This window comes from Amblyomma maculatum, chromosome 11 (genome assembly GCF_055883805.1).
Source record: "Amblyomma maculatum isolate TAMU_Amacu chromosome 11, ASM5588380v1, whole genome shotgun sequence".
NCBI lineage: Eukaryota > Metazoa > Arthropoda > Arachnida > Ixodida > Ixodidae > Amblyomma > Amblyomma maculatum.
In genome coordinates, this window is record NC_139354.1 from 50,640,371 (window position 1) to 50,712,459 (window position 72,089).

At 45.4% G+C, this 72,089-nt stretch overlaps 1 long non-coding RNA gene across 1 annotated transcript; it reads right to left on the bottom strand.

Moving 5' to 3' along the window:
* Nucleotides 1-24,213: 24,213 nt before the first annotated feature.
* Nucleotides 24,214-31,414, bottom strand: LOC146173785 (uncharacterized). The gene is made up of 2 exons (XR_014701876.1): nucleotides 31,327-31,414; nucleotides 24,214-24,715 (listed from the first exon to the last, which is right to left on the bottom strand). It is a non-coding gene; the product is annotated as an uncharacterized LOC146173785 (long non-coding RNA).
* Between the last annotated feature and the right edge of the window lie 40,675 nt (nucleotides 31,415-72,089).

A 72,089-nucleotide genomic window follows, 5' to 3' on the forward strand; every position in this document is an offset into this window, starting at 1 on the left:
ACATCGACCCAAGCTTCTGGGAGCATTAGGACTGAGCGGTCAAGTAGGTAAACTGGAGACTTCGTATCGGTGATATCTTCTTTCCGTACTAAGTCCTTTCTTACCACCACCGTGTTGCAGCCTGTGTCTCTCAGGACTCGGACTGTCTGGCCTCCGATCATGCCGGCTACGACAGGTAAGCATTCCCTGACGGCGCATTCTTTACTGGTGAACCCAGCGTTGATGACGGGGATCTTCCCTCCATCCTTAAGTTCGAGGTATCCGTTCTCAACACATACTGCAGCGGACTCCCGATTTTCTTCTCTCTGTTTCGGGGCCCCATTTGCCCAGCATCTCCAGCTTGGATGACCTGGTTTTCCGCATTTGTGGCATTTCTTGGGCGGTCCCGATCCGTCGGATGGGGCGGCCCGGCAATGTTCGGGGCGGTGTCCCGTGCGTGAACAAATAAAACATTTCTTTTCATCGCTGCTCTTCGCATCCGATGATTGAAGCAAAGTTTCCTTTCTCTCGGTCGTCTTGGAGACGGCGTTTTCTGCCTTATTCTTCGGGGTGCTTCGCTTTCTGAAGTTTGACCAGCCATAGGCCTCCACATACTTTTCTGCCCTTGCTACTGTTTCAGAGAAGGATGTGTCCTTCTGTTCTTTCAAAAACATTTGTAGCGGAGTGGCGCAGTTAGAAAGGAACTGTTCCTTTAGAATCAGGTCAAAGAGATCTGCGTACTCTTTCTTTGTGTCCGACAGCTCTATCCATCTGTCTAGGAAGTTCTGAAGACGCGTCACGAACTGTGAAAACGTTTCCTCGTTCCGGGGACTAGCAGACCTGAATTTTTCTCTGAACCCTTCCTCTGTCATACGGAAGCGAATCATGAGTGCCTGCCGGAGCTTGTTGTAGTCCAAGCACTCGGACGCAGACATGCGACTAAAAACGCTGAGCGCTTCGCCGCTTAAACATAGACTAAGGGCTGTAGCCCACTGGTCGCGAGGCCAATTCTGACTCTCAGCGACGCGCTCGAAACGCATGAGGTAAGCGTCAAGGTCGTCCCTGCCCTCATTAAAAACCGGCATCAGCTTGTGCGGGCTTATGCGTTCGGGCCGAGCAGCTTGACTCTCCCCCGTTTATGACCTTGTCTCTCCGGTGCTGTTAGCGTCAGTTGCCGGATTATTAGGTAGGTCTCGTCGGAGCATCAGTAACTCCTTTTCTTTTTCCATCTCCGCTATCCGGAGTTGGGCTTTCTGCGACTCTATTTCCTTTTCTTTCTCCATCTCCGCCATCCGTAACTCCTTTTCTTTCTCCATCTCCGCCATCCGGAGTTTAGATTCTAGTTCTGCCTCCTCTTTCCGCCGCGTACGTTCCTCATTGCGTTCTTCTCTGCGACGAGCTCGCTCCTGATCTACCCATTTGAGCAGCTCTTGACCCTCAAAGCCAAAAGTTCGGCCATACTCAACAAGCCGTTCTAACTCTGCATCAGCCATGTTAGGTGGAAAGCGTTATGCAGTGCTAGGATACAACACTAAAAAAATTGCACCTACTCCTCTGTCCCTCACCGACACTTGGTTGACCAGTCCTGTCGCGGACGCCAATTATGTCACAAACCCCCGCCTTTACGGTCAAAAGAGGTGCGGGATCCCCTTTACGATTACCCGTCGTTCCTCTATGAGGGTTGTGAACACATTTAAAAGTAAGGCCGGTCAACCCGTGAAGCACGTGTGTCGGTGTGTGATTGAGGAATAAGTACAAATAGGTCACTTTCTTTTACAAACAATTGAAGGTTTATAAATAGCAGACCAAAATTACACTGATAATAATAGAGTACAATGAAAGAGAATACAACGCCACGACAAGATATTGATAAAGATGAAGAAATAAGTGATAAGAGAAAAAAAAATAACCCGACAGTGAACAAAACACTGTGATAAAAAATATGAAGACTATAAAGATAATAAAGCAGGTATTTCAGATATTATAAGTATGAGCAAAAGTTACATAAGAACACAGCGTAAAATACTACTAAGTCAGGTCAAAAGTTAACAAAGCGAAAATAATGTTCGATTGAACAACAGTCCGTGGCGAATGAAATTCTCACGTCTTGTTTGCTGAGGCGTCGAAGGCTGTGTTGCTCGGTAGCGGCGGCCGTACAGGTGCAGAGGACGATGCGTCGATCGCGGGCCCGAAGAACACAATACGCTTTCGGAGCACCGCGGAGTGGCCGGAAGTTTGAATCTTCCCAAACGCACTGGTGAGGGCGTGCTGCTGTCGGTTATTTTATACCCTCGGCCGACTACGTAGCAGCCGCGTCAAGGACAGGCGGTCGCTGCCCCATCGGCTTGTCGAATCTTGTCCAGAGGAGCGACGGAGTCCCGTGAATTTCGCTCTATATTCCAGCCATAAGCTCCCGCATCTTCCGCTCTATAATAGGTGAGGCAGCTTGTGACACACTGGTAACATCAAACAGAGAAAATCGGCCTTGAGTATGACAAATTTGAAGCCCAGGAGGTGAGTTGGTTGTGGGCAGGTAGTTGGAAAAGGGCAGTCCCCCTGAGAGGTAGGCGGCAAGATCACTGCCACCCATTATGGGGAAAGCCCTGGCAAGCATGCAGGCAAAGGTGCAGATATATAAGAGCAATAAATGCACAAGGAATGCACGCCTGAATGAGCAGCTGCACTAATAATTTCCTTTTGTCTTGCAGCCCACCCTTCCTGCACTGTAAGTAAGTCTGCTCTGTTTTCCGAACACAGAAGCATATGCAAAAACAAACAGAATGTTCTCTAATATTGACAAAATTTGAACGAGTATTGCATGATGATCTCCTCTATGCAAATGTCTTGCTCTGGTGTTACAGAATAAATTCATTGCAGCTGCGAATAAAGCTAGTTGGGAGCTAATGTCGAATCTCAATGGCTTGGGGAGAAAATTATTTATAATTGTCACTGTGAGCAAAGTAAATAGCCTGGTTTAGATCAAAGTAATATTACATCTACATGGCTGAAGCCAGTGTCGGCAACCAGAAATGTACGAGCAGTCAGTAACTGCATGTCTGCATGAACAAATACATACAGTGCAGGCAGCAGTAATGAAGGGAGGGTGGAAGGTAAATAACCTGAGCAATACTGAATGGCTTTCTTCTCTGCAACCTCAATACAGGCTTCCTGCGAATTCTTGTAATACAAGCATAATCAAGTATGCTAAATATTCCATCACTTAAAGCACCTGCACTCCCGTGTTACGCAAATGACAACTACTTCGCCAGTTCAACAAGCTATGTCTGTTATCGTGCTATCACACCACAGGTTCACTCAATCATGCCTCCACTTGAAATAGTCACATACTGTTGAAATAAAGCAACAAAATATAGCACCAGCTATTAAAGCAATGCCAGGGACATGAAGGATATTATTTTCTGCATACTGTGGGCAAGACTTATGAACAAGTAAGCCTTGAGCTAAAAAGCCAGAAAAAGTTATATAGCATGCAATCATATAGCAAAAAGCCAGCAGAGCATTTAAAGCCTTTATATATTGCAAAACAAAGGCAATGTGTCATAACTACCGAGGCAGTGTTTCCTTGCACACAGCATGTTTCATGGCAAGGCTCCCACAGTTGTTGACAGGTTTTGCAGCACCAAAATGTTGACGATGTTGCCTGCCTCACATTCAGGCAGCAGCCCTTTGATGGCAGATGATTGCTTGTGGAAAAGCAGTGCGATGATACAAGTGGAGCAGCTGGACTGCGGGCGTTATAGAGCAAAGAGCCCTAAATGCAAGGAAAGAAAGTCACCATTAAATCGATGCCTCAAAATCATGATAACCGCATACTACGGCTCTTCACTGTTTAGTTAATCTATAATTTCAATTGAAAGCTGTCTCAAAAAATGGACTAATTGCAACTCTATGTTACACACGGTATAACATAGCTGTGCAGGGCGGTGGGGCGATTAGTTAGCTAACGACTGGAAAATGCATACTGATGTTTCGTGCAGTCTTGATTTTGGAGCAAAGTGTCATGGTGCGAAGAACAAAATTAAAAGCATGCACGGGCGCCAAACGTGTGCTACGCAATCGACGCGAGTAGTGGTGTACACGGGCATAAATTTTGAGCCCGACCCGGGCCTCATGCTACAAACCCGAACCCGGCCTGGAACTGAAATTGCCTGAGCCCACCCAGCGCTCACACTTAAGGCTCCGGCCCTGCTGGACATGCTATAACAGACCAGTTGCAAAACCTACAAGTCGGCTTCCCTGTGAGGCAAGAATTCGTGCACAGTGGCGACAGAACCTGATTCAGGGATAATAGGTGCAGTACATGCATCTACCACAGTCCACGCTGCTTGGGATGCAGTTCCCCACGCACAGGCAATTGTCAGAGAAAGGGTTGCGGGCATTCTTAACACTGGTATAAAAGCGGGAGCGCTGTCACCCTAGGGGTGAAGAAAGAAAATTTAGAAAAGGGACACTAACCGGAGAGGGTAATAGTGGGGCGACAATGCGCAGGCGAATAATACTGTGACGAATGGGCAAGAGGTGCGGGAATTACCCTACCCGTCAGGCGATGTGCTAGCACTGTACCCAACTACTAAGGTCTATGCCGCCATTGTGCAGGAATGTCTGCCGCACCGGGAAGCTGACGTGTAGGTTATGCAACTGATCTATTGCAGCTGAAGCAACGATACAGAAAGAAAAAAATAGGCGACAATCCCTGGCGATGCATCGCGCGACGACGACGCCAACGCCTGTCGCTGCCGCTGGTGCACATCGCACAGAGCGAAGGACCTCAGCGACACAGACGCGTTTTCAGCCTTGCTTTGATAGCGCCGCCCCTTCGTTTGGTAAATGAGTACAGTTATGCTATATCCAGTTTCTTGCACTAAACAGCAACACTGATGAAATTTCTTGAAAAGCGTCAAGCCCCCCCCCCCCCCCCAAAAAAAAAAAAATGGTCCCAGCGCAGCGGCGTGCTACTATACTGCGATGCAGACATGATTGAAAGCAGTGGCGTTTTTCTGCAACTTTCGAAAAGTAGCAATATCTAGTTACACTAGCCTTTTTTGTTTTGCAATACTACCCTACCAAGCTTTTACTAAACCGTCTCGATGCGCTCATATATGCATGGATCAGACGAAATGAGCGTCTGCAGGAATTTCGCTCATACCGGACTCGGGAAACAAACTGCGTGCAAAAAAAAAACAAAAAAAAAACAACGAAGGTGAGTACCCCAAAGCCTTTTGCGATTGGCTGCCTCGCGAGCTGGTTCCAGCATCATGAGCGATTTTCTAAAAACCGAGAACCTGGGTGACAGGTTCTTTAGCGGTCATCAGCGCACTGCGCATCGGGCTGCCGCGCGATTCATGCGGTTAGCGTTTTATTGCGCCAGACACGAGAAAATATGCTTTTGCCCGGATTCCGCCGACCCCGCCCGCAGTCACCTGAGGGAACCCGAGCGGCCGAGCCACACGACCGCTATACGCCGTTCCAGCCACTGTAACGCCGTGAATATCCGAAGTTGGCTTTTAGGGCTACGATGCTACGCAGTTGTTTACTTTAGATAATCAGTACTCTGCAAAACAGTAACGGTTTAACTTGAAATAAGCTGCAAAATGATCGGCATCAAGTCGCGCACACTTGAGAACCACTTTTGAAAAGTTAACAACGTAAGAAATATGCTAAAAGAAGACAAATCTCCCTAGCACATGGCTTACGCAGCCTGCAGCAATAAAATGTAAGACAACGCTTGTAATTTAAAAAATGCTCAATCTAAGAGGCTAATATTTTGCCCCAATATACATAAACGCTTTATGAAATCTGATTGAAAAAATTTGAAAACTTACAGGGAATATTTCTCGAAGAAAGAAGCATTTTCCGTGCGCGGTGCCACCGAACGTCGAGCCGAACGAACGAGTGGCCGTTGGATGGACGAAAGAGGAGGAGGAGGAGGAGGAAAAACTTTATTTAGTCCTATATTATTTGGCGGTTTTTGGTCGTCTTCAGAGATGTCTGCTTGTTGTATCCACAAGAGTCTTCTCCGTCGACTTCGTCCAATTTTTACAATGGTCGGTTGCCCTCAGTCCAGGGCTCCGCTGGCTGCTGCCGCCCGTTGGGCTCGCTGTACCAGACCTTTCTGGTCTTCGCAGCGGTCGCTGGACAGCAGAGTCTCCCATTGCTCCGCACTCGGGTTTCGAATTTTGGGGACCACATCTATGTTTTGACATGCCCATGTGATGTGATATAGTGTTGGTTTTTCATAGCACCACGGACATCTGTCAGCGTATATGGTAGGGTGCATTTTGTTTAGTATGTGTAGGTTTCGGTATGAACCCGTCTGTAATTGTCTCCATATGACAGTTTCCTCTCTGGTGAGAGAACTGTGCGGTGGGGGATATCGCATTCTTCTTCCTCTATAGTTTTCTAGTATGGCCGAGTATGCCTTCGGTGCTGGCAAAAGTTCCGCGGACCCGTCGGATGCTCGGAAAGTAGTGTATGCTCGAGCTATCCTGTCAGCCTCTTGGTTCCCTGCCACCCCCATGTGCCCCGGTACCCATATAATTTTGTGTCTGGTCTTGTTTTCTTCGTGGTTTTTAAATCTGTCGCTCGCTTCGAGGAGTATACGAAGCGCGTGACGACCAATCCTACCATTCATGAAATTTCGACAGGCTGTTTGAGAGTCCGTGATTATCGTTAGCACTGAGCGCCCTCTTTAAAACAAAATACAACTGTCGCCGTCATGCCGGCTAAGCGATTGTCGTGTCATCCTTCGAGCTTTTTAGTAATTGCTTTTTCAGCAGTAGCAGCAGCATAGATGCGCTGCTGCTGCTGCTGCTCATCTATGTAGGGCTCTGTGCCAGCAGCGAAGCGCGTCATCGCCCTGGAAAGACGCCTGGCTGTTTTGTTTATAACACCCAAACCTGTTCAAGTTTTATTTTGTGAATGCTGTGTTCTACTACGAATAGTTTGCTCACTTTTAGCATACCAACGAATATGCTTTCATGCAGTGGTGCTCAATCGAGTGGAATATTTCAATCACCCTGAAATGAAGATTTGAAGCAAGTTTGTTGAACATTATTGAGCTAAGCATCTCAGTACCACGACTTGCACACCTCCTTATAAGCTAGTTGCATACGATGCTTACATTTTTTCTCATGTATCCGCACCGTCAGCATCATTCTATCTGCTAGATTAGTCATTTGTTGGCCCGATTCATTAGGCGCTTGTTTCTTTCTCACAGTTTAGTTTCTTGCGTATATTTTATTGGCCAAGAAAATGCGGTAAAAGCACATTTCTCTATGCAACCTGTTATGAGAGCCCGGAAAGGTTTGAAAGAAGTCTCCAGTCTGTTAGCGTTCGTGTTTTTATTACTGCGCAATTCCTTCCCCTGTGCGGCGGCCGTCCGCCCCTTGGACCCTGAGTGGTGCGTCGACCCGTCCACCGCTTTGGCGCACCTGCGTGGATTTCGACGCGCGCATGCAACCTCGGACCTTGCTCGCATCGCATGCGATGAGAGAGTGCGATCCGGGGAACGACAGGAGTGCGAAGTGCGCGAGGACGGGATTGAGCGGTGCGTCAGGACGGAGAGCAGGCGCTGGAAAACTGTGCGAACGAGCGTGTGCTGCAAAACAAAGATGTGTCATTGTAATCCAGTTGTTAATATACCCATTGTACCTTTTCGTATTTTATTTGTGTTTCCAGTCTTTTCTTTCATATTTTTTTTTTCGTTCTAATGCGAACAAGTCAGTTTACATGTGGGTATCTTCTCTCCATACACAATATTTGTAAAAAAAAATACCTTCTCCGCGCACGCCTGTAACTGTTCCACCACGGAGGTAGTTAGAGAATAAGCTTTGATACCGAATTAAGCTTAATTGTAAAACAACGACTGCTTTATTTAGTTTTTGAACTGTACAGTTATTCCTTCTTGCCATATGTAGCGCAAGCATTGTATTGCAGTGAACGACGATGGAATCGCGAATTCGGAGGTGTGAATAAAAGCGGAGAAACGTTACAGACTTCTTTTTTTCGCACTTGTGCAAAAACAAAATAATACAGAAATTCAAAAATTATGCTATCAGTGCACTTGCATGGCGTCGAATCAAATGTTCTGCTGAGCTGCCGTTCATGTATACTGGCTGCTACACGAAGCTATATTGATTTCCTATGAAATTCAGTGTGACAAAGCCTCACGCGGAAATATTTCGCGTTTCAAGTTCTTGTGAAATGTGGAAGCCGGCCCGTCGCCGTGCTGCGGGTGACTCTAGCTGGCTCTGCGATCATTTTTGCCACTGCAGTGATTTGAATATTCGCGGCTTGTTTAGCAAATAACTGGCGTACTCGTTTGCCGAATGAGTGTTTCAAGATAATCATAGAGCATTTACCAGTACCGTATGTGTGCGATATTCCATCAGTGATTAATGCGCCATGGTCATTGCAGTCGTACTTTTGATTATACACGTATGCGATGGTCTACTCTTGCAAAGCCTAAGACGTAAGTTACGCTAGCTCTGCGTATGTCAAATAGGTATGTGAAAGAAATAGAGCCTTAAAGTATAGCGGCTGACGCATTGCGTCGTAAATTCCCGCACGGGCGGCGGCCGTGTGCACCTTGAACCATACGTTGAGCGTCAGGACCTGCGTCTAGGATTGCATCGCGCAGCGTGTAACCCGACAACCCCGCCTCGGGCAAGTCGGCGCCGCTGTTGCTGGCGCCGTGCCTCCATGTTTTTCTTCCTTTGTTTGTGATGTTTTCAATGCACCTAGCAAGCAGCGAACAGAGCGTCCATATTTCGGCCGAGTGAGTGCCATCAGTGGACTGGAACAGAAGTGCGCGCGCGGTGTGTCCTCAACAAGGGCGGACGCTCGAGAAAAAACAAATGTGCGAACGAGTGCGATGAAGAAAAGTGAAACTGTAACCCAGTTATTTGTTTCAGCACAACCTTAATATTATTCATACTGCGATTGTACGTGCAGTGTTTTCTCTCCATTTTTTTCTAATACTTCTTAGAGCGACAACGAAGCAGGAAGCGTCGATGCGATTTGCCATATGTGGGAACGTCCATACATGTGCGGACCGACGTTTAATTTACCGCTCAATAACCCAGCTTTAATATAGATCACCATTGTTAAATCGTTTAAGCGAAAGTATGTGCTGCGATGCTTCGTATTCGTATAGCTTAAACGGTCTAGTGTATTTTTAAAGTGTATTTCGAGGGAAGCGCGCTCGCCATAGTCGATCTGAGTCACGTACGAGCCTTAATAAGCCGACGCTTATCGCTCATTTTTTGCATCGCACTGCATGCGTGTCCTGCGGTAATCGTCTGTTTGAAGCCACTGTTGTTAAAACTAATACACTCGGGGGCAAAAAAATTTGCTAAAACGTTTGGAATTCTCTTCACCCAGAGCAGCAGGAATCGCCACGGGAGCAGCCATGGAAGAACCTAGACCATTGCCGAATACAATACAATAAATAGAAACCATTGCCTATGCACGATATATGACATGTCGTTTTGATTATTTCTAATCTCCCGGTAAGCGTGGAGCTATTTATCGCCGCCGCCGCCCTGACGGACCAGCAAACGGTGAACTTATTGATATTTGACGCCGTTGACCGATCGTCGGTCTCATCCAAATTCGTCACAGTATACATGCGGATTGATTACAGTGCCAGCTTAAGTCAATGAAATCTAATGTAAAAGAACATGGTGTAATCCCAAGCAACATCAACAACAGCTAGGAGGGATTAAAGCAAACACGACGGAAACCAGCACCGTGGAACTATAACTTTTTAGACACAAGATTTCCGAGGTATTTAAAATTGCAAAGGTGACTTGAAAACATCAATTATAACAGCACAGTTAACGACTTCAAGTATTAAATGAGCCTGCCAACCGCAAAAGCACGCTAATGCGGTTTCCTACGGATATTTCCAGCCACATGCTAATTTGCATCTAATATTGACCAGTAGGTGAAATAGGCAAGACAATGTTGACTAAAGTGTATGCCAGTGCATCTGGCAGGACATGGTAACAGAACTGACAGTATTGTCCAGCATATGCCATATACTAGCCAACGTCAGTGGAGTAATGGCTAACGCTGTTCGATATAGCCATCTTTATGAAAGGGCAATGCCAATACCGTTGATATGTAAGGTATGCCAGTGTATATCTGACATTGGCGGGCCATTGTAACAGAGCTCGCATTATTGTCCAGCATATGTCGAATATTGGCCAAGATCAGTGGACTGACGGCTATTGCTGTCCGTTATAGCCATCCTTATCTCATGGCAGCGCCAACACCGGTGATACGCCGGATATCCAGGCCCATCATTGCCATCCTTATATAATGGTACCACCGATATTGTGAGGGCCTCGGATATGACGGGCCAATGTTGTCATCATTATAAATAGGTACGAGCAATATTGGTTACCAATGGAATCCTCAGGGCCAGTGTTGGACGTGTTATAGAATGGCACAACCAATACCAGCCATAAGATGCCAGCGCTGGGCCTACATAGGGCTGATCTCTGCCAGCTCACTGACAATATTGGCCCGGGCTCTTGTGCTGCCTGGGTTCGAGCGGATCTGTCAGCAAACCCAGTCATTGTTTCAACGAAATTTTTCTTTGAATCCGTTTACCAACTTCTACTCCCTCAATCTTCAAGCATATCAGCACTACCATTCAAACAGCAGAATTTTGCTTGCAATGAATGCCTAGGGTATAGCCCCACTGCACTCTGTCCCAAGTACATTTAAACTTCGGATTTTAGAATATCACTGGATAGCATTATGGATTCTAAGGCGCTCGAAGATTCAGTTCACCGAAGAATGTGAGTCGCAACTTCTATATGGCCATTGCAGATTGCGAGAAGCTCAGCACATTCTGTGCCCTAGAGGTGCAAGTACCGCATGTAAAATTGTTGGCCCTGAACAACCCTCGGTCTCCTCGCCGGCGATGTAATCAAGGCTATCACTGTAGATTGGAACGGGAACCTCACGTCTGCTCTATGAATGATAGCATGACCATGCGGCGCCGGCGTATCGAGGCTACTTATTACTTATAAATAGAGATGACGTTCTGATAAATAATTGGTTTCGTAAAAAGAACAATTCGCGCAGATCACAGACAAAGAACATTGCATGGTACCTTCATATTTGGATTGTTTGGTGTTCATCAGCTGCCACCTTCTGCGGGATAAATGCTTTCGAAGGTTTTCTACTTCAGCGAAGGCAGAAGTTGGAGACGGCAAAAACAGAATGTTGAAGTTTTTTATATTTTAAACCTTAATGAATAAATTTTATAATTTTAGTGTAATCAGAATATTTTGCAAGCGCTTAGGGAAAACCAGATATAGTCTGCTAAAAACGCTGAATGGTGTCACCATGTCCCTTTCCAGTTTGTATCTCTTGACTTCTGTAAGACCCTCCATCATGCATGCCGCAAGGATGCTATATCTTAGAAACATGCTGCAAACTTCTCTTCTTGCTTCTAAATTCCACGGTGGACTACGTGTGAGCTGATTAGAATTCTTTTAATGCACAGCAGAGCTTCATGGTAATTTGCATGCTGCCGTAGATAATTGGAGTGCAATTACAGCCGACCACATCAAAAAGTCAGTGATACAGCATCGTCCTATTTTTACTATTTATAGTTGAGACATTGTATAGCGCATGGTAAACATTTGGGCTTTACGTGCACATTAAAAAAGCAAAAAAGGGCCGTAATCTTCAGCAGTAATTTTCATATTATGTGAGAGCATAATTGTCAAGATGCCTTTATGTGACGCTCAATTGCAGACCTAGTTTGAAAACATTTACCAATCACTTTGGGTGCGCAAAACCGCACTGGAATTTTATCTCTAGTCCCTTGAAAATTTCAGAGATGTAAGCAATCGAAAAAGAAAACAAAGGCCTTTATCAACTTTACTGAGGCATAGAAAGATATGGAGGGGACGCTGAGAAAGTTCGAAGATCATGAATGCTGAAGTTAATTTCAGCGTTGAGCTTGTCTCCGTTGGAAGTTTTGGTTGTACATTCATCTGATAATGCAACATTAGGAATTTTCCTAAAGGCATAGGACTGCCTGCTGATTGACAAACTTATAACGAATCCATGTTCTTATTAGCAAAATCTTGACGTAATACGTACGGTCATCACTCACTTTTCGTTTCTTTTCAGTCCAGCTCAAAACTAATTATGACTACAACAACTACACGAAACAAGTTAACCGATAAGCATTTCTTTTAATTGGGGGTCGCTCTGTTGCGTCGCCTTTTTTTCTTCAAACCTGGCAAGAACGCCACAACTTGACTTCTCCACTGGAGTGCATGCTCTGCTGGCCATTTCTGTCTCTGAATGGTGCCCTGTCGTTAACTTTTTCAATTACTCTCATGTAGCGAATAATTTTGGCTTCAGAAAGTATACCCAAAGTCGCGCAAGCGCAATACGCAATACATACTACGTAAGATTATCGCAGGTTAATGGTGAATTGTGTTAGCAGGCATTGTAGTACTTCGCTCTTGAGATTATCGGAGGTAATGGTGAATAGTGGCAGAAGACATGTTAGTGCTTTACTCATGATATTATCGCTGGTAATGGTGAATGGTGTAAAAAGGCATTGTTAGTACTTTACTCTTGAGATTATCGCAAGTTAATGGTGAATATTATCAGAAGGCATTGGTAGTACTTTGCTCTTGAGGCTATCGCAGGTTAATGGTGAATAGTGTCAGAAGGCATTGTTAGTAATTTACACTTAAGATTATTGCAGGTCAATGGTGAATAGTCTTAGAAGGCATTGTTCGTACTCTGCTCTTGAGATTATCGCAGATTAACTTTGAATAGTGGCAGAAGACATTGTTGTTACTTTGTTATTGAGATTATCGGAGGTTACTGGTGATTTGTGTCAGAAGCACTGTTAGTGCTTTGCTCTTGAGACACTCAATGGCATCAAATGCAGGTCACATGCATCATCATCATCATCATCAGCGTGACAATACCCACTGCAGGGCGAAAGCCTCTCCTATACTCTTCTAATTACCCCAGTTTTGTGCTAGCTGCATCCACTTGACCCCTGCGAACTTCTTAACTTCATCCGCCCACCCAACTTTCTGCCGCCCTCTGCTACGCTTTCCTTCCCTTGGAATCCAGTTTGTTACCCTAAGCGACTATCTGTTTTCCTCTCTTCGCTCTACATGTCCTGTCCATGCCCATGTCTTCTTCTTGATTTCCGCTAGAATGTCAGTCACTTGAGTTATTTCTTTGACCCACTCTGCACGCTTCCTATCTCTTAATGTTACCTCTATAATTTTTCGTTCCATAGCCCTCTGCGTTGTCCTCAACTTATGTAGAACCCTATTGCTCAGCCCCTACGTTTCAGCTCCATAGGTGAGTACAGGTAAGGTCACATGTATATCTAGCACTTTTTTGTTTTGCCGAATTGTTCTTCCGCTAAAGAGTGTGCATGATTGTTTTTCTTCTGATTGAGCCCAGTTATCAGAATTCATAGCATCTGTTTTTCGGGTTAACGGAGGATGAGTTTCAACAGCTGAATGCAATCGATGAAAAAGTAGGTTGGTATTCATATAAAATACCTGATATTATAGCCGCTGATTTTACTCAGCAATTTATTAGTCATCTCTTTTACGACTTGTCAGCCAAACCAGCTTAATGTAGTCCTGTTCATTAGTCTGCAGTATATATTGTGTGGGAAGGAGCCGAAGTGAAACTCAGTGAAAAGTTTTTCAATGCTGCTCATATTTATTTCTACTTTCTAACACCCGGTGGCTATGTAAGACTTTACTTCCGTTCGTATATGCAGTCATCTTTGTGAAGTTCGATTCCTTCTTGACCTGTATGAAGGCACTTACTTTCGTAATAATAAGAACACTGTAACGGAATAAGTTGTCCGATTTTTGAGGCTCTGAATAGAAGTTCGCAACCTGTAAAAAAGTAAAAAAGAATAATGAGCTTGAACCACAGTTAACGATCCTGTTAAAATGCAATTTGATGGCGGAAAATGATATTTATCACTTCACCTATATAACAGTACAAAATGGTGAGATCTTCAAAAGCACGTTGTTATCTTCGAAGACGACTTTTAACAAGAGGATATTCGCAAGTGTCGTATGAATTAATTTTGTCATACGCTAACTAATGAGGACGGAAGAAAAGATAATTGAACATATATGGTTGGGAATAAGATATATAGGGGTAAATGAAAATGAATGGCTCTGCCAGGCACAAAAAAACCTGCGTAAAAACCTCGACCGCAGCAGCTCTCTGCCTTATCGGTTTCCCCCAATGCTATCATTGCTGAACCGCTTCGAAAGCCGGTGTTCCCAGTGACTACAGTACCGCGGGGAGGTTCATTGCTCTCGAGCTTCGCTACTCGGAAATTTATATGTTTTAATTTGTTGATTGCAGCGAATAGTAGCTTCCTCATGGAAGCAAAATGCTTGAGGATAGTGAACATTGCCAATATTGTGTTGCGAGCCGCAGTATGAGCAGATCAGCCAAGCTAAAAGCTGTGTTGTCATCGGGTCACACACCTGATACACGACAGCAACCAGTAGCCTCAGCATAGGTGTACACTATGAACACGAATAGAGGAACTATGTTTAAGCTCCTATAAAAAATATTGCGCCACACTATATGATTCACTCCACTTTTGGATTCCACATTGTGAGCCTCTATAAGGACCGCCACGCTTCGAGAGATTTCTAGACAATTTTATCCTTCTGTGAGGTCAATGTCGCGTCACGCCTGATCTTACAGGTGCGTTCATTCCTTTGATAATTTCAAACGGTTAATTTTATCACTCTTTTGTAACATTGCGATCAGTGCCAATGGCAGCGTAACTAATGATCTACTTACAACAAACAAGTCATATCTTCTTAAAGTCGTCAATGAAGTCCTAAAATTGTTTGTGACGAAATTTAGCGGTTGCCAAGATTTCAGATATAAGCATTCATGTTTTCTTTATTGCGACCGCGTTAAGGAGGACATTTCGCAAAAATATCGGCGTAAATGTGGTTGCTTTGGCAGAAACTATTCAAAGCATGGAAATAGAGTTATTTCTAAAGAATGAAAGTCTCGACGCCCTGTGCTGGGTATTGTACCCAGGCCATCTACTTTCCTCAAAGACCGGCGAGATAGTTGCGGTAGAGGCTAGCAGTTAAGCGCATATGGGCGACGGCGTAGTGAGTACAGTGAGCGCCTTTTGTGGCGTGCGCATAGGTATGGTAGGGGTGCCGTATGGTCTCGTGCTGCAATTTTTAGCATCAATGCCTTAACCAAAAGCGCTATCACGCCACACTCTTGAGGCAACTCTCACGCGACCTGCACTTTTTGGTTACTTGGTTGATAGAAGACTGTTACGAGCATATCTGCACTTTCGGCCTAGATTCTCTTATATCTCACTGGTGCATTGCCTTAACATGAATGAGCAATGTGGGACGGAACAGATAGATTTGTTTTCCACATGTCGCTGGGTGATTTGATGCAAAAAAATCCCTTTGTTGGTAAGCAGCGATTTCTTCTTATAAATTTCCATATAATGCTGCAATCATGGGCAAGAAACCCAATGCGGGAGACGGTATGTTATTGTAGAATTTGCAAAAATTAAAAAAAAACGCCATAAAATAAAAATGCGCGAAGTGAAGACCATACCATGCAGATGATACATTTCATTTGGACCTTTAAGACTTGCTCTGTGTTCTTTGGTATATATCGATGAATTTGCTTAACAATTCTGGGAAGCAGACTTTGATATTAAAGTTTCAAAAAATGAATATAATACTGAAGATGTCGAGGTAGGGTATTAAGAACTTTTAGAAAATTGGCAGATGGTGTTGTATACTGATACAAGTGGATAATATATGGACAGAACGTATTTTGAAAGTTGACTGGTGCAGGAATACCTTGCCTCAAAATATGTTGTGTAGAGGGAAAGTTTATTTAGAGGCAATCGCAAAGGCTGGACACAACTACCCCAGTTGGTCATCTCAAATTATTCTACATACGAGAAAGCAATGAAGCCAAGGAAGACGGCATTAGTGTACAAGCGATGGACGATACCATCGCAGATACCATTATTTTGTATGGGGTAGAAGCAGCAGGCAGATAAGCGAAGATACCGATAAATTATCGATGAAGGCGATGAATTTGACTAAGTACAGGACAAAGTATGGTAGCCTCGAATCAAGCATAGAAGATAGAGCTGTCAGAGATATCAAAGGTAATTAGTAGATGCAAATGGCTTGATATCAAGAAATATTATACGGAGGAAATCTAGCTTTTTCTGCAGTAGCGGTTGCAGCTTGGAAGTGGTCGCCTCTTTTTGCCACCCTTATAAACAAAAAGATACGGCAACGGTTCATCAATTATTCGCCTGGAGAACAAGTTTGTGCTCCGACCTATGTGAGACTCCGAGGACTCTCGGCAAAATTGATGTGCAGATGCTTCGATTCATACGGAATCATGCGCAGTTTAATGGACATCACGTATAAAATGTTTCCCGAAGCTATCAGTCAAACGAGCCGTCGCCAACCTCACTTCCATGTTGCACACTGTGTGACCGAAACCTTACCTTATCAGGTGATTTGTGATGCCGTTGTGGGGACGTGTAACCCCGGGGTGTTAACCCGCGCATTGATTACCTTCTACTGCCGCATCTGATGCTTCTATGATTTTGTTCTTTTCTTTTTATAGGGAGAAAGTAATGTCACCTGGCTTACCAGCTGGCAGAGAAATAAGAAAGTGCTCGCGCAGTTGTGTGCTACAAATGCTGACGACGCACTCTAAGCGTATGTGCTTATACCTGGATATTTGTGGTAATATTAACAGCGCTGCAGTCCATGAATGCGAGGAAATGTGTCAATTAATACAGAATTGCAGGATAATTGTGGAGTTATGCAGCGTAAATCGTAGGTGCTTGCCCCTAATTGCAGCCACAGCGTTGTACTCAATATTGCCATTTACAGCATATTTGAGCAGTCTCAAGACAGCCAAAAGCCTAAATGCTATCCTTTATTTTGTTTAAGGCAGTTTTCAGCAGTATCTGAAAGAATGCTTGCATCTTCCTCTAGTACCTATGCTAGTTGCCACACAGTCGCTACTTTGCTTATTTCACTTCGAAATATACAATATCGTATAGCTGGAGTGCACTCACCATTGTCGTCGTCGCTGTTTTCTGCGTAAAGTACAAAACATGACCCTTCATCGTCGGTCTTCATAAGGATCAGGGTAGTATTCAGTTTTGCTAGAACGTTATTAGAAACAATTAAGCGCGTTAAACAACTTGTGCATCATGAACAACATGCAGTTAGGGCGCGCATTTAGCATATCTCGTTTCCAACAGCTAATGGCTTTATTTATTTTGGTGTCAGCTCCACTTTCCTCATATTTTTCGTATTGTTTATTGCCCTTAACGAGTATTACGTGTATTATGTCATATTTAAATAACGAATTTGGTTGGTAGAGTGCGTAAAACACCGTGGATATGTTTCAATGTCCCTAATACGAGAGTTCATTGGACTGCCAGAAGATCAACACAGTCGATATTGTCTTCCATAAACCCTGACTGCTCATTGGAGGGTCAAATTCTAAAGTTAAAGCTCAGCTAAATTGGTCATCTGATGAGAAGAGAGGAGTCGCTGGAGAATGATTTGATGTTGGGAAAGGTTGAGGGTGGCCGGAGAAGGGGTAGGCAGCGAGCGCGATGGTTAGATGGCATCCTCGAGGCACTGCAGATTAAGGTATGTGATGTTAGGAAGATAGTGAGAGACCGGAAAGCGTGTCGTGACATGGTCCATATGATCACGAAGAGTCGGACACGACTGAACGACTGAACTGAACTGAATACGAAAAGCTTTGAAACGCATAGATTCGAACATAATGAAGCTTGTGCCTCGCTCACGTTCTTGGTTCGCCAATATGAGCACGGTTACTATCTTGTTGCTCGCAGGATGAATCATCAGTGGCTAAACTAGGAAGCGCTGCCCATTAATCACTCTACTTCATGCACTCTAATGTAAATTGCGGTTAACTATGAAAACAAACCAAACAATTGTTGTTGCGTTATGAGTACGAGATCATCTCCCTTTACTCTGTACGTGGCTAAACATAATTATCTATAGATCTCGGCAATCCCTGCTCATTGTATTCGCGTCCCGTGCCTAAGAATACCTATCTGGCACACCAGAATTACTGCCGTAGATCCCGTAGAATTTTGTAATCCATTTGGACTGTCATTAATATTAGCCGTACTTCAGGCAACACTTTATTAGAAGTTCACATTAATATTCATTTTGCCTCATAGCAATACTTCCCTCATACATCACGAAATTATAAAAAAATATATATATCAACGACCATGTGCGTGAGTGCTGAACCTGACGCTAAATACCCGTCAGTGTTTTTACTCCCTATTTTGCTACGATCATAAATGAGTAAAATATAACAGTTTTAAGCAAGTGAGCCGAATAATTTCTTCATAGCATGCGCAATATTATCGATTGAACTAGCCGCCCGAGCATTAGTAATTTAGGTTTCGTCCTTTGCCACTGCAATATTGTAAACGAAGCTTGATTGGTAAAAGTAAGGCTGAGGACAAGAATCGCCAAATATTATATTTTGGAATTGTCGTCCAAGTTAAGTTATTTTAAATCGGTAAGAGACGTATCGCGAAGTATGCGCGGTTTCAAAATATGTTTTTTTTAAGGGCTGACGTTTGATGCATTGGGTGTTCTTGCTATGGAGAGAAGCAATTATAAGGTGTGGCGTAAAATTGTAAAAAAAGAGTATATCTGCTGTCAGATATTTTTTTTATTCATATGCATATATTAGCATGTTATTCAAAGCGCTCACTCTGCAACAAACAAATATTCTGTTTGTACCTAAAATTAATTGGACAATTACTTGCGGGTAAAAAATACTTCGAAAAATGTTCGCTTGTACCTGAAATAAACTTGACACTTACTTGCGGGTGAGAAATACTTGGCCTTATAAATGGTCGGGTGTTCTTTGCTCGCAAAATAGTCTACAGTTACATCTACGTCAGCGCTGCAAAAGATTACACTACGTTACCACTTCTTGCCAGCAGAAACCCATAAAAAGAGGCAAAAAATAACCATCAGTAGTCGGTCATGCACACAACGGTTAACTAAAAAAAATCCTTTTGTTGCTTTAACTTAATTGCGTTCGAAAACGAAAGCCCGCAAACTAATATGTGCGCAAAATGAGAGGCACAAAGTAAGAGAGTATAGAATAAATCCGTAGAAAAGCGCGCACACGAGGATCAGCATGCAGGTACCATTAACGCTACAGTGTTATGCTGGTATATGCCGGCTTCAACTGTTCCTTGAATGTATATATATATATATATATATATATATATATATATATATATATATATATATATATATATATATATATATATATATATATATATATATATATATATACACACACATATATATTTTTTTGGGGGTGGGTGTGTCTGTGGGTGTAGGTATGCGTAGAAGCTATCTAAATTCAAAATTGGGTTAATATGATGATCCTATCAATCAATGAAGTAGTTCGCGTGGCAAAGGAGAGCATTTGGTCATTGTTTTCCTTTTTGGGGTGTTGAAGTGTATTATTCCTAAAATTTTCTCGTTTATAATTGCAAGAAAATTACACAATGTAGAAGAAAACATCAACCTACCGCTAGTAGAATTATGGATATATTGGACATTGGGGTGAGAACATTTTGGAGTAAAAAATTATTCTGTAATATTCAGGGCTTCCTCTCTTGCAGCGCAAAGAATGCCGCTAGATGCAAAGATATTACAGAGAGTAAATTTTTGTTCGCATCTTGAATAGGTCAGTGGTTAGATCATTGAGAACCAAATGGGATGTTATTTACCACAAATAACTGAAGCAGCTAAATGCATGAATGAGGAGTTTCAAACGCGGCTAACAATATTAAGCATTTTTATCAGGGCACACTGCTTTTTATTCTGCGGCCATATCCCCTTCAGATAAAAAGCAATAGAGTAAGTGTTACAAGAGTATATTTTTTGCCTAAACATTTTTAGGGAGACACATCTCTATTTACTCACTAAGAAGCCGAAGCGGATTCGCCATTTCTTCCACGCAGTTTGTACTCATACTGAGTTGTTTTTATTTCTTTCACCTTCTTCGCCGAAAGGCACCTGTACTGCGTTTTTGTGTGATGCGTTCGTCTCACAACGACAAGGGCTTCATTCACCTTTGCCATCTGAAAGAATAGACAGGCATCTGCTGTTACTAGGACAAAAAGGCTTTATTTAATCAATAATTAAAGCAGCCATGAGATATTCTACAAGCTGCGTATTAGCTTTCTTTGGTGAATTTTCTAGATGTACTTAGAAAAAAGTCATTCTTTCAGGCGACAGTTCTGGAACTAAGACTGTCAAGGCAAAGAGCTGCGCTGTTCCTAAAGTTTCTGTCATTGCTATTGTAACAATATGTTTTCGTAGGTAAAAAAAGAAACCACACAAATCAAATCCAAATTTCGGATGCAAATCGGTGAATAAAATAACGCCTGAACTGAACTGATATGTGTTGGCCAATGATATGCTTGTTTGTTATATATATTGAAATTCAAGTGTATTATTATAAAAAGCACGTGAACTACGCGAACAATTCTGAGACACAAGATGCATTTGCAAGAAGGAGGACAAGATTGAAACTTTGATAAAACATATTTGCTCCTTCTTGCTTTCAGTGATAAAATATTAAAATTAGGAATTTCTTGTTCATAAATTCTGTCCGTGATTCAAGCGTCAAGTAACATGCTATAATAAAAACCGGTGGCATTAAAAAGTGCCCGCAATGATTCTGGAACTACTTTCGCTTCTTCAAAAAAAGGAACTATTTTTGCACTACTGTAGCCCTGTATTTGACTGGCCATTCTACGTTGAGGAAACACACAGTAAACATTTATCTGACACTGAAAGTAAAAAATGTAAATGGAGATTTTACACCGCATTCAGCTGCCAAACTAAACATAGATATAATTCTCCGCCACGCTAAATTAATGAAACAGCCGAAAAACTTGCATATTTTTAGCTTAGCAGCCATATCTATAACTTCGTTTAAAGTTCTGAAGCGAGTGCGGATGTCCGCTTTCACTGCTGACACATACGAAAATGGGGTCGTAGTACATAAATACAATACAATACAATCAGGCATAACCCCGAAGTTCGGCAGCTTGCCCGATGTGACGGCCTTTGCAAGCGTGGATTCTCACGAGCATCCACATAAGCCTCCGAATTTTACCGACATGTTTCGCCAAATTGTCCTTGATGAACTATCACGGCATCAAAATGTTGTGAACAACAGTGCAATCCACTGTGATAGCTGCTCCCTGCAGGCTGCTCCCATCCCGCTCTCTTCTTCTTGGGGTTCTACCGCTCCTCTCCCTGTCCGTGACCCCCGAAACGACTCCTACGGCCCGGCACCCCTACCTCTTTCTGACTATAGAGCGCCACCTCCAATGCAACGATTCCAGCGGCTGGACGTTGCTGATCGCTTCAATCCTGATCGCTTCGATTACTCCAAATAACCAGCTGATGTGCTAGACTCATTAAATTGACTCCTGCGAACTTACCTCATGAGCTACCTAACTTTCTGCCAAAACTTGATAGGCTTTCCTTCATTTGTAATATAATTTTAACCCCTTTAGATCATCAGATATTCTCTTCACTTCATTCGCTCCCCATCTACATTTCTTCTAGAGTTCTAATGAAAAATCATTAACCCGAGTTATACACACAAAGAACTTCACCTGTGCTTTTTTAAATATCATGGTTATGACGTTCTTTATCTGATTTGTGAACTTTGCCGGCACATTTTACGTTAAGCGTAAGTATTCATTTGCCTGCAGTGTCCAATATCGGCTTTAGACTATTGCCGAAATGTTTCCTGGCAAATCCACGTGCTTATTGTTCTGGTGACTGGCTGCCTGAGTGTGGTGAATGCAGGGACAATTCAGCAGTCTGATATTTCTTCGGGGTCAATCGAGGCATCTGGCGCTTATAGCGAGACTGTACTTGGCACTCTATCAATGACGCTTCCTTGATGTTCAAACGTGTAAAATCCCTACTTAAAGGTCTTTGATCCAGTTGAAATTTAATGGCATTCGTACGCACGTGCGAGATGGCGTGTGTATCGCGCATATATAAAAAAATATTAACCTTCAAACGACACGGTTTTAGTTTTCCTTGGGACTGTTCCTGATCTAGGCTCATAGGTAAAAATTGTGATCGCATGAAAGATGGCAAAATATCTTACTGTGCTGTAATGCACCTAATGCAAGCAGCACACAGTGCCGATTTAAATATCGGATCTTCAACATAAACTGCTCTTTTGACAGTAAATGTAGCGAGAATACCATTTATGCTTAACCGCTTCTCATAAGTCTCGGTTGTTGCATATTTGCGCGCTTTTTTAAATAAGTATATATTTCAGCACTTACAGGAGTCAGTATTAAAAATAACTACTTTCACTTACTTGCATTATGTCTACTAGATCCGTATCTTTAGGTGGCTCGTTTGCCTTGACCGCTGCAGTTGCGATGGCACCGAGGCAGAGTGCGAAAGTGAGCATCATGCTTTTCGATCTCTTTGGTGGCTGATCTGGAGAGTGCTTCTTGAGGTCATGGTAGAGCATTTTTATAAGAAACCTTGTGTGTGATTGATGACGTCCAGACGCACGCAAAGGTGTTAGATTTTGACTTCTTAGTGGAATAAAAACTTTGAAAAAGCAAAATATATGCTTCGGAAAACAGCAGGTGTCAAGCGCATCAACATACATTTACAAAAGGGTGAATAAAGAGTGGAGAAAGTTCTTACAATGAAGGGTATTTTATTTTATTGTTCGTTTTAACACATGAATGACGTACGGCCTGCATGCATGAATAGGCTAGCTCAATGGGATTATCATATTTAACGCTCCTACTATCACTAACACCGTTTTAAAGCTCAATTTATATCCTATTTCCTCTCATATATTATAACACCTTATCTTAGAGACAAAATAGAGATAACAGCATAGGATGCAAGGGCGTGCGGCAGGACATAATGTTCCCTTCAAAAGTCATAAATTCGATTTTATTTGTTTGTATACGCAAGCGCTAAGTTAAAACTGTTCGCGCAGGTTAATCATAGGGATCAGATGCCTGCTGAACACACCAAATTTCTGCTGAACTTAGAATATTTCAGTAATAGGCATGCAGAACAAGTGCTAGTAATTACAATTGTATTTATTGCGACTGCATCACACACAGCTCTTTTGGTCTGTACTGCACCGTGAATGATGCTACAAAGAGCGCAAAGTGTCAGAATATATCAGATGCCAGTCTGTCTGCTTCATTACAATTGAAGGGCACACTGAGAGGGTATCCATTGCCGCATAACGTGTGGTAGCTCGCAGACGTTAACATGTCACATATTATACTCAACTAGATGTATTGAATACGCACTAATTTCAGTGAATACAGAAGAGAGTGACTTATGGAGGACTATACATTAGCTGAAGTGGGTTGTTCGAGAATAAAAAAAAAATAAACCCTTCACGTCGATCAGCGAGCTTGGCAGTAGATGTCTATGACAGTGGTTGAGGCTTGTTGAGCTGGGCGGGTGTTTATGGTATCGAAAACATGACTGCATTTGAGGTGGAATGTGCACAGCGGGAAATTTAGCTGTGGCTGTGAGGCCTGTCCCAGGCAGCACACCAACATCGCACCAATCCCGGCCCAACGTCGACAAAAATTGGTACCAACATTGGCGTAACACTGGCTTTTTGAGAAATTACTACATTTTTATATATTGGTCCGGCTTATATGCCAACATTGCACCAGTCTTGGCACTGCCAACATAGGCTATCAGCTGGCCGTGCCCCTAGTGTCACGTATTGGCATGCCACTAGTATTCATTGGCACAACTGACATTGGCAATAATCCGGCCGTGCCGCTAGTATCATATATTGGTATTTATTGGCATGCAACAAGTATTCATCGGCACACGTGGCCTGCCACTGTTAAGCCGCCTTTAGCCATGCAGTTATTTCACCCTTGCCCTTACTGCTGCCATTTGCTTAACTGTCACTCTGACAATTGTGGTTTTCTTATGCAGTCATTTCCCAATACCACCTTGCATGTCATCTCCCCAAGGAGCCATAAAAATCATGCAATTAAATGAGGCAAGCAAAATATTTTCCGAAAACATTTTATTGAGAGCTCATATACATGTAAATGCCACAAGGACATCAGAGGGCCAAAATGCAGTGCAGGAGGCATTGGATACAGGGTTAATATGGGAGAGGCTAGTAGGTGTAATTGGAAACAGGGCACTAAGCAGCACATGACCAGGTAGTGCAGGTAGAGGTGACTGGGTGCAATGTGCATTGGTCATGATGGAAGGGGCTGGACATGTTGAGCAGGGTTGATGCACTATAGCCTTGTAGTGCGAGAGGTGTTGCAGGAATAGGAGGCTGAGCATGGGTGCATTCCAGGGCAGTGTCCACCATGGATGGAAAATGGCAGTGGACTGTGTTGAGCATGATAGTTGGCAGTGAAGGGTCAGTGGATCAAGTGATGAGGTTGAGGGGGCGGGGGAAGCACATGGCCCAGGTAGTAAGCTGGGCACCCCGCAGGAAGCAACCATTCAGGAACAGTTTGTTGAGGAGATTGGTCCGTGGGTCTTACAAATGACATCTGCACAGAAGACAAGCATATATCACCATAAGATCTAAATTCACCTTCTCAACACTTATCCAAACACATATTTGAAGTCTGGGTGCTCTATACGATTGAGTACAAAATACAGAACCCCGCTATAGTAAAACCTCTGATATAGTAAAGTGAAACTGAAGTCCCAGTTCATCTTCCATAGGCAACTGTACATTTTCCCCCTTTATAGTAAAGATGTTTTTGGTAAAAATCGGTTAAAGTGCTTCTGGCCATGGCGACGACTCCCGCGCACTACCTAGAGTCGCGAGGCCAAGACTTCTTGTATTTGAAAACAGAACAATAACCCCGAGTGTTCGTTTAGGTGGCTTTACTACTAGCCGTAGCAGCAGTCAGAAGAAGCCTACTTTACAGAAGCCTTGGAGCCGTGAGGGAAAGCGCGCAGCGCGAAGAAAAAAGTAAAGCTGTCTACAAACATAGCAAGGAGGCAGCGTGTTCCATTCAGAAAGTAAAGGAGTAAACGTGCAGCAAGAAATAGGGAAGGGAAAGAAATGGGTCAACATTCACTGCAATGTGCAGTACAAATCATGAGGCAGTGGTGGCAGAAAGCGGAGGTGCAGCGAGTAAGGTCTTACAACACTTGAGTGCCATGCGAATTTATCACTTATTGCCTTTTAAAAGACAGAAAGAGCAAAAAGGGACACCATGTTCATGCAAGGCTTTAGTTTTTACATGAAATCGAACTTGGTTGCATTTGTAATCACGTCTTCAGGCTTCAAAGGTACTTCCACAAGATGTAGAGAAATTTTATAATGAAAAAAACACAAAGAGATGATAAAAGCGAGATGGAAGGTATTTAGGTTTTTTTTTCATTAAGCAAGAAGACGTGTTCAGTAAGTGCCTATTTAACTACTAGACAGCACTCTCAGGACCATGTCATCACAGACCACTGATACAGTAAAGACCATGATATAGAAAATATTTTCGCTGGCCTCAGTGGCTTTACTACAAAGGGGTTCTACTGTATATATTGAAGGCCTATTGCCACACATTCTTCTTTTAGAGCACTTTGCGACAGGTTTCTGGGCCTGCAAAGGCATGCAGCATCTTATGACGTAGGGATGATAAACCTATATGCAAAATAATATCCATTCCAGATACAAAAGAAAGATATTTGAAAGTAAAAACCTGCTTCCGGCAAACCGATAACTTCAGGTAGATGCTTAGTGTTCATATAGAATTACAGTTCCTGAAAATCTGACGGTTCAGGCTCCAGAACTTTCAATTTTAAAAAAAATTCTTAAACATTCCTGCAATAGACAATATGGATTACTAAGCATGCAAGACTGGATGATATTAAAGAACACATTAAAGAATATTTTTCTGCAGTACACCAGTTACAGGCACGCATACATTACTGCGGCCAGAATAAAGAAATAATTGCCCTGACAGAATCAATCAACCTATCTTCAATCAGCTAACTGAGGGAGATGTGTAGATCGCAGATATTCTCAAGGCTGTGTACGCATATAATATTCTCAAGATAACCGTACCATTTCAAGTTCCAGCTTTTTAGTTTTCACAGCTTTATTGCTTGCTGCATTCTACTATAAACAATTGCCTTAATTGTAATGTACCAAGGAATAGTTTTCATACAGTGCTCATTATAAATTAAAGATACCAGAACAACATGCACACAAACAAGAAAAGAAGAACGGGACAGAGCGCCATTCACAACTGATTTATTGTGCAGAATAAAGTACATATATATCTCACTGCCGGCATATGCGCAAAGAACTCATTCAGCATCATGTAGTTAGGGATAAGATATGTTCAAGAAGCCCATGCCTCATACCACAGCCTCTTTCTCTGAGAAAGCATTTCTTGAACACAGCTTATGTTAAACTACATGATGCTGAATGTGATGTAGCTGAATGTGTTCCTTGGGCATGTGCCTGCAGTGAGATATATATGTCCTCTGTTCTGCACAATAAATCAGTTGTGAGTGGAACTCTGTCCCGTTCTTTTCTTGTGTGCGTGCATTGTTTTGGCGCCTTCAGTTTATAATAAATAAACACGAACAAGCCCAACAAGAAGTTCTAGTAATCATACAGTGCATGCTTGTTCAGCTAAAATTATTGCAGTCAGCCTGCAATGAGCATGAGCAAGTACTAGAAATTTACTTTGCATAGGCAGGAAAATGTTATGCTAGATCTGAGTACAATGATATTGTACTTCCTTATCAGCTAGCAGCCTACCAGGTATTCATTTTCCCTCATCACAGCTAATCATATGGCCATACCATCGGCAACCTTCCACGTGCAAGACTATATTCAGTTAGGCATACATGGGTGATTTTATGTCCAGGTAACAGATGTGGTGCTCGGGCATCTGATTTCTTAAAACCAATTCATGGTAGTTGTTGGTATAGAGAATAGTAATCTGCCTGAATATCTGAGGCCAAATATTATTTTCATTGCTTAAGCACACCATAAAATACAATGCTTGATGTGACTATGGGATCATAAAAAAACGATACATCTAGCATGGCAGTGATTTTTCACTTTCACCCTATCACAATAAGTTTCTTGAAAAACCAGTTTAATCCTGAGCTGAAAAGTTGTTTCGCACACATTTTATATTTCAGTATCTATAAAATGTTGCTATTTTGTGAATATATTTCAAAATCAAAATTTCTTAACAGACTCACAAATTGTTTTTTTTTTTTCAAAAATGGACAATATTTTGTACTCAAATTAAAAATAAGATTGTGTCTGGAGAAATAGTATTGTTTGCAGAACAAAACAGCACATACGCAAGAAAGCACCAATTTCACTCAAATTTAATGTGCAATACACGAAATGAGAGTTCACCTAAAATTACAAGTACAATAGCCCTGTTTACATGGACTCGACAGCACCGGGTTGAATCAGCGTTGAGTAAGCAAGGTCATCATTCTCGACCCGGCTGATGTCTACATGAACTCGCTTTCTAGTGAGTAAGTATCGTAGCAGAGCGTTGCATCGAGATTCGAAGTTATTGTGAAAGTTCTTACTCGTATTTGATCCCATTGCCTTTTACTATCGAGAGCTTCGATTATTTTTTATCGTTGATGAGCGCTAAAAAGCATTCATTTCGAGCGACGCTCGTCGCCGCTCCAGAGGCTTTTTCATATCCCAGAGTTCCCCATAACTAGACTCCCTGACTGGACAGCGTCTACATGCCTTTAGATAAGCGGGTCAAGCGAATTAACCTACCCCCTGCAAGCGAGTTATCGCGACCCGCTCCGCCGCCTATTTTACTCGACCCGACTGTGTATACATGAACCCCACAACTTATTTTTCACTCGACAGACGTACTCGACCCAATACTGCCGACTTCATGTATACAGGGGTAGAACGCACATGTAACAAGTAGCAATGCTGCTAAGAATCCAATCTGCTTTCTTCTGGCTCCCCATCCAGTTTTCTAAAAAAATATCTTGTCTGACAAAGGAGGATATTTGGAGTTAAGCAGCTAAGCAACACAAGATTCATATGCTTGCTCTAACGCATGACTCCTCAGTGCACTTACAGTTGCAATTTGCTTGATCATGTGGCAGTTCACTAAACAGTCTGACTAGACATGACAATCAAAAAAGTAGTCGGGGGATCATTTCTACTTTTATTAAGACATGCAAAAGCTTTTTGGTTGTTGACATAGCATTCAGAGACAGCGGGAGTTTGGCAGTTTTATATGTCTTATTTCGTTTGGCAGTTGCAAGGGGATGTAGAAAAAGAAATATGAGTAGGGAGTATAAGGGGTGACAACATCCCGAAATGAAACTAATGGACCAATGATGCACACTGCGTATCTTAAGTGACGTCACTGGTAACATCATAGACAGAAAATCGTCCTTGAGTATGGCAAATTTGAAGCCCAGGAGGTGAGTTGGTTGTGGGCAAGCAGTTGGTAAAGGGCAGTCCCCCTGAGAGGTAGGCGGCAAGATCACTGCCACCCATTATGGGGAAAGGGAAAGCCCTGGCAAGCATGCAGGCAAAGGTGCACATATATAAGAGCAATAAATGCACAAGGAATGCACGCCTGAATGAGCAGCTGCACTAATAATTTCCTTTTGTCTTGCAGCCCACCCCTCCTGCACTGTAAGCAAGTCTGCTCTGTTTTCCGAACAAAGAAGCATCCCAGGTAGCACAGAATGTGGGGCCCCAGTAGGTCCGATGTAGGCAAGTGGGGCTGGGGCAACCATCATAAAACCTGCATCGGTCCCCGATGGGTCAAATGTGGGCAAGCCCCATTTGGGCTTGCCCCTGCTCCTCCTGCATGGGTCCCATAGCGGCGTTTCTTGGGCTAATGCAGAGCACATTCCTGCATCCAGACCACAAGGGTCCCTTGCCGGATATTTGAGGGCAATCCAACCTAAATGTGGGCTTTTTATGGGAGAGTCCTCATAGATCCGAAGTGAGGCCGCCCCCATTAAATCTTTGTGGGACCAACATCGGCCGTAGTGGGGCAAGAAAACGGACGTACCCACATGCTGCCCAAATCGGCCCCTTGTAGGTTACTTGAGGGCAGGTGAAATATGAATAAGGGCTCAATTTGGGCAAGCCCTCGTGAAGCCCAAATGAGGCAGCCTTAGCTAAACCGCTTTAGGTCCCACATAGGCTGTAATGGGGCTGGAAGGCGGGCGTGCCCGCATGGTACCAAAATCGGTCCTTTGTGGGGGCTTTGAAGGCCCGTGCAACAGCAGGTGGGCTCTAGGTTCAAAAACAACGTCCAGCCCAATTGGGGCTGCCCACATAAAACTGCTTTATATCCCACATGGGCCGTAATGGGGCTGGAAGGCGGGAGGGCCCGCATGATACCAAAATTGGTCCCTTGTGGGGAATTTGAAGGCGCGTGCAATAGCAAGTGGGCTTTAGGTTCAAAACCAACACCCAGCCCAATTGGGGCTGCCCACACAAAACCGCTGTAGGTCCCACATCGGCCGTAATGGGGCTAGAAGGCGTGCGTGCAATTGCGTAATCATTGTTTCTAACTTTCATTTGCATTAGATGTTGCCCTAAATTACCGTTATAGATGATTTGTATAATAGTTGTGGCCATGTTTAGTCGATTGGAAATTTACATGGCTTTAGTTCTCGCGCTCGTGCAAATTGCGCTACATATACTAAAACAAACTGATTGCTAACTGTTGCCTCTTATGTGGTTGCTTTGGACCGCCTGCAACTCGCAGTACAATATTACTGTTCAGAACACACATCTCCATAGCCTGAACAAGATGTACATGAAGTCATTTCGGCTAGATGAATGTTATGAATTATTGTAGAATTTAATATTGCGGCTGTTTAGAAAGTGCAGACATGTAAAAAGTAATTACTTAATTATGTGCCTAAATATTGATTGGGAAAACTTGGACTAGGGCTTTCCATCAATTTCCTACGTCGGACCCCTATGAGAATAATGTGGGCAAGCCCAAGTGTGGCTACCGCTATAGAACCCGCATTGGTCCTATGTCATTTTCTGAGGGGCACACTGAAATAAAAAAAAATGTTCCTCCAAAGCGGCTGCCCAAATCGGTCCAAAGTAGGACCATCGCGGGGAGTTGGCGGGATGTGCCCTTTTAACAATGTCGGAAAAATGTGGGCAGCCCCCCAAGGGCTGCCTGCATCGGCCCCTAGTGGGGCCAATTGGGGCTTTGTCGACAGCCCGCTTCGGGCCTACGTCGGCCCCTCTTGCAGCACCCACATTGAGCCCACCGGGGCTGTCCTGCATTGCCTACATCGGGCCCACCGGGGCCCACCCTTCATAGCCCACTTTGTGCTACCTGGGATATGCAAAAACAAACAGAATGTTCTCTAAAATTTACAAAATTTGAGCGAGTATTGCATGATGATCTCCTTTCTGCAAATGTCTTGCTCTAGGGTTACAGAATGAATTCATTGCAGCTGCGAATAAAGCGAGTTGGGAGCTAATGGCAAATCTCAATGGCTTGGGGAGAGAATTCATTATAATTGTCACTTTGAGCAAAGTAAATAGCCTGGTTTAGATCAAAATAATATTACATCTACATGGCTGAAGCCAGTGTAGGCAACCAGAAATGTACAAGCAGTCAGTAACTGCATGTCTGTATGAACAAATACATACTGTGCAGGCAGCAGTAATGAAGGGAGAGTGGAAGGCAAATAACCTGAGCAATACTGAATGGCTTTCTTCTCTGCAACCTCAATACAGGCTTCCTGCGAATTCTTGTAATGCAAGCATAATCAAGTATGCTAAATATTCCATCACTTAAAGCACCTGCACTCCCGTGTTACGCAAATGACAACTACTTCGTCAGTTCAACAAGCTATGTCTGTTATTGTGCTATTACACCACAGGTTCACTCAATCATGTCTCAACTTGAAATAGTCACATACTATTGAAATAAAGCAACGAAATATAACACCAGCTATTAAAGCACTGCCAGGGACATGAAGGATATTATTTTCTGCATACTGTGGGCAAGACTTCTGAACAAGTAAGTATTGAGCTAAAAAGCTAGAAAAAGTCATATAGCATGCAATCATATAGCGAAAAGCCAGCAAAGCCTTTTTTAAAGCCTTTATATAAAGCAAAACAAAGGCAATGTGTCATACCTACCGAGGCAATGCTTCCTTACACACAGCATGTTTCATGGCAAGGCTCCCACAGTTGTTGACAGGTTATGCAGCACCAAAATGATGATGATGTCTGCTCACATTAACGCAGCACCCCTTTGATGGCAGATGATTGCTTGTGCAAAAGCAGTGCGATGATACAAGTGGAGCAGCTGGACTGCGGGCGTTATAGAGCAAAGAGCCCTAAATGCAAGGAAAGAAAGTCACCATTAAATCGATGCCTCTAAATCATGATAACCGCATACTACGGCTCTTCACTGTTTAGTTAATCTATAATTTCAATTGAAAGCTGTCTCAAAAAATGGACTAATTGCAACTCTATGTTACACACGGTATAACATAGCTGTGCAGGGCGGTGGGGCGATTAGTTAGCTAACGACCGGAAAATGCATACTGATGTTTCATGCAGTCTTGATGCTGGAGCAAAGTGTCATGGTGCGGAGAACAAAATTAAAAGCATGCACGGGCGCCAAACGTGTGCTACACAACCGACGCGACTAGAGGTGTGCACGGGCATAAATTCTGAGCCCGACCCGGGCCTCATGCTACAAACCCGAACCCGGCCTGGAACTGAAATTGTCTGAGCCCACCCAGCGCTCACACTGAAGGCTCCCGCCCTGCTGGACATGCTATAACAGACCAGTTGCAAAACCTACAAGTCGGCTTCCCTATGAGGCAGGAATTCATGCACAGTGGTGACAGAACCTGATTCAGGGATAATAGTTAGGTGCAGTACATGCATCTACCACAGTCCACGCTGCTTGGGATGCAGTTCCCCACGCACAGGCCATTGTCAGAGAAAGGTTTTCAGGCATTCTTAACACTGGAATAAAGGGGGGAGCACTGTCACCCTAGGGGTGAAGAAAGAAAATTTAGAAAAGGGACATTAACCGGAGAGGGTAATAGCGGGGCGACAATGGGCACGCGAATGATACTGTGACGAATGGGCAAGAGGTGCAGGAATTACCCTTCCCGTCAGGCGATGTGCTAGCACTGTACCCAACTATTACCCCAAAGTCTATGCCACCATTGTGCAGGAATGTTTGCCGCACCGGGAAGCTGACGTGTAGGTTTTGCAACTGATCTATTGCAGCTGAAGCAACGATACAGCTCATGCGGTTAGCGTTTTATCGCACCAGACATGAAAATATATGCTTTTGCCCGGACTCCACCGACTCCGCCCGAGGTCACCCGAGGGAACTCGAGCGGCCGAGCCAACTTCGGATATTCACGGCGTTCCAGCCACTGTAACGCCGTGAATATCCGAAGTTGGCTTTTAGGGCTACGATGCTACGCAGTTGTTTACTTTAGGAAATCAGTACTCTGCAAAACAGCAACAGTTTAACTTGAAATAAGCTGCAAAATGATCGGAATGAAGTCGCGCATACTTGAGAACCACTTTTGAAAAGTTAACAACGTAAGAAATATGCTAAAAGAAGACAAATCTCCCTAGCACATGGCTTACACAGCCTGCAGCAACAATGAAATGTAAGACAACCCTTGTAATTTAAAAAATGCTCAATCTAAGAGGCTAATATTTTGCTCCAATATACACAAACGCTTTATAAAACCTGAATGAAAAAATTTTAAAACTTACATGGAATATTTCTTGAAGAAAGAAGCATTTTCCGTGCGCGGTGCCACCGAACGTCGAGCCGAGCGAACGAGTGGCCGTTGGATGGACGAAAGAACGGAGCGCCCTCTTTGAAACAAAATACAACTGCTGCCGTCATGCCGGCTAAGCGATTGTCGCGTCATCCTTCGAGCTTTTTAGTAATCGCTTTTTCAGCAGCTCGATTGTCTCGGTGTTGTACCCTCCGTTTAGCAAGCGTTTCCTAGATGACAGGACTTGAACCAGCCTTGAACGATGCGCTGCTGTTACTGCTCATCTATGTAGGGCTCTGTGCCAGCAGCGAAGCGCGTCGTCGCCCTGGAGAGGCGCCTAGCTGGTTTGTTTACAACACCCAAACCTGTTCAAGCTGTATTTTGTGAATGCTGTGTTCTACTACGAATAGTTTGCTCACGTTTAGCATACCAACGAAAATGCTTTCATACAAGTGTGCTCAATCAAGTGGAATATTTCAATCACCCTGAAATGAGGATTTGAAGCAAGTTTGTTGAAAATTATTGAGCTAAGCATCTCAGTACCACGACTTGCCACCTCTTTATAAGTTAGTTGCATACGATGCTTACATTTTTTCTCATATATCCGCACCGTCAGCATCATTCTATCTGCTAGATTAGTCGTTTGTTGGCCCGATTCATTAGGCGCTTGTTTCTTTCTCAGTTTAGTTTCTTGCGTATGTTTTATTGGCCAATAAAATGCGGTAAAAGCACATTTCTCTATGCAACCTGTTGTGAGAGCCCGGAAATGTTTGAAAGAAGTCTCCAGTCTGTTAGCGTTTGTCTTTTTATTACTGTGCAATTCCTTCCCCTGGGCGCCGGCCGTCCGCCCCTTGGACCCAGAGTGGTGCGTCGACCCGTCCACCGCTTTGGCACACCTGCGTGGATTTCGACGCGCGCATGCAACCTCGGACCTTGCTCGCATCGCATGCGGTGAGAGAGAGCGATCGGGGAACGACAGGAGTGCGAAGTGCGCGAGGACGGGATTGAGCGGTGCGTCAGCACGGAGAGCAGGCGTTGGAAAACTGTGCGAACGAGCGTGTGCGAAACAAAGATGTGTCATTGTAATCCAGTTGTTATTATACCCATTCTACCTTTTCGTATTTTATTTGTGTTTCCAGTCTTTTCTTTCACATTTTTTTTCGTTCTAATGCTAACAAGTCAGTTTACATGTGGGCATCTTCTCTCCATACACAATATTTTGTAAAAAAAAAAAAACTACCTTCCCCGCGCACGCCTAAACTGTTCCACCACGGAGGTAGTTAGAGAATAAATAAGCTTTGATACCAAATTACGCTTAATTGTAAAACAACGACTGCTTTATTTAGTTTTTGAACTCTACAGTTATTCCTTCTTGCCATATGTAGCGCAAGAATTGTATTGCAGTGAACGACGACGGAATCGCGAAATTGGGGGTGTGAATAAAAGCGGAGAAACGTTACAGACTTAAATAAACGAGAAATTCTAAAATTATGCTATCCATGCACTTGGCATGGCGTCGAATCAAAGTTGTTCTGCTTAGCTGCCGCTCTTGTATACTGGCCGCTACACGAAGCTATTTTGTGTTCCTATGAAATTCAGTGTGACAAAGCCCCCCGCGGATATATTTCGCGTTTCAAGTAATTGTGAAATGTGGAAGCCGGCCCGCCGCCGTGCCGCGGGCGACTCTAGCTGGCTCTGCGATCATTTTTGCCACTGCAGTGATTTGAATATTCGCGGCTTGTTTAGCAAATAGCTGGCGTACTCGTTTGCCGAATGAGTGTTTCAAGATAATCATAGAGCATTTACCACTACCGTATGTGTGCGATATTCCATCAGTGATTAATGCGCCATGGTCATTGCAGTCGTACTTTTGATTATACACGTATGGAATGGTCTACTCTTGCAAAGGCTAAGACGTCAGTTACGCTAGCTGTACGTATGTCAAATAGGTATATGAAAGAAATAGAGCCTTTAAGTATAGCGGCTGATGCACTGCGTCGTAAATTCCCGCCCGGGCGGCGGCCGTGTGCACCTTGAACCACACGTGGAGCGTCAGGGCCTGCGTCTTGGATTGCATCGCGCAGCGTGTAACCCGACAACCCCACCTGCAGAGCGCATCCACTCGGGCAAGTCGGCGCCGCTGTTGCTGGCGCCGTGCCTCAATGTTTTTCTTCCTTTGTTTGTGATGTTTTCAATGCACCTAGCAAGCAGCGAACAGAGCGTCCATATTTCGGCGCGAGTGAGTGCCGTAAGTGGACTGGAACAGAAGTGCGCGGTGTGTCGTGAACAACAGCGGACGCTTGAGACAAAACAAATGTGCGAACGAGTGCGATAAAGAAAAGTGAAACTGTAACCCAGTCATTTGTTTCAGCATAACTTTAATATTATTCATACTGAGATTGTACGTGCAGTGTTTTCTTTCCATTTTTTTTCTAATACTTCACTTCTTAGAGCGACAACGAAGCAGGAAGCGTCGATACGATTTGCCATATGTGGGAACGTTCATGCATGTGCGGACCGACGTTTAATTTACCGCTCAATAACCCAGCTTTAATTTAGATCACCATTGTTAAATCGTTTAAGCGAAAGTATGTGCTGCGATGCTTCGTATTCGTATAGCTTGAACGGCCAAGTGTATTTTTAAAGTGTATTTCGATAAAAGCGCGCTCGCCACAGTCGATCTGAGTCACGTACGAGCCTTAATAGGCCGACGCTTATCGCTCATTAATTGCATCGCACTGCATTCGTGTCCTGCGGTAATCGTCTCTTTGAAGCCACTGTTGTTACAACTAATACACTCGGGGGCAAAGAAATTTGCTAGAACTTTTGGACTTCTCTTCACCCAGAGCAGCAGGAATCGCCACGGGAGCAGCCATGGAAGAAACTAGACCATTGCCAAATAGAATACAAAAAATATCAACCGTTGCCTATGTACGATATATGACGTCGTTTTGATTCTTTCTAATCTCTCGGTCGGCGTGGAGCTATTTATCGCCGCCGCCGCCCTGACGGACCAGCAAACGGTGGTGAACTTATTGACGCCGTTGACCGATCGTCGGTCTCATCCAAATTCGTCACAGTATACATGTGGATTGATTACAGTGCCAGCTTAAGTCAATGAAGATCTAGTGTAAAAGAACATGGTGTAATCCCAAGCAACATCAACAACAGCTAGGTGGAATTAAAGCAAACACGACGGAAACCAGCACCGCGGAACTATAACTATTTAGACACAAGATTTCCGAAGCATTAAAAATTGCAAAGGTAACTTGAAAACATCGATTATAACAGCACAGTTAACGACTCCAAGTATTAAATGAGCCTGCCAACCGCAAAAGCACGCTAATGCGGTTTCCCACGGAATATTTCCAGCCACATGCTAATTTGCATCTAATATTGATTAGTAGGTGAAATAGACAAGACAATGTTGACTAAAGTGTATGCCAATGCATCTGGCGGGACATGGTAACAGAACTAACAGTATTGTCCAGCATATGCCATATAATAGCCAATGTCAGTGGAGTAATGGCTAACGCTGTTCGATATAGCCATCCTTTTGAAAGGGCAATGCCAATACCGTTGATATGTAAGGTATGCCAGTGTATATCTGACACTGGCGGGCCATTGTAACAGAGCTCACATTATTGTCCAGCATATGTCGAATATTGGCCAACATCAGTGGACTGACGGCTAATGCTGTCCGTTATAGCCATCCTTATCTCATGGCAGCGCCAACACCGGTGATTCGCCAGGATATCCAGGCCCAAAGTTGCCATCCTCGTATAATGGTACCACCGATATTGTGAGGGCATCGGATATGACGGGCCAATGTTGTTATCATTATAAATAGGTACGAACAATATTGGTTACCAATGGAATCCTCAGGGCCAGTGTTGGACGTGTTAAAGAATGGCACAACCAATACCAGCCATAAGATGGCAGCGCTGGGCCTACATAGGGCTGATCTCTGCCAACTCACTGACAATATTGGCCCGGGCTGTTGTGCTGCCTGGGGTAGCAGCCAGGGAGTAACTCAACATAATGTATTTAACAGAATATGCCAAACAGGAATAGTATAAAGCACTCCATTCATAACCAACGATAACATTGGATGGTAAGCCACTGAACTTAGCTAATAATCACCCTTTCTTAAATCCACCTATTTCTCCTTTTATGTTCATCAAGATATAGGCGTAAGCTTCTACACTATGTACAAGATAACCAGCCATCGAGGTCTTGAAGCGGTTTAGCCATACCGAATTAACAAGCGTACGTCTTTTAGGAATGCAGTGCATGTCTAGGCATTCATATCCTCGGTACAATTCTAATCGGACACAGGGAAATTAACCTCGTCCTTCAGCCATACAAGCTACAAAATTTTATTTGAGAAACACTTTGGTGCCTTTAGGCCATATTCATACTATTAAGGTGTGAACTAGTGCATCATTTACCAGTATTCTACAAAAACTATCAATTCAATTTCACTGGTGCACGCAGAATAAGGTAGATGTGTCAGGGTTAGGCAGAAGGAATAAAATAAAGGCTGAATTAAAAGTTCGTAAATATATGCAATGCCGTCATTGGTATAACCTAGATGAAGTGGTTGACCTCCACACCAACACGACAACGGAACCCTAGTCCTTTATACGTAAGAGCTAACTGAGATGCCCACAGCATGTATCATGAAAGCACTTTAACCAACAGCAGTCGGCAACTGCATGGACTCCGGCATAGGGCAAGCATAAAATGATGATTTTCTAATTTCATGATGAGATTAGAAAGTTTGAGGACATAAGCTGCTCCGTGCTTGGTACAACACAAACGTGTTTGCGCAGATATGGGATAAACATTTGTGTTGCGCCCCTAGCATTGATATTCGTGCAGGTATATAACGCCCGCACAAAATTTATATATATCAAGAGCGCTCGTTTTCCTGAAGGCTGTATAATATATTTCTCTCTCCTCAGGCCGATTAGCGTTCAAATACTGCCAATGGCTATACATACTGCTCTTACTGTCGGCGACCACGCCTTCTATCATGTTGAAGGAAGCGCAAAAAACAAGAACTAAGAAGTGGGACACGACACGAGCGCTTTTCGTTACTAAAATTTTATTCAAAACCACGGAATAAAACCCCCATCTCATAACTATAAAAACACACAAAGGGAGGGGGGGATTATCTGGAAAAACACGGAACTTCATAGTCACAATGCCGAGCAATAATTATTAAAAGGAAGGAAGGATTCTACGGAAGAGATTAGTTCATATGTGGTCTAGAGATGCAAGCTTCTTTTTTGGTAAAGAAATTGAGCGGTGCGCTTATGCATGTATTCCCTTGTTTTAATTTAAAAAGTATCGTTGATTTCATGTTTAGGTCGTTCCTTGGGGGTTGATTATACTTCGCCTGCTCACACAGGGGCTTCCATTTTTCTTACACACCGCCCTACATTACGGCTTACTGTTTGGATTGCATTCTTCACATCAATGGTACTGGTCAACCAGAGATTAGCCCTTGGACACCGATATTATTTTTCATGTTCATTTAGCCATATATTTACGCAACGTCGCGTCTGATATATGTAGGTATTTCCACAGGAAACTGGTAGCTCGTATACAAGCTCCGTTTGGCAAGCAATAAACCTTAAAATATGACATGGTTTAGATCTTTTCTCATTCAACAACACATCCTCCAGGTTGTCAGAGTTTGGAAAAAAAAATGGGTATAAAATATCAATTCGAGATAAGTACTTTATTAGATAGCTATAGATGAGATGTTGCCATCTGTTCCTTTCTGTAACAATAACATGGATAGGTATATCTGTCTGTTGTGTTTTTGCAGAAAAGATGACAACCAAATGCGTACCTCTCGCAGTCAATACTCTCGTTGCAAGACGGTGCAGGCGCATACCTTTTATTTGCTTGGTAGCCTGCTTTGTAAACTTCGACACTTTCGCGTTATAGCGTTGAAATTCTTTTCCACAGCTGACAACCCATTGACCGCAAATATGCTTTTGGGAACAACAAAGAAGAACAATTCTTTTTCCGACACAGGTGACCGTAAACCGGAATTCGGAAGATCGCGACGCAGTAGCTGGGATCAGACTTACAAGTTTGGTCCTAATATATTCTTGCAACCAAGTCGACACATTCTTCAACGCACATGAGACGAGTGCGTTCTGGCACACACTGGTGATGGCTCAACCAAAGGAGAGTTTGTTGATTGTTTTCTAGGTCGGTCGGTGGGTGAAATATGGTCCATCATTTAGGGTCTGAAGTTGTCGGCCCGAAAGACACTGGCTCCCGCAAACGAGGAAGTTTGTTATGGTAGAAGCGCTCGTATCTTCTTGCGCAGATGAATTTTGTGGTCCGTTGCTGTGTCGCAATTTCCCCAATACATACATGCTTGTTGATTATGTTGCATTTTCAGGTCACACGCCAGACGTAGCACGTCCTTGTAACACCTGACCTGCCTCCTAACTTCGAGCTTAGGGTACGGTCAACCCGTCGGTCAAGGCCGGTGGACTGAGGGAGGCATCCACACATGCTGACGATTTTCGGAAGGCAGTTGCCCTGTCTTGCGTATCATAAGGCAATCCTTGGTTTCATTACATATATAGATATTAGCATGGCCAGCGAGGCCGGCCTAGAGAGGTGGAAGTTAAAACACCCATCAGAGCCCGTTGTAGAAGAAATACATAGCAGTAAGATGCACATATCTTTAATATTAAAAAGATTCAACTCGCCTAATTGTCACTCTTACTAATGACTGCTTTATTTGTCCTACGGCATTATCTTACTGGCCACGCGATCATCAACTGTGTTCAAGATACTCCCGTTTCTTTTGTATAGAGTTTAAGGGTAAGGAAGAAATACAAATTGCTGCATCTAGAAATAGACGTCAGCACAAATTACTTTAGACAATAGATCAATCCATATTGTGTACATTAGTCAATGTCAATGGCGCAGCATAATAAAACCGAACGTGAATATTTTATTTATTAGGCGATGCACGTTTACCAGGGTTGCTGTAGTAGTTCCGCAAATAGGTAAATACCTTCTAACAGTTCCGTTTTCATAGCACGGTTTTGTAACACTAATATGTAGTTTGTTTTAGCCCATGAAGAAACAAATATTGTCAAATACAAAACAATTGTTGGCACGAACGCCAGCAGCTGATTCCTGACCATTTTGAGACTGAAATTTGTATTTCGTTATTGAGAATGACATCTGGTGTGTTTACGCGAGCTGGTGGTTTATTTATCTTCACATTAATAGACCAATCATCGCAGTGGTGTGGATGTACGTGTAGAGGAAGAAATTAAGAACTGAGTGCTTAGCCACAAGAAAATATATGTACAGCGATCCCTATTGTCAATCATTACATTGACAGATACCCGGTTATTTCTATTTATGTAGCAGAAGATTTTACGACGTCGAGGTCAGCGGAAGTAGCGGCTCGATACAGATCGATGCAAGTCAAGTCGAGAAACGTTCGCCCAGAAGCGATAGCGCACAGGCTTTTTAGGGATGCAGTTCTATGTTCAATTTGAATGGGTTACGTATCGACGCATTTCTATCCCGCAGATATTAACGAGTTGTTTGTGCATCAAAAATGAAAGAATTGCTCGACCGGTGTTATTTATGATGCAGTCAAATATGAAGTTCTCCAGTGTTTCTGTTTGGTTTGGTAATATCGTAAAAAATCAAGAGCAGCATTAGAGATTAAATTGCGTTTTTCGAATGATTGCCCCTGAAGTCGCAAAGCGATAAGCTACAAAAATACAGAACACTTTATTCCATTCATTGTCTAGGTCGTAGTTCGCAACATACATATCAGAGCGAGTCCGTTTAAGTTTTCTTGCCTTTTATGGAACGCGCTGTTTGCATACATATATTTTGATGGCATAAAACGTTTTAACTCTATGAATGAGAACTTTTACAGAATTGCTGACGTCAACGAAGACAAATGTCAATTTCATGTTTACCGTTCCATACACAGTCTAATGTAGACAATAATTTACATATCTTGTAAACAAATTCAATGTTTTCGAGAGGTTTATTGTTTTTTATTGAGGTTTATTGTTGCCCTCTTTAGCAAATTCGTAATGACACTAAGGTAGAGCATTGAAATGTGCACCCTTAAAACAAATTTATCTGTTTCCATCTGTAGTGTTTGAAGCATATCCGGATACATAATGGATGTCGGAAAAGGCGCTTGAAAAAATGTATATGCCCCCAAAATCGTATATCTGTTCTTCTTCTGATAACAGGTGGAAAAGGAAGACTAGAGGGAAACAGTAGGCGGAGAGTTACGCACTGTGGGCATTACAAAAAGATTTTAAAAAATGCAAATAAAAACGTCTCCGCAGTTTCCGATACAAATAAAAACATGTATCTTCACTGTGTTGCTAGGAAAATGTTGAATTGCAATTTCCACGATTTGATGAAACACAGTAGCAGGGTTGACATGGTTCGGCTATGGTTGGGTGCAATGCTGAGACGCTTAGTCGTGCAGGACATTGGGTTGTAAATCAGTTTATTGTAGGAAGCTTCGTTAAAGTGCGAAATTCATAGCCGGCAGCGATCAGAATCAAAAATAAACAATGAGGTGGTTGCTTAATCTTTGACTCAAAGTTGATGCGAAGCGCCTTTAACAACGCCTGTCCTTAGCGCAAAATATTGTTACGAAGCGGCAAGCCGATGAAAACAGGAGAACAAAGGACAGAAAGATGTTCGATGGCACTGAGATGATGTTTTATGAAAATGTTGCGGGGCCTAGCGCTCGCGCTCCTGTCCGCACCACTGCCCGCTTCTTCCTTCTCAATTGTCCGTAACATTACCCGGGGCCACCGAGCGATCGTCCCGATTGTGGAGGAGGAACTTTACTGACGTTGATGATTCCATGGCATGATGATGGGCGTGTCTGGATATTTGAAGAAGAGGAAGAAGGAAGGATAGAACGGCTTGCCAGCACGATGATTCCCGATGAACCTTGGCCCAGGACACTCTCGGGCAACACGTTCGGACGACTCGATGGCGGAGGCATGGCATAGGTAGAAGAAGATGTCTTGAGGTGTAGCGGTATCTTGGGTTGTTGCGCCTTTGGTCGGTACATCTGATTAGTGGGGTCACATATGGTCGTCCGGGTTTCTTCTTCTGTCTTGTGGTCACGTGTGTCGTCTCGGGTCCGTCTCTCCTTCGTCATGTCTTGCGGTCGGGACGGGGGGACTGGGCGGAGGAACTCTAATATCTTGCTGGGTCCGGCAGGCTGGGGAACAGCCATGCCACGCCTCCTAACCTACAGCCGACGGCGCAAGAGGTCGCAGGGCATTGAAGCTCCGGACCAGGAGGAGGGGGGTGATGATGGAGTACACAGCACCTCCAACCAAATGTTACGAAACGGCAAGCAGATGAAAACCGGAGAACAGAGGACAGAGAGATGTTCGGTGGTAGTGAGATGACGTTTTATGAAAATGTTACCGGGCCTAGCGCTCGCGCTCCTGTCCGCGCCGCTGCCCGCTTCTTCTTTCTTAACCGTCCGTAACAATATTACTTGTTTCGTTTCATTTTTTTTGTCTTATTTTAATGCTTAAGTTTTAAAAACTCGCCTACAGTTGTCATAGGCGCGTTTATTCTTTGCAGTTTTCCTATTATAGAAACTCCGTTAAAACAAATACAGACTGTTTTTCATCTTCACTAGCAGATGACTGCTCAGTGAGTGGAGAAATGGTGTACTCCCCACAAAAGACCGCTGCATAATACAATTGCGTCACAATTTTTATTAGAAGTAACGCACGCATTTTTTTCGAAACAATGTTTATAACAATGTTAAAACGGCATCAGCAGTACCTTTTCGGCCACGGAGCTCTGTACGTCTCGCCTAATACTCAAACATACATTAAAAACGCAGCATTAATTCAAGCTATCGGTACATTTTCATCGAAGTAAATCCCCTAGCTCTATGATCACCTTTTTCTAATTAGCAATATGTCAATATGGTAAGTTGTGGGCTCTTGTTTCTGCGATAGGGATGGTCCTGTTTTCATTGCTAGCAAATACGCCACCGGGAAGTGCGACGCCTTAAAAGGGACGGCCTCAATGCGAGTGTGCTCCGTCTAGCTTTGAAATAACTTTTTAGATAGCTCCGTATTTCTGATCCTAAGTGTGCATCCTGGGAGTGGACAGCAAGAGCGAAAGATTGCTCACTCTCACCAACTCGAAGCCAGCTAGTCCTCGATAAGTTGCCAATATGCGTATACACGACATACCATACAATTGCTCAGAGCATTTCTAAGCCCGGTACATAGCCCAACAAAAAACATTGTCATTTCTGCATTCGCAGGTTTCATAGACCGGAAGCAGACGTAGCCTTCTTGCGATGGCCGCAAAGCATTTTTTTCTGTTGTTTTGTTCATTTTCAAATCTCCCAAATAAAAGCCCATAGAAGGTCATTATATGTTTATTGTTAGATGTTCAATACGCTTAGCTCATGTCACCACTGTTTGCCTATTAATATGGTTACTGCATGCACTCCTGTATAATGCTGCCACTGTACCTTTACCACGAGACTAAATTACGGATAAATATATGGAAAAACCACACCCCTAGTATTTGGTGTGTAAAGCCCAGAGACCGACGGTTACGCAAGAAATAAGCTTGTCAATTGATTATGATGGCGGCAGCGTCACGCATCATTTCATAAATATTTCTGATGTAGGCACTGGGCAATTTTTTTCTTCGCTCTGCGCTGTTCTCGAGCGGATGCCTCCTCGAGGCGAGCAAACTGAATCTTTCCCATTGTGGCGCTAGCCCTGCATAGTTCACTGCCACTCTGTGCGTGCACTGTGGTCCCTGGTGATATTTGATGACACTGCTCCGTGATATCTGTGCATGCGGTATCCAACGCGACGAATTCTCCGAAAGCTTCGAACGAGCCGAGACTCGTGCCATCAGGGACATCTTAACTTCAGAATTACGCCTAACCATCGGGTTAGTTGACAATTTCGAGGTCCTGAGCCGGAATACGCGCCGCTAGAATTTCAGCGCACTACGAGGATGCCACTATTTTCTCCGGCGCCACGTTCACCGACCACACAAGAGCCCATGAAGGTGCAGGTCGATACCTTGGTGCTTTCCATCTTGTAGCAGACGTGGGAGACGCCCTCCTTCCAAGGCTTTCCTGGCGGTAGCCCAGAAAATTGGCTACGTTTGAGGGTAGTAGTCTAGTAGAATTGCTGGGCGACGACCGGAAGCTGTAGCATATTTTTTTTCTGGACGGTGTAGCCAGCACCTGGTATGCAACCATGAGACCACTATCACAGAATGAAGTTATTCCAAAGACCTGTTCCTACAAGCTTTCGCCATCGTTCTCCGCAAAGGAAATGCCGAACTGCTCCTTTACATGAGAGTCAAACTCCCTAATGATAGCGTCCTCCTTTATATCGAGGACAAGGCGAGGTTGTTTCATCGGGCGGATACAAACATGTCTGAGGACAAAAAGCTTCCTTATCTCATGAAGGCAATGAAGAGATCTTCGCTGGTATAGTGTAATTTCCCTCGAAGGCAATCGGCGACTTTCTGCCCGAGGCCACTACCACCGAGAAGGCGCCAGGGATGCGACCCAAGCACTACGAGCGGCCGTCTAGAGCTATGACTACCTCCATCGTTGACACTAATCGTACTAACCTGCTCAGCGAGTCCTTGCGGGCTGTCGTACTCGAGGAGCTGCAAAAACGTTTCAACGACAGCACCGGCTTATGTATCCTGCCTTTCGCAGATGTTTTGAGAAGTGGTCGACAAGGCGCTCGCTCAGCATCAACCACTCACACAATACCACATCTAGACACGACCTACGCCGCAGTCGCTCGTCGTGCAAGTCCACCTACGACTGTGCACCCAATGAAGCTCTCACATAGATCTCTTCTGCACCTCGCACTTGACCTCCTCACAGTGCGTCCAGCAAAATCGATGTCTGGCTCACTCGCGATCATCTGGAAACTGTGGCAAGGCTGTTCATCTGTACTGCAATTGCTATTACGAAAGCATAGGTCTTTCGGGATTTTTAGCCTACACGCGTATACCACAGCCTGGTGAATGACTACTGCTACAGATCCTCACTTCCCTGAAACACCCGAATTGCAATATGAATATATTCCCGGTCGCATTCATCCCTGAAGTACTCTTCCACGGCACTGGAAAATTATGAGCTGCATGCAAACGCTTGGCTGGGGTTTTGCACAGCAGCGATGTTCTCAAGTTCCTCAACCTCTGTAACCGGATGGCCACACCATTCCACAACGACACGAAGTGCACCAGCTTGATCCGCTGCCTTGGCGCGCCTGTTCTCCGACGACACGAAATCAGTTAATGCTACACCGCCGCCGAGACCGGACCCCATGAGGTTCCGGTACCTCTACAGCTCTAACCGGCCTAATTAATATTTTAGTGGGCGGAAGCAACGCGACAGTGCTTGTTGATGCCGGCCGAGATTTTTCTGTATTAACTGGTCTTTTCGCCATCACCCAGAAAAAGATTACACCCTGGACAGGCCCGAAATTTTATACTGCCGGAGGCCACTTAATCCCATGCAGTGCTAGGGTAAGAGTGCATTAATTAATGTACAAAGCAATCTTCGTCGTACTTGCCCAGTGTTCCCGTGACGTAGTCATTGACATGGATTTCTTAGCAGACAATAGGTAGTTATCGACTTGCAGTCCAAGTAAGTGTACTTACCGACAGAGAACGCAATACACTGTGCTTCAGAAAGACCGACAGCACTGTACATTCGTCATGATCACGTGCCAATTATGCCCCATTCTAAGTGTGATGACATCTTGTACTGTGAAGACGCTACGAAATTTCGAAGATTTCGTAGAGACTAAACAGACCCTGGTTGAAACAAAATCTCGCTGTCACCAGGGTAGTCGTTCATAGCAAGGATAGCAAAGCAGATGTCCTACTCATTAATTGTGATGGTGAGCATTACCCTTTTAGCATTGGGACTGTAGTGGGTCACATTTGGGGTATCATAATGCCTCGAAAACTTCAAAACTGTATTTGTTGTTTTTACTGCGAAAGCAATACTGCTAGCAGTTTGAGCCGTCAGCGTGACCCGGCGGTGACCATCATTGACCTTTGACCTTTGGACGAATTCCGTAGACGACCCCAAGCTGGCAGGAGCTGCCAACTTGGGTCTCTCGTTTCACATGGGACGGTTATGTCAGAATCAGCATGCCAGAACCCTGGCATTCACGTTACCCCTAGAGCCCAATAAGGCACGTTCATACGGCTTAGTTAGAGAGGGGCTTTATGTGTGGGCAGGGGAAGAAAAAAAAGAAGAAGTATGCTCGGTCATCCGCAGCTATTGATTTCGCTCAATATTCGGTTCAGCAGCGTTGAACTCTTCATCTTTTTAACAGCCGCCAGCATACGGCCTTATCACTGTGATTCCGGCAAGCGTATCAATTCTGCATCCCGTGTTTGTTAATGCTCGTTGTAGCGATACGACGCGTTATCATTTTCTTTGCCGCCAACGATGCGCTGAGATATGTCTCGAAGATTCGGATCACTCGAGCCCATTTCTACAATGCTCTAGGCGGTGCGAGTAGTATATTGGGATATTATCTAGATAGTTCTGAGCAGCCTTTAAATTTAGCGTTGACAAGTGTGACGGGCTTTCTTTGTTCGACGATCGACGAGCACGTTTGTTGCTATCGCCACCGCCGAGTTGTTTAGTTTTTTGCGGGCGCGAGTCAGCCAAATAAAAAGTTAATTTCAGTACCATCAAGCCTGTGTCTTTTGGTGTCTAAGGCCTTGTCACCACTACGTGGCAATATGGGTTGCCGCCAACGCGCGTGCACCCGCACGAGAAAAATGGAGCCGCGCTGTCGCGCTGCGTTTTGCGGTTAATGTTGTTTGGATAGTTTTGGTCACGTACGTCCCACATGAGGCCACGCTTTTCTACTTAGCAGATTAGGGCCTCGATAAAGGTTGTCTTGGCCATTTTGGCCGAACACTGCGCTCGAACGAACAGGAGGCGTGAATTCACGTGGCTCCTTGGACGCATGCACCAGCCTTGCTGAAGAAACAGCAAACTTCAGCCAAAAAGGTCCCGCCGAGTTACGTGGAGAGCAGATCCATTTCTTGGCAAGGAAAAACACAAAATGACATGTGACTGGAAGCTTATTGTTGGACTCCGGCCCTGACGTCTGTGGACGCTCCGCGCGAGCCGTTTTTTTTTTCTACTTCGCGTAGAAACAGACAGCAGCGCAATTTCTTGACAGGCACGCGTCAGAATGCCAAAGGCGTCCCACCATCCGCGCAGCAATCGCGCCCTTTATCGCGCCCTGCGGTGCCAGCTCTACAAAGAATATTGTGCCCCCCCCCCCTTGACAGTAACCTTACCGAGTATCTCTGACTGAACGCGCCACTATCACCTTCAACAGAAAGAGGTGCTTCGCGACGATGTCGTCCAGCCCTCACGGTGTCTGGTTTCAGCACCTGTCGGTATGGTAAAGAAACAGGATGGTACGCCAAGTTTTCGCTTTGGGTAACACTGGCTAAAGAAAATTACAAACACACGTCTATCGCCTGCCTCGAACTGACGATGCTCTATGTCGCCTCTCTTCGGCGAAATTATTTTCTTCGATGGACATGAAGTCTGAATACTTGCAACTAGAGGTAGATGAGACGGACCTATATAAAAAGGCGTTTATAACCTCTGATGGGCTCTAACAATTTAAGGCTACCCATTTGGTCTTTGCTATGCGCCGGCTTCTTTTTAATGATTTATGGAAAGTGTGCTTGCAGATCTGAAGTGGCAGTTATGTCTCAATTACCTTTATGGCATGATGGTCCTCGCCCCAATGTTCTCGAAGCCCCTTTGGGGCCTTAAAACGGTTTTGCAAAATATAACATCATCTGGGCTTACCTTAAAGAACAAGAAGTGTATTTGCTTACACCGACCCCAGCGTCCTGGCGCATGTTTGTAAGCTAGGCTGGTGTCCTGCCATTTCCTCAAAAAATGGCAGCTATTGGTAACTTTTCTGCACCCTTAAACGAGAAAGCTGTTCAACAATTTCTTTTGTAATGTACTTACAACAGGCACTTTGTCTAAGTTTCACTCAGATCACCTAGCCCCTGACGTATCTGACAAAGACAGGCATGCCTTTAACTTGAGACACACCACAGGCTCAAGCATTGCAAGCGCTTCAACCTGCCTATAAGCTCCTCCCAAATTAGCTCACTCATAAAAACGCTCACCGAAAAACGTTCATGCATAGGTGTCACGCTCCGCTTTACATCTATGGGAGCCACCTAGGCCTGGGAACCGTTCTAGTTCAAATCCAAGGTACCCAAGGCGGATAGGAACGTGTGATCGCTTAAGCTAGTCGCAGTCTGTCTAAAGCTGAATCTAATTATTCTGCTACATATATAGTATGTCTAACCATACTATGCGCGACGTCGAAAAACCGGCCTTATCTTTATGGGAAACCATTCAATGTAGTTATTGACGCACCATGACCTGTGTCGGCTCCCGAACTTAAAGAACTGGTCAGTCCGTCTTCTGACATGGAGTCCAGCACTATTTAAATTCGACATAGCTATCACGTACAAGTCTGGTCGTCACGATTAGGATACCGACCGGTTCTTTGGTGCCCCGAAAAACCCTTCCCCCTTCCCAAGATAATAATCATGATTCCGAATACCTATCAATGTCATCAGCGCCGAGCGCTGAACAACAATCTACATCGTGAACGTTGACGCATCGCGGACTATCAAAACTGTGCGTGTACAATTTCTCTAGAAGCTTTCTAGCGTGTTCTACTATCGCTATATTGGCGCGAATGTGTTCTGATGAAGAAACATTTTTAACTCACCAAGCTCAGAACCTGATTTATGTAGCTAGGCGACTAAATGATGACGTTTTACAATCTCCCATTATAAGCCAACTTCTGGAATTGCAAGGATTCAATAAAAGTTCCACTGGTCTCGTTTTAACGCAGACGTTTCACACTACGCCAAAGCGTGTCGCGGCTTTGAGCGTTGCAAGGTGCCACTGATCAAACTCACTGGGTCTTTGAAGCCAAAGAACAACCTTGGAGACCCCTCCAGTAGATTGGCATAGATATGCCGAGATCATTTCGCTTTTCACACTACCGTAACCGGTGGGTAATCGTTGCAATAAATTCCCTTACACAATATGCAGAAACCTCCGTGCTTTACAACCGCACTGCCTTAGAGGTTGGAAAGTTTTTCATCCATCACAATGACTGCGTCATGGCACACACGAGATTCTGATCTCATCACTGACTTCGGTGTCGCTCTCACAGCCGATTTGCTGAATCAGATGCTGCTTCAGATTTTTCGCGAACTGAGGAAGACAACACCATACCATCCCCAAACCACCATCGTGACCGTATGATTGAAGAAACCAAGTCCTCAGATGCTGTCAACGTACGACGACGTTAGAGTACAAAACATAATATAAAATGCTACCATACATCTCTCTAGCGTTCGATACGGCGGTCCAGGAATCAACGAATATGTCACATTTCAATCTCCTCCATAGCCGCAATGTGACCATGCCTTTGTTGGCACGTTACCACATCTAGATGACGAGAACCAACGTGTTGATATTTAGAAATTTCTGCACATCGCAGTAGAGACCCGTCAGCTGATTCGGCTACGAATTAAGTACCAGACATACCCAGATGCTTAACGATAAAACCCTCGACGCCGCGATGCTCGATACACAACTGGGGGCCGTGTCTGGATCTGGTTTCTTATTCCTCAATGAGTCCTCAGCGAGAAACTCCACTGTCGGTGTTTTAGCTCGCAAATACTGCTAAGACCGTTTGAGAGCCTAACCTATGAGGCCATGCCTAATTTCTTTCAAAAGTCACGACGCTACACGCTTTCTGAAGTGGCCAACGTGTCCCGCCTGAAACCTTTTTACTGGCGATGTTCACTCTTCTCGTGCGCCGAGCGACTGCCCTCCATCCAATTATTTCTTTCATCCAGCACTTTCAAACTTCAGGATGATGCTTCCTTTGGCTCGGGGAACAATCACACGATGTAATCATCCTGTTCGATCTGCGCTAAGTCGCAAGTGCGTGCTTCCTCAAGGCGAGGAAACCGAATTTCTCTTATAGAGCTCCTCGTCCCACCTAGTTCGCGGCCGGTCTGTGCAATGTGGTCACTGATGACGTTTGACGTAACTACTCCATGGCAATATTGTCACGGGGAAGACTTGTCGAAGTTTCGCTGCCATGGACAAATCTCAGGACAAACTCTTCGGGGAGCATCTAACATCCACTCTGTCTGCGTCATCGTTTTCTAGTATCGTGCATGCCATCTTCGGTCGTCATCGTCTGGGAGCACACCACTTAATCATCCACGCATTACCCGGAAACACTAATACCCTCGGAAAAGGCAATGTCCCTGTGCGTGTTAGGCGTGCGGTGTGGACTGGAAATAATACGACTTAGCCAGGCCAGACGTACAATTTCGGAAGTGAGTGTAGCGGACGATGACGTTTTGCGTAGCGGTGTAATTTCGTTGGTTATGTCCGTTACTGGGCTTATACACGATAAGTACCTGTGTAGTGGGGTAGAGGTTTTTCAGATAACCCAAAATGACTGGACGGTAGCCAGAGCAATACCAAAGATCAAACAGGATAGGGAACACAATGGGGGTGACCGTCGTAGCGGTGTTTCTGAGCTTCTTGAGAGGCAGAGAGATTGTGACGAGTGGTCTAGTGGGCTGCATCGGCTCGCGCGATTGTATCGCGGGTACAATAGTGATGAGGCCAGCGTCGGGAAGCGTGGTGTCCAAGGGCAGCAAGGGTTCTCTTCCAATGAGAAGATAGAATGGAGAGTATCCTGCACTATCATGGCGAGAAGTGTTGAATGTGAAAGTTACAAATGGCAGGGTAACGTCCCAAGCGCGGTTATTGTCGGATAATTACATAGCGATCATGTCGGTAAATGTGCGGTGAAGACGTTCCCTAAGCCTGTTCGTCTGAGCATGGTAGGTTGTGGTGAACTTGTGACAATTGGTGCACTAACGAAGTATTTCGTCAACTCGGGAAAAGAAACAGAGGCCACGATCGATAAGTAGTTGACGAGGAGCACCATGGTGGAGTGTGACTTCTTGCAAAAGGAAGTCAGCAAGGTCAGGGGTGCAGCTGGCACAACAAATCTTAAAATGCTTTAACATCGCCTTATCTCCCTTAACCATTACTCATGAGATGCCTGATGATCCTTCTATTCAATTTCTGGACATAAAACTGCACCTACAAGCACGTCACACCTGCTGGTCCTATGAACCACGAAGCAAAAAACCGGTCCTTCCGTTCCATTCTGCTCATTCAAAAACGGTGAAACGTGCCATTGCTAATCTATGCCTCTCCAACGCGCTCAAAAAGGCTTGTAACCACCATACTGAGTTTAGTTTTCTCAAACAGTGCAATAGGCTAAAAGAGGCAGGTTACCCGCCCTATCTTCTGGTATCCGTCGCTCAGAAATTGCTGAAGCATACACTATCTCATTTGGGAAAGGCTGATCCTAATGAACTTATTCCACAGAATGAAAAGAAAAACCAACAGAAAGTCACAGTTATCCCATATTGCCACACCCTTTCCCACAATCTAAAGAGGACAATGAGCCGAGCCAAAGTGCGGGTGGTGTTCTCCGCTCCTGACAAATTATCAAACCTATGTAACCGCGTGAACCCTCGTGCTAATGTCGTGTTAGCCCAGGCAGGGGGGGCGCCGTTGCACCCGCGCCGGAACGCTGCCAGAGAAAGCAGTCCAGACACCGAGCTCCCAAGCGACGAAATGAACCCCCGTTTATTCTCGCACTCCGCTTTTATACACTTGCGCCACACTTGCGCCACAGATACACTAGCGCCACTATCGCAGTCGCAGCTGCCAGCCAAGCCAAGCCAAACCAAAACAGATGATAACAGCACATCCCCCTTTTCAAGCACTATTAACTTTACATGCATACACTTCAAAATAACATTGGAACACACCCAAGAAAACACGACAGAACACAGTCACTCCAGCATCAGTCGTCCACGCCCAGCCTTATGGGTTTGCGAACAACTCTTCCAAATCTGGTCGTAGTTACAATTCTAGCTTGAGAATTGCCACCGTCAGTCTCCGTCTGAGTTAGAGGCACCAAAGCTTCCGGAGCTTCGTCAAATTGGCTGTCTACTCCAGTTACCAATCCGGCCCTGCTGGGCTGTTCCTGACTATCCGGAAATTCGTAGTTCCCGCTATCTACCCGGTCTTTTGGGAGACGGTTAAGCATTCTCCTGTTTCGACGGACTTCAACCCCGTTTTCCGTTTGAACACGGTATGAACGCGGCTGTGGTGCTGCTCCGAGCACTGTACCTTTGGTACGGAGATCAGTCACCCACACCACATCACCTGCTTCCAGCTTTGGGAGATTTTTAGACCGGTGACGTCGGTCGAAGTGGCGGCTTTGCTCCTTTCTGACTTTACGGTCCTTGGCTGCCGCTTCTTGCAGACAGCATTGTCCCGGATTGCGGTGCGAAGGCAGCATTGGGACTCTCGTCCTAAGCCTTCTACCCATCAGTATCTCCGCTGGGCTGAAGTTCAGAACACCAGGTGTGGCCCTATAAGCCAGCAAGGCTAAGTAAGGGTCGTCCGATTTTAGAATGAGATTCTTAACCGTCTTTACCATACGTTCGACTTCCCCGTTTCCCTGGGGGTGCCTCGGACTCGAGGTGACATGACGGAAGCCATACAGTTTTGCAAATTTCTCGAACTCGGCACTGACAAATTGGGGACCATTGTCGGTCACCACACACTCGGGAATGCCATGTCTCGCAAAAATGCTTTTCATTCGGCTTATCACGGTAGCAGACTTTGTTGACGGAAGAATGGCAATCTCTGGGTATCGCGAAAGATAGTCTACTACGACAAGATATTGCCGTCCCTGAATTTGAAACAGATCGACCCCTACTCTCTCCCAAGGAAAAGAGAGCGTTGGCGATGCAATCATCGGTTCGATCTGTTCTGGCGCATGCCTCGCGCAAACGCTGCACTGTTTCACGAATGACGCTATCTCAGTGCTAAGTCCCGGCCACCAGACAGAACCTTTAGCCACACTGCGGCATCGCGAGATGCCTTGGTGACCGTCATGCAGTTTGCTTAGCGCTTCCTTGCGAAGGGTCTGAGGAATGATAAGCCTCATACCTTTGAGCAGAAACCCGTTCACCAAAGTAATGCATGCACGTTCCTGCCAGTAGGGCAGAAGATAACAGGGAACATTTTGTTTCCTGGGCCACCCTTTTTTGCACACTGTGCGCAAGCTTCGACACACTTCGTCGTTTGCTTGACCTTCTTTTACTCTTTTCAAGAAATCGTCGCCTGTCTCTAAACCCAGTAAACAAGCTTTCGAGTAAGCGGTTACCTCTGAGACAGTTAAACAGCTTTCCACTTTCGTACGAGCTAACGGCGAACGTGAAAGAGTATCAGCAGTGGTTAGCGATTTGCCTGGTACATATAATACAGAAAAACTGTATCGCATCAGGCGCAGACGAAAACGTTGAATTCTTGGGGGCATAGCGTCGATTGCCATGTGACCCAACAGCGACACCAAGGGCTTGTGGTCAGTTTCAAAAACAACTTCCAGACCACGTATATACTCATCAAACCTTTCCGCTGCCCACGTCAACGCCAGCGCCTCCTTTTCGATCTGGGAGTACCGTTGCTCGGTTTTGGTGAGCGAACGAGAAGCGAATGCAACTGGTCTACGTTGCCCGTCTTTTTGCTTTTGAAACAAAACTGCTCCCAGACCAAAAGACGATGCGTCAGCTGAAAGAGTGGTTTGTAGCGAAGCGTCGTACAAAGCCATGCATTGCGCTGAACAAATGAGCTCTTTGAGTTCTTGGAACGCTTTTTCCTGATTGTTGTCCCAGACCCAGTCCCTATCCTTGTGCAAAAGAACACGCATGGGAGCAGTCACTTGGGCTAAATGTGGCAGGAAGCGGCCCAAATGATTCGCCATGCCCAAAATGCTTCTAAGCTCAGTAACGTTTCTGGGTGCTCTCAAATCTTTTATAGCACTGACCTTCGCTGGATCAGGATGAATACCTTCCTCATTCAAAATGTGACCCAAAAAACGCACTTGCCTAACCCCGAATAATGTTAGCCCAGGCAGGGGGGGGGCGCCGTTGCACCCGCGCCGGAACGCTGCCAGAGAAAGCAGTCCAGACACCGAGCTCCCAAGCGACGAAATGAACCCCCGTTTATTCTCGCACTCCGCTTTTATACACTTGCGCCACACTTGCGCCACAGATACACTAGCGCCACTATCGCAGTCGCAGCTGCCAGCCAAGCCAAGCCAAACCAAAACAGATGATAACAGCACATCCCCCTTTTCAAGCACTATTAACTTTACATGCATACAATTCAAAGTAACATTGGGACACACCCAAGAAAACACGACAGAACACAGTCACTCCAGCATCATTCGTCCACGCCCAGCCTTATGGGTTTGCGAACAACTCTTCCAAATCTGGTCGTAGTTACAATTCTAGCTTGAGAATTGCCACCGTCAGTCTCCGTCTGAGTTAGAGGCACCAAAGCTTCCGGAGCTTCGTCAAATTGGTTGTCTACTCCCGTTACCAATCCGGCCCTGCTGGGCTGTTCCTGACTATCCGGAAATTCGTAGTTCCCGCTATCTACCCGGTCTTTTGGGAGACGGTTAAGCATTCTCCTGTTTCGACGGACTTCAACCCCGTTTTCCGTTTGAACACGGTATGAACGCGGCTGTGGTGCTGCTCCGAGCACTGTACCTTTGGTACGGAGATCAATCACCCACACCACATCACCTGCTTCCAGCTTTGGGAGATTTTTAGACCGGTGACGTCGGTCGAAGTAGCGGCTTTGCTCCTTTCTGACTTTACGGTCCTTGGCTGCCGCTTCTTGCAGACAGCATTGTCCCGGATTGCGGTGCGAAGGCAGCATTGGGACTCTCGTCCTAAGCCTTCTACCCATCAGTATCTCCGCTGGGCTGACGTTCAAAACACCAGGCGTGGCCCTATAAGCCAGCAAGGCTAAGTAAGGGTCGTCCGATTTTAGAATGAGATTCTTAACCGTCTTTACCATACGTTCGACTTCCCCGTTTCCCTGGGGGTGCCTCGGACTCGAGGTGACATGACGGAAGCCATACAGTTTTGCAAATTTCTCGAACTCGGCACTGACAAATTGGGGACCATTGTCGGTCACCACACACTCGGGAATGCCATGTCTCGCAAAAATGCTTTTCATTCGGCTTATCACGGTATCAGACTTTGTTGACGGAAGAATGGCAATCTCTGGGTATCGCGAAAGATAGTCTACTACGACAAGATATTGCCGTCCCTGAATTTGAAACAGATCGACCCCTACTCTCTCCCAAGGAAAAGAGAGCGTTGGCGATGCAATCATCGGTTCGATCTGTTCTGGCGCATGCCTCGCGCAAACGCTGCACTGTTTCACGAATGACGCTATCTCAGTGCTAAGTCCCGGCCACCAGACAGAACCTTTAGCCACACTGCGGCATCGCGAGATGCCTTGGTGACCGTCATGCAGTTTGCTTAGCGCTTCCTTGCGAAGGGTCTGAGGAATGACAAGCCTCATACCTTTGAGCAGAAACCCGTTCACCAAAGTAATGCATGCACGTTCCTGCCAGTATGGCAGAAGATAACAGGGAACATTTTGTTTCCTGGGCCACCCTTTTTTGCACACTGTGCGCAAGCTTCGACACACTTCGTCGTTTGCTTGACCTTCTTTTACTCTTTTCAAGAAATCGTCGCCTGTCTCTAAACCCAGTAAACAAGCTTTCGAGTAAGCGGTTACCTCTGAGACAGTTAAACAGCTTTCCACTTTCGTACGAGCTAACGGCGAACGTGAAAGAGTATCAGCAGTGGTTAGCGATTTGCCTGGTACATATAATACAGAAAAACTGTATCGCATCAGGCGCAGACGAAAACGTTGAATTCTTGGCGGCATAGCATCGATTGCCATGTGACCCAACAGCGACACCAAGGGCTTGTGGTCAGTTTCAAAAACAACTTCCAGACCACGTATATACTCATCAAACCTTTCCGCTGCCCCCGTCAACGCCAGCGCCTCCTTTTCGATCTGGGAGTACCGTTGCTCGGTTTTGGTGAGCGAACGAGAAGCGAATGCAACTGGTCTACGTTGCCCGTCTTTTTGCTTTTGAAACAAAACTGCTCCCAGACCAAAAGACGATGCGTCAGCTGAAAGAGTGGTTTGTAGCGAAGCGTCGTACAAAGCCATGCATTGCGCTGAACAAATGAGCCCTTTGAGTTCTTGGAACGCTTTTTCCTGATTGCTGTCCCAGACCCAGTCCCTATCCTTGTGCAAAAGAACACGCATGGGAGCAGTCACTTGGGCTAAATGTGGCAGGAAGCGGCCCAAATGATTCGCCATGCCCAAAATGCTTCTAAGCTCAGTAACATTTCTGGGTGCTCTCAAATCTTTTATAGCACTGACCTTCGCTGGATCAGGATGAATACCTTCCTCATTCAAAATGTGACCCAAAAAACGCACTTGCCTAACCCCGAATAAGCATTTCTCTTTGTTTAATGTCACATTTGCCCTTGCTAGGCGTGTGATCACGTTACTTAAACGCTCATCGTGTTGAGCTTTGCTTTCGCCAAACACTAGGACATCGTCCATGAAATTAACGACCCCCGGAAGGCCACCTAGTATCTCAGACATTCTCTTTTGGAAGTATTCCGGAGCGGAGGTAATTCCAAAGGGTAGACGCGTGAAACAGTATCTACCGAAGGGTGTTAAGAACGTGGTTAGCTCTTCCGAGTCTTTACTGAGTCGCACCTGGTGGAAGCCCGAGTTGGCATCGAGCTTTGAAAACCATTTCGCTCCCGACAGTGACCCTAGAGCTTGATCCACAGTTGGTAACGTAAATCGCTCTCGAACTACGCATTTGTTCAATTTAGTGAGGTCTACGCAAACTCTCAGGTCTCCTGAGGGCTTCACTACCGGAACTATTCCGGCGCACCATTCGGTGGGCCCATCCACTTTCCTGATTATGCCTAAACGCTCCATTTTATCTATTTCGCGCTTCAGGGACTCCCTCAGGGGAATTGGTACCCTGCGTGGAGCGCTTATGGCATGCGGGATAGCGCCAGCTTGTAGCCTGATGGTGTACTGCCCTGGCATCGTACCTAGACCGCGGAACATTTCTGGAAAACGCGTCTCGTACTGCAGGTTTCCCGAGTCGACCGCGTCTGCAAATTTCACGATACCTAAGACCTCAAGTGCAGGTAATCCTAGAAGGACGTCGCGTAACGGACTGACAACGTAGCATGTTTGATACACAGTTTTCTCTTTCCATGCGATCTCCGCTACGAATTTGCCTAGTACGTTAAGCTTACTGCCTCCTGCACCTAGCAAGATTTCATCGGTTTTTACCAGTCGGGACGGTAATCCCGGAAACGTTGCTGGTAATACTGACACTTCAGCACCTGAGTCAAGCTTTGCAAAAATGGGCACAGAATTAATGCGCACCTGAACAAATCGCGCTTTTCTGCATGCATCTATTGATCCCACGAAAGTCTCTCCAGTTTCCTGGTTGACCGCTGAGACGCGTAGCTCTCCAGTTTCCTGGTTGACCGCTGAGACGCGTACCTTTCGTTGAGCGGAAGCCGTTGCTTTCTTCAAGCAGGCCTTTGCGAAATGTCCCTTCTTGCCACAGTGAAGACACTTGGCAGCTCTGGCTGGGCACATTGTCCTGGGGTGGGCGTCGCCACTGCAGAAAGGACACCGCACCTCCGGCGTTCGTTGCCCATGCTGCCGCACCTCCGGCGTTCGTTGCCCATGCAGACGTCCCTTGTGCCTCTGTTGAACCACCGCGTCCACATTGGGGTCCTGGTCACGAATTTCCGATGACTGATGGCTTTGTTGTCCTCGTAGAGTACTTTGCTGCTGTTGGACGCTTTCCTTTAAGCGAGCCTTCGACAGCGCCGAAGCCAGCGTTAGCTGAGAATCCATTTGCAAAGCTTCCGAGAGCTTTGCGTCGCGGAGCCCGACAACCAGTCTGTCTCGGATCATTCGTTCTTTTAGTTCACCGTAGTCGCAACGTTCCGCCAAGCCGTGTAGCGCAGTGACGAACTGGTCTACCGACTCTCCTGGCATTTGTACGCGTCTGTGAAAACAGGCGCTTTCGTACACGATGTTCCTCTCTTTTACGAAGTGCTCGTCGAACTTTTTCTTTACGGTTTCATAGTTCTTGGCGTCTTCGTCAGATAGTGAAAACGTCTTGAATATGTCACGAGCTTGCCTTCCCATTGTGTACAACAGCGTTCGTACCTGAGCCTCCCCGGAGCATTCGTTGAGTCCCGTTGCATATCGGAAGTCGTCGAAATGTTCGATCCACGCCGGCCACTCTGACGTGCGGTCAAAGTCCAGCGGTGGCGGTTGCTGCAGTCCATGCAGCCGCATTGAAGGCGTCTTCGACATCGTGGATGGAAGGTGCCTGGCTCAGTGCGAAGATTCTTGACCATCTGACATCTTGTCGTAGACGGCCACTTCTGACACCATGTCGTGTTAGCCCAGGCAGGGGGGGGGCGCCGTTGCACCCGCGCCGGAACGCTGCCAGAGAAAGCAGTCCAGACACCGAGCTCCCAAGCGACGAAATGAACCCCCGTTTATTCTCGCACTCCGCTTTTATACACTTGCGCCACACTTGCGCCACAGATACACTAGCGCCACTATCGCAGTCGCAGCTGCCAGCCAAGCCAAGCCAAACCAAAACAGATGATAACAGCACACTAATAAAGCCAAAAAATGTGGAAAGAATCATAAGAACCAATATGTCTCCTGTAAAAATAATGTAATTTATTCTATACCACTGAAATGCGGCCGGAAATATATAGGGCAGACCGGCAGATGCCTCAATGACAGGTTACGCGAACATAACAATGATGTCAGGAATGGTGTCAAAGGGCATCTTGCTTGCCACATTAATGAAAAAGAAATAGATGGAAAAACTAAGAAATGTCCCAGTTGTTATCCCGATTTTAAAACGTCGGACGTCATTGATTGCCACAAAGATCAGCTTACAACGGAAATCATAGAGGCGTTCAATATTTCATTGCAAAAAGATATGTGCATCAGTGCTGCCTCAGTGTTTTTATCTGACAAAGAAATGCAATACCTGTCTGCTAATCTGTGAACGTGTTTGACGATAACTCTGTTTGATTGCTTCTTATATTTTAACGCTTTTATGTCTCCCCCTCTTCTTTGTCAAGAAAGTGCTTATATTGCCTGGTCTTGCAATAAAAATTCAGTTGTAAGTTAGCGCCCGTCCTGTGTGTCTCGCTGTGTCCTTGTCTTTTTAGCGCTATGCACCAATCGCTCCGACAACCGCCCGATCTGTTATTCATGTGGCGTTCCTGGCCACGTCGCCCGGTTTTGTCGCCAGCGCACGCAGTCATACCGCAATGGCCCCCGCCTGTACAGTTATAACTACAGTTCAAACTTCGAACCTTCCCCTCCCCCTGTCCCTGCTGGCACTTCTACGGACTCATTTTATCCTGACCGCTCCTCCCACTCCTCCCGTCGATCGCCGTCTCCCTGCCGTCGTTCCCTCTCGCCGCTGCGCCGTCGCTCTCCTGCTGGCCCGGAGGAAAACTAACAGCCGCAGTTCCGGAGGCAAGAACTGCGTTTTCCTCTACTTGTGCAAGTCCTCCGTCTTCCCCTACCAACGTTCTCGAAGTGTTTGTTGATGACGTCGTAGTTCTCGCTCTTGTGGACACTGGCGCCGCTGTGTCCGTTATAAGTGCCAACCTTTGCCGCCGACTTCGTAAAGTTACGACGCCTGTTTCGAAATTTTTTCTCCGAACTGCCAGCTCACATCGCATTCAACCGCTTGCGGCGTGCACAGCTCGAATTGTCATTCAGGGTGTTTTGTACGTCGCCGAATTTCTTGTGCTGCCTCACTGCTCTCACGAACTGATTCTGGGTTGCGACTTTCTCACCAGTCATCATGCGATTATTGATTGTGCCCGAGCCAGCATCGAATTGTCTCCGCTTTCACCGGCCGCCTCGTCTGACACACCGCTCCACGTCGATAAGATAACTGTGGCCGAAGATACTGACATCCCCGCCTGCTCTACCGTCCTCGTGCCCGTTTCCTGCGCCGGCTTTTCTGATTCGACAGTTATGTTCACTCCGACGCATACCGCTAATCGTCGCCATTGCTTAGTCCTGCCTTTCGCCCTTCTGACTTTCTGTGGTGGCTACAGTGCCATATACGTCTCTAACCCGTCGCCTTGTCCGTCAACGCTTCTTCGTGGAGAACGTCTTGGTCATGTCGAATCCTTTGATGACGCTATGACATCTGCCGTCTCAGAAGACCCAACCCCACTGCAACTCGATACTATTGACTTGCCCGCTTCTGTACAGAACGACGACTCCACTGCAGCTTTTTCTGGCTGTCTCGATGCCAGCCTTTCAGCAGATCAACGCGACCAGCTCGTCAGCTTGCTGCAGCGCTTCCGTTCCTCATTCGACCTTCCTCGGACATCTTTGGGGCGCACATCCGTAGTCACTCACTGCATCGACACCGGTACGCACGCCCCGGTACGCCAGCGCCCTTATCGGGTATCGGCGGCTGAACGTCAAGTTATCACCGAGCACGTTAATGACATGCTTCAGCGTGGCGTCATCCAGCCTTCGTACAGCCCTTGGGCTTCACCTGTTGTTCTCGTGAGGAAAAAGTATGGCTCTATACGGTTCTGTGTTGATTACAGGCGTTTGAACAAGATAACGCGAAAAGACGTATACCTCCTTCCACGTATTGATGACGCTCTCGATTGCCTTCAAGGTGCCGGATTCTTTTCATCTCTGGATCTTCGCTCGGGCTACTGGCAGGTACCCATGGCAGCTGACGATCGACCAAAAACCGCCTTTGTGACACCTGATGGTCTCTATGAATTTAACGTCATGCCATTTGGATTGTGCAACGCGCCGGCCACCTTTGAGCGCATGATGGACACAATTCTGTGCGGACTCAAGTGGCATTACTGTCTTTGTTACCTGGACGATGTTGTCGTGTTTTCAAAAGATTTTACTTCACATTTGGACCGTCTCGAGCGTGTGCTAAAGTGTTTGACTGATGCCGGCCTGCAACTAAATTTGAAAAAGTGCTGCTTCGGGGCTCGCCAGCTTCCTATATTGGGACACGTTGTTTCGAAAGATGGTGTTGGTCCAGATCTTGCGAAACTCCGTGCAGTAGTTGAGTTTCCACGCCCAACTTCTCTAAAGGAGCTGCGTAGTTTTATAGGGCTGTGCTCGTATTTTCGTCGCTTCGTCTGCAATTTCGCTTCGATCATCTCGCCGCTGACTGATCTCCTTGCCGGTGACGCCATTCTTTCGTCTTGGACATCCGACTGTGATGAGGCCTTTTCGACACTTCGGCGTCATCTAGTGTCGCCTCCGATTCTCCGCCATTTTGACCCTACGGCGCCTACCGAAATTCACACTGATGCCAGCGGTGTAGGTCTCGGCGCTGTCCTTGCACAACGAAAGCCCGGCAACCCAGAGTACGTTGTTGCTTATGCCAGCCGTACCTTAACAAAGGCCGAAAAGAATTATTATGTAACCGAAAAGGAGTGCTTGGCCATCATTTGGGCCATTGGGAAGTTCCGCCCATATCTCTACGGTCGTCCTTTTCTGTTGTTACGGACCATCACGCAGTCTGCTGGTTGTCCACCCTTAAAGACCCATCCGGCCGTCTTGCTCGTTGGGCCCTCCGCTTACAAGATTACGACATTCAGGTCACCTACCGGTCTGGCCGTAAGGATTCTGATGCCGACGCCCTGTCTATGTCACATCTTCAATGTGGCTCTGACTCGACAGCTATCACCATAAGTGACTCATTTTCGCTAGAAATTGCAGACATGCCCAATGAACAAAGGCAAGACTCTTGGATCGCTTCTCTTCTCACGCTTTTATCTACACCTTCCCTGCGCCCAGCTTCACGAACGCTTCACCGCCAAGCTCGTCATTTTTCCATCCGCGATGGCATGCTTTACCGCCGGAATTACCTCTCTGACGGACGCAAGTGGCTCCTTGTCATTCCTCGGCATCTCCGTTCGGAAATATGCGCCGCTTTTCACGCCGATCCTCAGTGTGCCCACGCCGCAGTGTTGAAAACTTACACTCGTATTCGCCTCCGCTATTACTGGCAGGGTATGTACCGCTTCGTGCGTCATTACGTTCGCGCATGCCAGGAATGCCAACGCCGCAAAAACCCGCAACCATGGAATGGTTGAGCGTTTTTACCGCACCTTAAGTGACATGCTGGCCATGTATGTTGCGTCCGAGCACTCAAACTGGGACCGGCTTCTCCCATTGGTCACGTACGCTTATAATACTGCCATACAAAGCACGACCGGCTTCTCCCCCTTTTTCCTTCTATACGGCCGTGAACCCACCTGAACTATGGCCACTATACTTCCTTATCGCCCTGACACCTCCGAAGCGACCACCGTCTCTCAAGCAGCAGCATATGCAGAAGAATGTCGCCAGTTGGCCCGCTCATTTACAACCCAGAACCAAGGTCACCAGCCGTTCCTTCGCGCACCGTCTTGTCCAGCTCCTTCATACAGCACAGACTCCCTCGTGTGGCTTTGGGTTCCTGCCACCCCTTCCGGCCTCTCTACCAAATTTGCGTCCAAATACCATGGCCCATATCGGGTTATCTGCCAGACCTCTCCGGTGAACTACGTTATAGAACCGCTTGTACCGACTCCGGATATGCGTCGCCGCGGGCGTAAAACAGTGCACGTTGACCGCCTCAAGCCCTGTTACGACCCGCCTGTTGTGTCCACACCATGAGTCGGCAGGATGCCTCTTTTTTTTATCCCGCGGATAATTGTAGTGTCACACCAACGCTCGGTGATTGTCGACGATGACAAAGACGACGAGCGTATGTCGGAAGGCGCGTGCTAAAAAAAGAAGACGGCAGACAAAAGACGAAGACGCAAGAGACTGACGCGCCAGTTAAACGGTCGACCTGAACACCGACCTGAGCTTCAACGCGCCCTTACACTGCGAAGAAAAAGATCGGCAGTGGCGCGAGAGGAGCCATCGCTCTATGCCTCCATATAAATCATCTTTCACTCTGCCGCCTTGTTTTTCCGTCTTCTTATTTGTCGTCACGTAACGTTTGGCTTGAGGAGCGGAGTAAATCATCTCCATTCCCACATTTGAGCATCGAAGGTATCCGTACGCCAAAACTATCGCCGGAGAGCCCGGGTATATCGCCGCGCGTCTTTGCACCAGCCCTTCCTGCCCAGACCCGGCCAGACGCCAAATACCGCCGCCCCAATCTCAGCTCGGAACTGAGACAAGGCGTACAGACGAGCTCAAAGAGCCGAGACAAGCGTAAAGACCCAAAGGACCCCAAGGTACCGAAGGACACAAACACGCAAACACCGCACAGCTGTCCGACAGGACCTCGAGCCTTCGGTCCCATGGATGCTTCGGTGGCGGATTTCTAAACCGCTCCAGGGGTGATGTTTCACACAAGAAAAATCGTGGTCGTCGTCATTGTGGTGGCAAATCATTCTGTTCTATATTTTCTTCAACATTCTCACTGTTACGTCTTCATCAACTTCCACAGGCCGATCGGGGCGATTCCTCGTTGGCCCCGGTAAGTGTTTCGAAGATCGAGAGTGGCATGAGAGAAGCCCTCGCTCTAGGCCAGCCTTAAATCATATTTCACCCTGACCCCATGTTGTGCCGTGTTCTTGCTTGTCGCCACATGAAACCATATTATTCCCTGTTTTAAGGAATCGCAGCGAACGTGTGTGCGGAGCCTTAAGGCTTCGGAACGAAGCCGGCTTTTTCTTGCTTTCTTACGGAGTCACAAATTAGTTTGCCATTGATTGCCCAGCTATGTAACCTAGCTACCGCTCCCAGTTGACGTCGTGGCATTGAATTTCGCGCTGTGAGTCTCCAACGGAAAGTAGCGTCGGAGAAAAATTCTATTGCGATCGTATCCCGGGCACAATAGTGATGGGGCCAGCGTCGAGAAGCAAGGTGTCCAAGGGCAGTAAGGGTTCTCTTCCAAAGAGAACCCTGTCAAGATAGAATGGAGAGTATCCTGCACTATCATGGCGCAAAGTGTTGAATGTGAAGGTTACAAATGGCAGGGTAAGGTCCCATTCGCGGTCATCGTCGGATACTTACACAGCGAGCATGTCGGCAAATGTGCGTTGAAGACGTTCCGTAAGCCCGTTCGTCTGAGCATGGTAGCGTGTGGTGAACTTGTGACGATTGGAACACTAACGAAGCATTTCGCCAACTCGGGAAAGGACGGCAGCCATGGTCGATAAATAGTTGACGAGGAGCAATATGGTGGAGTATGACGTCGTGCGAAAGGAAGTCAGCAAGGTCAGTGGCGCAGCTGGTTGGAATAGAGCGAGTGATAACATACCGCTTGGCTGATGCCCCTTGAAGTCAGCGCCGAGTGCCGCCGATCGCAGCGAAAGCTCTAATAAATAGTACCCTGTAACAATATTGTTTCCCTAACATCATGGACCACTTTGTTAGTAATGAAAATATCATACCATGGAATATAAATTAGGTAGTTGAGCGCGAACGCAGGGCGCTCATCACGTTAGAATTTAAGCAGCAAGCAGACGAGAACGTATGTCTAACGTTATAAATTCAAAGGCGACATTTTAGCACTGGTATGAACCTTTGTCGATTGCTTAAGCAGCCCCTGACTAATATTGCAATTTGTAATTGGGTTTTGCTTGCAATATATATCGAAAAAATATATTGCTGCGAAGAAAAAATTGGCATTCGCGCGAGAGGAGCCTGTCAGGAGCCTGAGAGGAGCGCGAGTAGGCCTGTCATTAAATGATTGTTCAACCTGCCACCATGTTCTGCCGTCTTCTTGTTTGTCGCCACGTAACATTTTGGTCAGAGGTGCGGTGTAAATCATCTTCGTTCTCACCTTGGAGCGTCGAAGGCATCCGTACGCCAGAACTATCGGCCGAGAGACCGGGGATATCGCCTCGTATCTTCGCCCCAGCCCTTCCTTTCCAGACCGGCCAGCCGCAAATACCGCCGCCCCAATCCCAGCCCGGATCTGAGACAAGGCGCACAGACGACCAAAACAGAGCCGAGACCAGTTTAAAGACCCAAAGGGCCCCAAGGTACCGAAAGACACGAACACAAAAACCCCGCTCACTTCCGACACCACGTCGAGTCATAGGTCGCATGGATGCTAGTGTGACGTATGGCTTAACTGCTCCAAGGGAGGTGTTTCACACAAGCATCATCGTAGTTGTGGCTATTGTGGTGGCAAATATTTATCTTCTATATTTTCTTCAGCATCCTCACTGTCACATCTCCATCCACTCGATCGCTCGTTGGCCCCTGTAAGTGTTGCGAATATCGGCAGTGGCATGATAGGAGCCCACGTGCTAGGCCAGCCATAAATCATCTTTCACCCGGTTACCATGTTGTGCCGTGTCCTTGCTTGTCGCCACACAAAACAATATTATTCCCTGTTTTTAGGAATCGGAGCGAACATGTGTGCGGAGCCTTAAGGCTCAACTCCAACGACATATCCTGGGCGTCGGCGCTCAGCGTCGGCGCTGTTAGCGTATGCAGAAAGCGGTTTGAGCATGCGCACGGTACGAGATGCCAGCAAGCGGAGCGCCGAGACCTGTCCGTGCTATATTTCGGCGTCAGCGTTCACGCAGGCTGCGAGCTGCTCACCCACGTAGGTCTCTCATTGGCGCACGTCTAGGCCCCGTACACCAATGAGAGGCCAGGGTGGCCGCGACATCCGGATTGGGAATTATCGCTCGTGCGGAGTATTCTAGGGCTTTTTTTTTTCACTTTTTTGTCATCGCTTCCCGTCGTCGTACGTGGCCGTCATGGCAAAACCGTTCGCTGCCGACCGGTTGATCACAGCCGTGGAGGAACAAAACTCAAAGGACTTGTCTCAGCTACGGTCGCGGAAAGTGGGACAAATTGATGTTGCGTCGACGGCGTTGCAGATTGTATTAAAAAGCAGAGAAAAATGTGGAAGATGCACGTTTATTTGTGCAGAAGTAGAATGTGTAAACTGTAATTAGGTTCTATGTCCAAAATTACTTCTCTTAACGCTTTAGAATGCAGAAATCTTTCAGTGAATGTTAAAATTGTTTTGGGCAATGTCTGCTTGTTTGGTCTAGCAACAACGCACCAGCGCGAGTACAAGCGTAGGCAGTGAGCACCAGCGTCGCCAGCGCCGAGTCCCATGGAGGTGCGCACCGCTCAGCGTCGTCGCTCAGCGTCGGCGCTGACAGCGCAGACGCTGAGTGCCGACGCCCAAGATATGTCTTTGGAGTTGGGCCTTTAGAGTAGCGTAGAGCCGCAAGTGGGCCGAGTCTTTTTAGGTCCAGTGACAGTGCGTGCGAAACCGGCTTTTTCTTGCTTTCTCATGGAGTCACGAAAGTGGTCTGGCAATGATTGCCCAGCTATGTAAATTGGCAACCGCCCCTAGCTGACGTCGTTGCACCCAATATCGAGCTGGGAGTCTACAAAGGGAAGTAGCGTCGGAACAAAATATTATTGGGAAAACGATACCTTGATGACCAAAACGACAACACCAGAGAAAGCGGGGCTAAGATTGCTTCCTTAGGCTTCTGCTTACATTTTCCCAGAAAATGTGTTATTAAGGCTGACGCGTGAAACAATTACTTTATTTTCATCCAGTATGAGTGGATATAAGAATGGAACGAATCATTATGAAAGGTATAGCTATTCTCGTTCACCCTAAAACCTCCGCGTACCATCCGCAAACAAGTGGCATGCTGCAATGTATATTGCTTCCGACGACTCCAACTGGGACCGTGTTCTTCAATTTGGCACCAGTGCTTATAACTCTGACTTTTAAGCAACCACTGGATTCTCGCCATATTTCCTCTTGCTCAGCCTTGAGCCCTCTTGTGCAATGGACATCATTTTTCATACCCACCGTATTCTTCTAAGTTAACGACTATAGTTGGCCGCTCCTTCACTCCTCATGCCCAGCAGCAGCAGAAAACTAATCGAAATCAATCTGCGCCTCTTCCAGCTTCTTTTCCAGACCCTTTGGTCTGGCTATGGGTACCTTCCTTAGGTCCCAGTCTTTCATCAATAATCCTCAGGAAGTGCCAGGGCCCCTAACGTATTCTATAGTAAACATCACCGGTTAATTATCCCATCGCCACCCTTATGCTGTCCACGGACCACCGTCGCCGCAACCATGAAATATACAGCAAACGCTTGAAACCATATTACGATGCCGCCATCGTCCAATCTTCAAATGAAGACAGGATGACGCCTTTTTATCCGGGGAAGTTGTAGACAGGCATCTTGAAAGTTTCAGGCAAGAGAGACGACGACGAGAACTGTACAACGCTCGCCCCGAGGGTCGTGAGTATGCTCGCACAAGATATGACGACAAGTGATCACCGGACGTTCTGTTAAACTGTTCACGGTGAAGCAATTCGTGAACGTCCATTTTTATAATATATTTATTTTTGTCTTGAACTCAAAGGTTTGTAGCAAACACTATAGATTGTCTTCAAATATGAGCTGCTTGAGCTGTGTTCATAAAGCGGGTGTTTACTCTGTATTGTTTATTTGCCTTTATTGAAATCTGTCAGTTTAGTGTTCGTAGAATAAACCACAGAACTAGCGCACGCCTTATGTTTCCTCAGGCTAGATCGGTTCAGGGATAGCAGATTTGCTTCTCCATACAAGTTTCGGAACACTGAAATGTCACCGCTGCCATGTGGAAGGTTCATTTTTTTCCTGCACGGGTAATAGTTACAGACAAAAATTAATATATTTAACACAAGTTCCAGCATAATGAAACAAAAACACAGCGATTCGTCTTTCGAGAGATGGTATATTTTTGTAACATTCTTAAAACGGCTTTGTTGGGCAGGGTATTGGGGAATTCGCGTTTATGGCTTTTGTATTACAAAATCGAAAGACAGTTGTCGTGTTCGCTGTAGGTAAATAAAAACGAGTGATGCCTTTTTTAGAGAGTGTGCAGAAAGACAGGTTATTTACACAAATTTATAGCTTTTAAGCTAATTATTTCTAACAGCATTGAAGATAAAAAAGCAATTAAACTAGATCAAGGTATTCTATTGACAGCCATAATATTGGTAATTTAATGTTAGCGTCTAAAATAAAGAAAAATGATTATTGAATTTATAAATAATGGCCTTATTACTGGAATTTATACCTTGCAGAGTATCCGCCTTTATATACAGCCAGCATTCACAGACTACACAGACCTATATCTCACAAGGTTTATTCTATCGATATGCAAAGAGGGAGAAAACACCTGGTAGTAGTTCTGTCACCTTCGGAAAAGGTTTCCTATTAGGAAGTGACAAATTAAAAAACACGACTGATGAAAGGGTATTGCCGAGGAAATATTTGTTCATTGCTCGTAGCTATTTCAGCATCTTCTGGATTTCGCCGCCATTTAATGTTTAGTTTTCCTGTACATTGGGGAGCGCGTAATCACGACGATGCAGGAATGACATCATCTATACAGTCTAAAACGACAAATGTAATTAAATGCACATCGATTCCTTTCATGTTACTGTCTCATCCTTGATACCGATAGCCCAAATGAAGCCACCTACTATGTTTTCAGAGTTCAATAGATGCTTCATAATTATTGGGTAACTATATCTATACTTAAAATTTTGTTAGCAAATGATTCGAAATAGTACCTTAACTGACTAAAATTGTAAAATTCAACATGATTTTAGGTGACCGCGGTTGTTCCCCACCTTCCACATACATTTTTCTACAGAGCATTAGGAAAGCTTCTTATAGGCCTTTCCAACGAGGGCCTCCTGCACGTCACCATATTGCTCGCTGGGCTGTTGTGTGCGCCTGACGTCAACACGGTGGAGGCGGCAGCGTAACCGGTTTGCAACAGTCCAGAGAGGTGGCCTTTGCGCAACCTCCTCGCCCGATGCAAAGGTCTATAGGCACCTCTCATCAAAGAGCAAGCATTGAATAGCAAGTTGGAAGGAAGTGAAAAATCTAACATGGTTAAGGAAACGGAAAGGAAAACGAAGCAGAGCTTATCTCTGCCACATAAGCAAGAACACAAAGGACGCACACAGCCGAAGTGTCAGTATGGCGCTTCTCGCCTCGTTACACCTCATTATGCAAACAACAATTTGATATTTACAGCCTAATTCCTACGTTGAGAATCGAGAATTCAGAAGTGCACAAATAAATATTTTCTACGGCACTTTAGACAAAAAAAACTCGTTTCCACCGAGTGTGGTTTCAAAGCAAAGCAATTAAAGGCACCTGCACATCTCGTTCTGTCTAATGAGTCAGGTTAGCCATCCTCTCAGTTTCCTGTGCAGTGTTCAACAGCGGCTTAATGTGGTGGTATGTTTTTGTGAGGGTTTTGAACTCAATATTCTAATATGGAAATTGGAGCTTATTGTTTTCACTACCTTTACCAAAAGATTGTGAAGCAAATTATGTGTATAAAAACTTCAGTATTCATAACAGGTTAGATCACCGCTTAATTACTTGAAATAATAGATATTTTGAAACAACAATACATGAACTTTGCATTGACATATGAACCTGCCTGGTATAAGTTGCAGTTGATGCAATAAAAGAGAATGTTGCACTAAGTGCTACAAAAAAACGGGACAACGAAAGAAACACGAAAAAGCTTTGATTAAATAGTTCATATCACGTATTAATAATTACTCTCGTGCATTCCTTTTCATTTTCCCCATCTGTTTTATGTATCGTGTCTGCAATTTTCACGTATTGCTTCTATTTTCGTTTCTCAGGCACTATTTTCTGCGACTACTATTTAGGTCATCTGCCCACCTCTTTAACGTCTTCCTTGTTCTCATTTTTTTAGAGTAGTGTATAAGACCAGTACACGTAATATTTTCATCATTTAGTGATGTTTGTCTCTTTGCTTGGTTGTGATTGCTTCTATAACAATTTGGTATTTTATCAATTTTCGGTCCTCTCGTTCTAAACAATTTTTTTTCTCAGTATATACTCATTCTCAACGGAGTGACATGGTACAATTGAGAACATCTCCAGCCGAGCTCAAATCTTCTTAACGTGATGTTCACCGCGTCTAACTCGCTAATCATACTGCTGCCCCATCCTACTTTGCGCTTCTCAAACTGGCCCTGCATGTTTTTATATAGAAATCCTTCCCACTTCACATAATTCACAAGCAACTCGCCGGTGCATCTTTTTGGGAAAATCTCTGTTCAAATATCCGATTAGTGTGAACGCCTTTTATTGACGAATACAAATGCTGTGGTGAAAGTGGTGGACAGAGCTGTGACTCTTCCTTTATATTTTTCTCATTTTCTTTTGTGTATTTAACTTCTTTCTCGATTTTCTGTTTGTCAACCAAGTGGAAACGGTGTTTTAGATCTAGTGCTGATGACATGGTCACGAAATATGCATTTGAACTTTTTATTGCATTTGCAGCAACAATTTCTTGCACTGCAGGTAGGCCTTAGAACTGAAAAACGCTGAATTGCAAAAGAATGCCATATACGGTTATACTCGAGCAAATGTTGACTGCATTACCGACAAACATGTCTAATGGTCTGAAGAATTCTTGAGCACAATATCCTGTCGTGATAGCACTGGAAGGTATCAGATTGTTCAGAACCAGTTCATTAAAATCAAAGACAAATATATTTATTACGTTCACTAACATTCACTTCACATCAGAAGCAATGCATCAACAAAAATTGTGTGTAATCTAAACAAAAACTAAGGGCCTTGGATAATGTTTGGAAGCGTTGCTTGCTGATCAGCAAGCTAGCTTTGGAAGCTAGCTTGCTGATGAAAAACAGATTACATACTGCAGCTCTGGCGAAAATGGATATGTTGGTGCCTTCGCACATCTCTGCTTTCTCCCATAGTTCTTGCGTCTTCCCTTTATATCTTTTTTCAGCGGTAACTATCCAGATCGATACCTAAGTACTTGGTCGGGGTATCTGCCCACGTCAAATTGACAAAGTGGTCAGGCTTCGATGGCCACTGTCCATGCCATAGCCCAAGGCAATTGGCCCAGTTCACCCTTTAAAACCCGCAGAAGGACGAGGAAGAATTGGTTTGAGGGACTGGAAGAGGTGTACGAGACCATGGAGCGCCACGTTGGCAGATTGAAAATCGTGTGGACATCATGGGAATAAATATAGTCATAGGCGGCCTTGGAGTTCGCCCTTCTTATTCTGCAATTTTGGTGCCGAAACCGGGAAGGTAATGTGAGCTCCTTCGCCGATCCTTCCCGGAGGTTACTAGAAGAACGACAACGACCCTCCAGGAAGATACCAGGAATCGAACCCCACCGGACAAAGAGAAGAAGGCTGCGTTTGAATAGCATAGAGCGTATAGAAAGGAAAAGCGATATTAAACAAGCTTTTCTGACCCAGCTGTTTCTCCAGGAAAGAGAACTTTTAAGTTTGAGCACAGGAAATATTCTAGCGCTATACATATCTATTTCCATCGTCTGCGCCTAATTTAGAGGGGACTCAAATCTTGTTAAACCACGAACGCTGACCTGGAACATAGTCGAATCACTTGCGTGGGGCTGGCATCCTTCGAGATACATCTAGACACACCTTGCACGAGAGAGGAAATAATGAAGCCGTGTATCACAACTACGATCATGTATAAATGGTACATAATCTATCCGTGTGCTAAAATCACAGCAAAAAGGAAGCATGCCGGTAGATCTTAAAAGAAAAAGGTAAATAGAATAGAAAGGTTTGGGGCAGTATTAATGGTTAGGTGTGGTTTAGTTTGTGGGGATTAACTTCAACAAAGCGACTCAGACTATGAGAGATGCCGTAGTGGAGGACTCCGGAAACCTAGACCTCATGGGGTTCTTTAACGTTCACTGACACAGCACAGCACGCGGGCGCCTTGCTTTTCGCCTTCATCAAAAACCGGACGACGAGGCCGGGATTCGATCCCGCTTCCTTGGGAACAGTAATCACGCCGTAATCGCAGCGCCAACAATGGCTCTGTTTCAATTG